At 27.3% G+C, this 72089-nt stretch overlaps 5 protein-coding genes across 14 annotated transcripts in view; 2 read left to right on the top strand and 3 right to left on the bottom strand.

Moving 5' to 3' along the window:
• Nucleotides 1–9663: 9663 nt before the first annotated feature.
• Nucleotides 9664–14990, bottom strand: LOC127072411 (fatty acyl-CoA reductase wat-like). 5 transcript variants are annotated; one of them, XM_051012836.1, is made up of 10 exons: nt 14876–14977; nt 12459–12580; nt 12067–12404; nt 11542–11790; nt 11292–11437; nt 11060–11169; nt 10794–10989; nt 10444–10683; nt 10101–10358; nt 9664–10014 (listed from the first exon to the last, which is right to left on the bottom strand). In XM_051012836.1, exons 3-10 carry the CDS (start codon nt 12379–12381, stop codon nt 9927–9929), a joined length of 1602 nt encoding a protein of 533 aa, XP_050868793.1. In that variant the 5' UTR covers nt 12382–12404; nt 12459–12580; nt 14876–14977; the 3' UTR covers nt 9664–9926. The 5 variants fall into 5 exon arrangements, with proteins under 5 accessions (XP_050868793.1, XP_050868792.1, XP_050868791.1 ...); XM_051012835.1 differs by lacking the exon at nt 12459–12580 and having other exon boundaries at nt 14876–14990; XM_051012834.1 differs by having other exon boundaries at nt 12067–12580.
• A 13807-nt stretch (nt 14991–28797) lies between these two features.
• Nucleotides 28798–44611, top strand: LOC127072317 (fatty acyl-CoA reductase wat-like). 3 transcript variants are annotated; one of them, XM_051012635.1, is made up of 9 exons: nt 28798–28805; nt 41303–41631; nt 41871–42119; nt 42210–42355; nt 42469–42578; nt 42657–42852; nt 42965–43204; nt 43299–43556; nt 43639–44611. In XM_051012635.1, the coding sequence occupies exons 2-9, from the start codon at nt 41326–41328 to the stop codon at nt 43739–43741; spliced, it is 1608 nt and encodes a 535-aa protein (XP_050868592.1). In that variant the 5' UTR covers nt 28798–28805; nt 41303–41325; the 3' UTR covers nt 43742–44611. The 3 variants fall into 3 exon arrangements, with proteins under 3 accessions (XP_050868592.1, XP_050868591.1, XP_050868593.1); XM_051012634.1 differs by lacking the exon at nt 28798–28805 and adding an exon at nt 39697–39876; XM_051012636.1 differs by lacking the exons at nt 28798–28805; nt 43639–44611 and adding an exon at nt 39697–39876 and having other exon boundaries at nt 42965–43191; nt 43299–43417.
• Nucleotides 31611–33219, top strand: LOC127072318 (fatty acyl-CoA reductase wat-like). 2 transcript variants are annotated; one of them, XR_007785345.1, is made up of 4 exons: nt 31611–32273; nt 32550–32798; nt 32903–33047; nt 33168–33219. XR_007785345.1 is itself a non-coding variant. In XM_051012637.1 (3 exons), the coding sequence occupies exons 1-3, from the start codon at nt 31920–31922 to the stop codon at nt 32948–32950; spliced, it is 651 nt and encodes a 216-aa protein (XP_050868594.1). In that variant the 5' UTR covers nt 31611–31919; the 3' UTR covers nt 32951–33070. The 2 variants fall into 2 exon arrangements, 1 of the variants encoding a protein (XP_050868594.1); XM_051012637.1 differs by lacking the exon at nt 33168–33219 and having other exon boundaries at nt 32903–33070.
• Nucleotides 44612–62276: 17665 nt separating the features above from the next.
• On the bottom strand, nt 62277–68215 carry LOC127072460 (fatty acyl-CoA reductase wat-like). 3 transcript variants are annotated; one of them, XM_051012904.1, is made up of 10 exons: nt 68074–68214; nt 64523–64831; nt 64169–64253; nt 64005–64066; nt 63764–63909; nt 63545–63654; nt 63274–63469; nt 62923–63162; nt 62571–62828; nt 62277–62485 (listed from the first exon to the last, which is right to left on the bottom strand). In XM_051012904.1, exons 2-10 carry the CDS (start codon nt 64799–64801, stop codon nt 62401–62403), a joined length of 1461 nt encoding a protein of 486 aa, XP_050868861.1. In that variant the 5' UTR covers nt 64802–64831; nt 68074–68214; the 3' UTR covers nt 62277–62400. The 3 variants fall into 3 exon arrangements, with proteins under 3 accessions (XP_050868861.1, XP_050868859.1, XP_050868858.1); XM_051012902.1 differs by having other exon boundaries at nt 64005–64253; nt 64523–64743; nt 68074–68215; XM_051012901.1 differs by having other exon boundaries at nt 64005–64253.
• A 1806-nt stretch (nt 68216–70021) lies between these two features.
• The window catches only part of LOC127072462 (odorant receptor 10a-like), a 4132-nt gene continuing 2064 nt past the window's right edge, over nt 70022–72089 (bottom strand). The window contains exons 4-6 of the mRNA XM_051012906.1: nt 71969–72079; nt 70445–70600; nt 70022–70349 (exon numbers count right to left, since the gene is read on the bottom strand). Coding sequence (XP_050868863.1) covers nt 70299–70349; nt 70445–70600; nt 71969–72079 — 318 coding nt within the window. The 3' untranslated portion in view covers nt 70022–70298. The remainder of the gene's footprint in view (nt 70350–70444; nt 70601–71968; nt 72080–72089) is intronic.

Genomic DNA, 72089 nt, shown 5'->3' with positions numbered 1-72089 from the left:
CCAAAAAAAGATCATGTCAAAGTTTTGAGAAAATGTATTATAAATGATTATCTCACAATTTCTAATATAGACATTACATAACACTAGCACCTATATCAATTTATTTTGTTCACAAGTTTCATAACTTTGTCAATACCAAAAATGGAGGGTATAAAATCGATTTGTTACGAAGTTCTCCGCATCGTATATATACCAATAAAGATGAACTGTTTTCTACAGAGAAAAATTTAATAAGAAAATAATGTACAACTGCAAATAATTGATTTTTATTTACTTATTAAAGTAATATTAAATTAAAGTAAAAATCTAACAAGTGCTAATGCGATAGAAGCTCTTATTAGATATTATTTTTCTATATCTAACTTTGAACTTTTTTCTTGTTAATTAATTCTGGAACATGATGATTCCTTGCCATGATGGTTCTATGTAATTGTTGTAGTAACTTTTTTAATTAATTAAATATTACTCAATTTTATATATATTATGAAAATACAATTGCATGTTAGACAAATATGTATCTATTATTTCATTTTTATTTAAATTTATTTCATCTATTTCATCTAAATTCATCTTTTAAAATGTTAAAATAAGATTAAAAGATGTAGTTTGCAAATGGATTAAGTTGATATAGAGTATTAGATCTTCAAACATAAACTGTTTAAAGTTAATAATTCCATGTTGTTTATCTTTAACAGATATCGCAGTAACTCTTATTTAATTTTGCAGACAATGAAGATAAAACTTTCTCTAACAGAATTATTAATATAACATGATTGGGTAGAGTTAAAAATGGCAATAGCAAAGCTACAAGTATTTTCATATTCTAGAATTAATATCACACTAGATATTTGAATAACTTGGCAAATCATGAATGCATATTGTCTTTTTTTTATATTTTTTAATCATAATACCCATTATAACTTTCAAATATTGATAAAAATTCTTTAAAAATTTTTTTAAATCTTTAAAAAATCCTTTTGTAGATATGTCGTCACAAATCTAAAATTTGTTACGCAAATGTAGTTAAAATAGGTATATTAACTGTACTATGTAAAATACTTACTTCAATATTCGCTATAAAAATATGATATCTCGCTTCTCTAAGTATTCTAAAAATGAATCAAAGATATAATTCTTTTTATAGAGCAATTAATATAATAATTTTTCCTACTTGTCTTTTTAAATTCCAATAATTCTTTCTCTCTCTCTCTCTTTATCTCTCTCTTAAATTCAGAAGATTCCATTTCTGAAATGTTTCATGAAAATAGATTTCGACTTCTTTATGATTGTTCTCACTTCTGTAACTTACGCAATGAAAGACATTGGTATCCATTCTGTTTACTATTTCAGAAAATCATTTGAATCATAACATTAAATATAAAATTAAAAAATAACAAATATTATTAACACTAGAAGTACCAGTAGTTAAGGCATGAAGCTATTTCTATCAAAACTAATCAAAATGACTGACCTTCAAAAAAACCTACTAATAGAATATTTTTATATTTATTAATTTATTATTTTCTTATAAAATGAATTCCATGTTATATTGTACATTTTTGGTATTATTAACTCATCTGAAATCATGATCACTAGGTTGGTACATTTTATCACTTACGTATCATAATAAGGAATATACACTTTAGTAATAAAGTAAAGTTGTAATTTGTAACATTTTTACAAACGTAGTTTTTCTCTTGAATACATTTTCTGCATACATATTTTTTACAGGTATTACAAATGGCAGTCTTATTACTATTATAGTACCCAATCTGACACCATTTACATGAACAAGAGATCTCTTTGAAGTTCTTTAGATATTTTTCGTTATTTCATCTCTAGTCTTATATTTTGAGTTGCAAATTCATTTGTTAGTTGAAACATAAAATCTTTTCTAGATATCTTTTCAAACCCTACATTTCTTTAATTTGGTCTGCAACGTATACCAAATTTAATCTTATTATAAAATAAAAATATTTATAATATTATATAAAATTCAACTATTTCAGGTATTTCTCTTGTTACTTTTCTCAATTCTGAGATGTGTTTCAAATTCAATACAAAAACTTTGTAAATTTTTTTTGGAAATCGTAAAAATAAAATCTTATTTGATCTATGAAGTAATGATAAAATCATAATACTTTTTTAACATATCTTGTAAAACCAGATATATCTTTGAAAATATTACGAAGTGGTAATCTTCTAGTAAACTTTCGTAACTGGTTCCATCTATAACAATCCCATTTCGATGATTTTGTAGAATATTTTCATTTTCATTTTCAGAACTTGAAAACAAGCGAGCACACTTTTTTTTACATAAGTTCAAAATATTTCAAATTTTCTGAGGATCTTGAACATTTTCTTTATCTATAACCACTATCCTCATTATCAAAAATTCAATTTCATTTTTGTTTGATTCACTTTCACGATCATAGAATTCTATTATCCTCAATATCAAAGAATTCTATTGGTATATTGTAAAATTCTAAAAACGAGTGAGAAGTTATAAAAACCAAGGAAACTGGTTAATTCGGGTTTAATAAACAGATTGTAGGATCTTTTTATATTTTGACAAATATCAGTCATTTTGATTTTGTCCTTCATTTTGTTTTTTATTTTGATACAATATTTAAAAATTGCATTTAGCGATTCTAATATCGATTATGTTTTGTGATACAAACCACTTTACTGATTAATTGATATAACAGTTCATACGTAGATTTTATAAGAATCAATAGATATGAATTTTAAGAGGTTAGGAAAAAATCACCTGAACAAATCCATTATTATTAATAATAATGAGATAATACATCGATACCTTTTAAACTATTTTCTTCACTTTGTTTAAGCTTTTTTATTTTTATAGAAGAAACAAAATAATTTTATAGAAGAAACAAAATAATTGATTTGAGTGATATGCAGTAATAACTCGTACTCTTATTATGACGGTACTCTAGTATTATTCTAATTTTTGTAGGACGTTCAATTTATAATTGCTTTTAAAATCTTTTGGAGCAAAACTTCCTAACTTATTGACAATTGTGTCTCACACAATTTATGTATTGGATCGATAATTTCTGTTGTACCGACGTATGATATAGTTTCCGAAATCGTAATTGGATGATTAATATGAAATAAATAAATTGAAAAAATAATTCCATGTTGCTATTTTTATAATTTTTATATTTGCGGTATTTATGGGTTTATATTTTATATTTTTATTTGTATAAAAACTTTTTTCCATCCAATTTTGGTTATTTATAAACTTTGTTATCCGCAGCCGCTCTTTTCATTAATCTTAATTGTTTCAAATAATTATCAATTTTATCTTCAAAGTACATTTTATATAAGTAAAGAAAAATTTATATTAATACTTTGATATTGGATAACGTTTTTTAAAAGCAAAAGTTGAAAGCGATTGACGCAGTAGTACATTTTTTTTTAATTAGGATTAAGATAGTACAAAATAGGGAAAAATCGTTTTTCCAATATGTAAAGTTTGACAAATAAAAGTTAAGTAATAGTTTATAAATATTTTTCGAACATATGAGGTTATATATTTGCAATATACTTTGGATACGGTGAAACGTGTCTATGTTGTTACATTTGACATATCATGTGCCGACTGCTGTAACTATTAAAATAATCAATTTTGCTTTAAAATAGTATTCTAATAGTAATTTTACAGTCAAAAGGATAATTACTTTTTTATTAAGAAATTACGATATTCCACTGACATTACGCAATCTGAAAAATTTATTTGACTATAATAAAATTTACTTGGCTTTCATTGATTTTATGATTGATTAAATACTGATTTCAAACTCCGGTTTTATCATTTATTCTAAACATTTGTTTTAAATTTTCTTATTTTAAATTGATAAATATTGTTGACTCAATCATTTTGTATACACCTCAAACTTTTTAGCTTTTCGTTAGCAAAATATTAATAAATTATATAGATTTGTCAAGAAAAGAAAAAACAGTAAAAAAATGTTGCTTTTTAGTGCTTAAAAGTCATGTACGTTCTTAAAGTGTAAAAAAAATTATTCGTTTGTATATATACCATAAATTAATATATAAAGATAGATGATGATACCCGGCAGATTGTTGTTTGTTATAATTGTCTTTCAATCTTTCCGTGAATTTGAAATATTTTCATATAAAATTTAGAAGTGAAATATTACGATAGAGTTCACTATATTTGTGAATATTTATTAGTGAATATTATATTACTAATTAGTAAATACTTATATTATATACATACGCACACATACACATATACCAAATACTTACTATATTATTATATTATATATTATTATTATAACAATAGTAGTAATAATAATAATAATATAAAGTGGATTACTCTTGCAGAGAAAATCATAACAAAATAGTATTGGGAGAAAAATCTTATAGATAATATGCAACCGAACTCGTATTTTAATCTTTATAGAAATAGTATAGAATATATAAATGTATATTCATTAGTTATTATTTTTGAAAAAATAATCGACAAACGTATATACTTTTTTTGAAATGCATTTGTCATTAAATTAAATTGTACCCTTGCTGTGTCCTATCTAGCACAGATCATCACGAAACTCACATATCATCTATCGAAGAAAGAAATAAATACAAGAGATTGGATAATAACACTTTATTAAAGTATCAAATAAGAAAAAAAAAATTAATTAATTATTTTTATTAATATAATAAAAAAAAGGAACCAACGGAATCATTAGCTTCGAAAACTACGATTCCTAAATTACGAATCTAAATGCTTGTCAATATGTTACATATTGCTTATAGAATGTTTATCTTTTTAGTCTATAAAATAAAAAAGGAACTACAAATTTTTCCAAAATTTTACAATATTTTAAGAACTCAGATCCATTGATATAAACGATTAAACATGTATTTTTTTATATCTGCCATAGAATTGTCTGTTCAAAGTTTATTAAAATGACCGATTGAGTTATTGTAGCTTCTTGATGTGAGCATCATGAAACACACCAAACAAGCAGACAATCACTACTTCACGGAAATAAAATATACACGATTCAAGCGTGTATACAGAAATTAGTAGTGGAAGTACGAACCTTTTCTCTATTGTCGCAAATTTCGAGGGGCGTCACAGTATGAAATTTTTTCTTAGCGAAAAATGTTGAAAATTTTGATAAATAAAATCTCATTTTAAGGACGATGGTTTAATTTATTTTTGAAAAAACTTTTAATTTGTGCATCAATTATTCTCGAAAAAATAGCATTTTCTAATACAATTTTTTTGTAAAGAAAATAAAGCTTTTTTAAAAATTCAAAAAATTCGGAGTACTAGATTAAACCTGTTTAAATATTAAAATCACATTTATCGACCTATTGCAATGCATTGATTATATTACTTTTACTGTATCACTTGCTATAATTCCCACTGTAGGTATCATTTGGAATGTTATATTAATTAATATACATCATTTATTGTTTTCCCCTACAAGGATTATGTTACTACGAACCAATTCTTTGATGGAAGATTCCAATCGATTTCGAACCAGTATGCCTTTTCACCTCATTTTTAGCGATTAATTTCGTCTACATTTCGTAAACATTCCGCCATATTTCAATAACATAAAATCAAAAAATTGTGTGAGTATATTATTAATTACGGTATATAAACTATTTTTTAAATATATTTTTAGTAAATAAATATAATCAAATTCAATAAATAAGTTCATTTTTCTTTTCTTTCGTACGAGTTTTTTCATCCGCTCCTAAAAATTAGATCAACTAAATAATTTTATTAACCCAACATTGATAATGCAATTAATCTAAACTCTCTCTCAAGGTAATTAAGACCGAACGTTCGATTATATTTTACACATTGTCTAGTCTGACGTGTCTGCTTTTTTTATTTTTACATCTAGACGATGAAATGATCATTATCAATTCATTTATAAAAAAAATATTCTTGCAGTTCTGATGTGTGCTAATTATTCATTTAAAATATTGTAAAATAAATATTTTATAAATATAAAATCGTTCCGTTCGTTTCAAAAATAGAAAATCGAAGATCGTAGGGTTTAATTCCATATCTTTATGTGTGTAATGTAATTTTTTCGATATGCAAATGTGTAAAAATAATATCTATTATTAAGTAAAAACTGTTAATTACGGGTTGCAAATTATCTCTGGTCATTTGCATTAATATGCTGTTCACTTTAATTTTTTATTACGGTATATTTTCTCTTTTGTGTACTATAGAATAAGAGAAATGATTTCTAATGACGTTTTCTGTTTAATCCCCCTTGAAATAATTTGTAAAATAAATCGATCCGAAAATCGATGGTGAACTTATTTTTTGTTTGTTTGTTGAAATCTATTTATAATAAAAGAAATAAGACGGATATGTAATAATTTAATTCACTTAAATCCATTTTAAGAAAGAATTATTAAAACGCACATATATTTAACTAGACACATATACTTAAGCTAAATCGCGTAAAATAGTAGTCTAACCCACAGTTTATTTTTCTGTGTTTATTTTTCGATCTTTTGTATAAAAATCTCTAGTAACAATGTTATGTAGAACAGAGTTATATAGAAACAAATCTGTATTATAAAACCATTGTCTTTGCCTAGATCATAAACAATGCAATTAAAAAATAAAAAGTGGTGTCTTCTTTTCGTTATTGGTGCGTTTAGAATTACCTATAATAAATTTTTACATTCCTTTGTTTTTATTTTCCTCTTTGCTCTTAAAATTGCAAAATATAAATGTTCATTCACAAGCTGTATATATATATATAGATTTCGCATTTTCAAGCTGTAGTTATTTCGTGCGAATAGAGAAACGAGTTTACTTTGTGCGATATAGATATAGATATTGTAGAATTAGGAAAATATTCATATATGTGTAAGTATTGAAAAAGTCCTGGGAATGGTGCTTGTAAGATAGAGATGTAGTCTTGAAAGTAATATGAACGTTATGTGAGCGAGAGTATACGAGTGATAGAGATGAATGTTTATGCACATGCGGAAGTTAGATGACGTTTAGGATTTTGTCTAAACGCAATTTGACTGGATGCAGTTTGTAAGCTCATATCCTAAAACATTAAGCAAAAAAATAAAGTAAAGAGTAAAAGAAAGAAGAGCAAAGCAAAGTAGAGTAGTTGAGTTTTATTAAGTATCGGAGACAATAGAGGATTTTTTTTATATTTATATCTTTTATTTTAATAAAAGCATTTATTGTTTTTAAAATACTCTTATTTAAATCCACCATCCTACACTATAGGTATGTAAATGCTGGTTTTACACTGAATATACGAACTATTACCGGATATGGAAATATCATTCAGATAAGAGGCCATTTAGTTCTCAATGCAGAGTCTATTTTTACATTTTAAATCAGAGAACTCACACAAAACAGGGTTTTCTTCTCTATTTTTTTTTACTATGAATTTTTATTTCGTCTTTTCTGTCTCACTTCTCCTAATATTCTATTAAATAAATCTGTCTCGTTAAGAAAATGATATTCAATAATCTTGTTAATGTATCATATGACTCTGATGGGTCTACATCAATTTTGTTCTTGTCATAACAAATTAATCTTCGAGGATGCATAATTATTAGAAAAAAAAACAAAAAAAAACGATATGCATATTAACAAACATATCAACATATCAACAAACATATAAACATACAAACATGCATTATTAAATTTTTGTTATATCTTGCATTTTTTCTTTTACTCTTAGTTTACCGTTGAATTCAATTATGAATGAGATAATATGAATAATAATTATGTTCGATAAATTTCAAAGCGACTTAAATAAGCTGTAGAACATTTTCAATTTTTATCCAGAAAAGAATAACAAAGGATGATGGGAAGAAAGAAAAGCTTATGTAATATAACTAATTGAGCATATGTGGACGAATTGTATTTAGTTATGTTGTTTAGATACGAACCGTTCTTTTGCTAAATCAACTAATTGCATGAAACATAAAGCAGAGAAAATTGGTATAATTATATACAATGTATGTTACTTATTCTAATAATAGGTGAGCTAAACTGCTATAAAAATTTTAATCAGTTAACGGTCTTTAGCCTAATTATTTAAGAATTTATATATAATTATTTACACAAAAAAGATAAATATTAATCAAGTGTTTTAACATTAAAATTAAAAAAAATTTTAAGTAGAATTAATTCTTTTGGCTTGTGAACAGTTTATATATGTTCATAGACTCAGACGAGCCGTCGACAACAAACAATTTAATATTCGTGAATTTTGGATATTCGTCCCACGTGCAATACTAATTTTATGCAATGTAGAATACTTTAAAAAAGCTATTTTTTTGCATTTGATTCCATTTCAAATACGAATCCATAGTTTGCATTTCTGTTGCATTTAACAATAGTTTCGAAGAATTTATTAAACTACATGATATGGTGAAAATGTAAAATAAATGAAGGATCGCGGCCATTTCTCATGCATTTGATATTATCTCCGGATAACTTTGCGTACTTGATATCAAGTGTTATTGTAAAAATGATCGTTCATAATTATAATATCTTCATTTTGAAAATTATGATTACGACGCAATTAATTATATTAATACTAATAAGTAATTATTAGACGAGATAATTCGTTATAATTTGATACTCAACTATTCTGATTTTTGCTTTGTGAAATTTTATATTTATTCATATTGCAAATATAACAACGTTTCATTTATCGAAAAGTTTTAATAATTATTTATTTGTCTGACGCGCTATATCCAATTACAGTTGATTTTTTCATTCTATTTTGTACTTAAGGTGATTTTAAAAGACACAGATGAAATTTTTGTTCTATTCGTTTATATCCATATTAAAAAAATTTTGATATTATTATAAATACAAATATATGAATATATAAGAACTTATAAATTTGTTGGCACCCTGATTCTAAATACAGGTTTAATAGTATGCAAACTTTCTCAACAATTAAAGTAATGGAAGAAATCTTGTATCAATTTTTGTTGATTTTCTTAAATTATGATATTAATTAAAAGACTGAAACGGCTTTCTCATAAACTTTTTCATACTTTATAAAATTTAAACAGAATTCATAACTTGAATTTTTTGAAAAGAATGTTACTAAATTTTTATAACACATTTTATAATTACGCCTTTTTTTATTTAATTCATGTGCTTTCATCAAAGTTATAAACATTCTCTCCTTTTATTAGGATACTCACGTAATGTATAAATGTTGCTCGAATGAAACACTCTTACATTGCACTATGAAGTAGCATTCTAACATTCTTCTAATATTCAAAGTTTAAAATATTAGTGTAGGCAACACGAAACAATTAAACCTCTATATTTAAAAATTAATTTTCTATGTTTTGATCAAGTTTTTATGATTTGGTAGCATAATGACGAGTATAGTTGACAAAAAATGCAATGACAATTAATAAATATGATACAAAATTAGAAGTACTCCTCAGTTATGACTACGATATATGTATGTACTTATTCGACTTTGATTTTTGTCATCATTTATTTCAAACTGCTTTCGAATAAATATCTAAGACCAAATTCAGTGATATATATTTTTTCAAAAATATAGATTTTGCAGGATTAAGGGTTTAAACTTATGACGTAGTATTCGTTCACAATAAAAATTAAAAAGAAAAAAATAAGTATATTTTTTACAAGTAATAAGTAACATAGTATATGAAAAAGGATCTAATCCAAATATCTATACTTTGTAAATAAAAAATTTCAATTTACCTCTTCTTCTCCAGCACGCTATTTAATTTAAATTCATTTAATACATCATGGAATTCATATCATGAATTCGTATATAGGCAAAAGCACAAATTACGATTATATTTTTCTCTTCACTTTCTTTCATAGTTATATTTCTTTTACGAAAATCCGAATATTACACAAATTTGGAAATCACAGCCCATATGAAGATAAGAAAGCCGCAAACGATCACAAGTTTCAATGATTGATGCATCCAATAAAGTCTTGAAAATTCGATAATCATATCATTATCTGGAAGTGATTATCAACGATAAAAGAACAATGAAGAAAATATGGAAGAAAAAGATACCTTTGCCATTTTATAAGAGCTTGTGGAAGCGTTTCAATGGGATCCTTTAAGATATATTTTCTTATTCCTAGGAAATATGTTGGAAAATAATCACTCCAAACGAGCTCTCTTATATCACAAAAGAATAATTTACGATCTTCAGACGTTAACTTTTTCATCAGTCCGTTCCATTTTTTATTTATATACATCCATTCGTTCGTAGAAAAATAACTAAGTGCGTCCGACATTTGGTGAATTTTATTATATATTCCAAGTAACCTTAAACGAAAATCGCTCCAATGCAATTTTTCTCTTTTTTCTGTCTTAATAGTTTCTCTTTGAAATTACAATGAAAGAAATTTACCTTGGCTGTTTACCCACACATACTGCGATCGTATCGATTATAAGAGCAGGTAGCAAATGTAGAAAGAATATACAGAAAAGATAGATTGGCCGATATTTTGTTATAGTAAAGCTGTAGTACCAAACTGCCTTTTTAAACGGTATCAATTTTCCATACTTCAGCATCATTTCTATAAATCTGTTGTAAGTAATCGGATTATCATTAGATACGTAATTGTATATGGGAAAGTCTTCCTTGGATCTGAAGGATTCAGTATTTGATTAAAAATGGATTAATTTAATTTTTTCTGAAATCTTTGCTTAATTTAATTGCGAAAATATTATTTCAAGTAAAAGTATTTTTGATGCTACCTTCGATTATTTGCAATATCCCAGGCACTAACAATTAAACCATTGACAGTCAGATCCGCGGGTACCAAATTTGCTTTTATCGACCCATCGCAATAATATACTCGCATTAATCCCATTAGAACACTTATTGTAATTCCTACTGGTCCGTACAGGTTGTCGATCCATCCCGGAACAGGTTCTCGATACGTTGGTACCACTAAAAATATTGTCTCAATTAATGTGACTTATTTATTGTTTTGTTCTACAAGTATTACATTATTACTAACCAATTGCAGGGCGAAAGATTCCAATTGGTATCGAATCGACATGCTTTTTTACCACAATCTCGGCCATTGATTTCGTAAACACATAGGTATTCGGGTATGTTCCAATTAATCTAAAATATAATAATTGTGTGAGTGTATTATTAATTAACGCTCATATTCCATTCTTGTTATATTTTGTATAGATAAATCTGAAATTATTAGTAGCGATTGATATATGAAAATACATACGTACTGTGGTGTAATGTCGTCGAGCAACTTTTCGTTTAAAGAATTCATTAGATCGATAAACTGTTCAGCATCCAGATTCGAATCATAAAATTTCTCACCAATCAGATCGTGAGTGCAATTGGCAAAAGCCGTGGAAACGTGGACGAATGTCTAAAATATCAAAAATTACGGCCATTTGTTTTCTTTCATTGGGAAATCTTTCATTAGGAAATATTGATAGTCCTTAATAAATATATATAGGATAAACATGGTACCTTCAGTTTCATCATTTCTTTGGATAAACTTATCAGATCCCTCAGACTTTGGACGTTAATAGCTATCGCCGATTTCATTTTTTCATTAAACTTCACGGTTGCGGCGACATTAAAAACAATTGATACTTCGCGTATGAGTGTATTTCTATCAGTTTTGGAGATACCGAGATTCGGGAAACTGCAATCGCCCTCGATTGGGATTATGCGATTTTGGAATTTTGGTTGCTCTTCCCTTAACGTGGCAAATAACTGAATGGCGCATAATAAAGGAATTGTAAATCCTTCTTACCATATGCTAAATACTTATACATAAATATACGTAAATACTTCTGGAAATATGACCTTTTGCAAATTCTTTCAAATACAATGTATTAGATAGATTAATTGATTAACAATTTTCTTTATCTTATATCTTAATTATGTTATTTAATAAAAACGGATAATTCTAGTCTTGAATCAGGGAAGTAATTATGAAATATCAATACTTATAATTAATATAATAATCGATCAAAATAAACAACTCACGGGATCTTCGACAAGTTCGTCTATTCGTTGGAGTAGATTTTTTCCTTTTTTGGTACGTATCAAAACGTAAATGCAAATGATACCTGGGCATACTCTTAACAATTTCTCTATTAATAACTTCCCGATGAAACCTGTTCCACCAGTAATGAAAATACTTTGACGGTCATAAAAATTCTGTATAGGTGTTGATTTGTTTATGTTTTCGACAAACGATTTCATATCTGTAAGCGCACATTCCTTTATCGTCATTTCCTTCATCGAAGTATTATTTTCATTGATGATTTCCGGTCCATCTTGTTGTAACGATCTTCCCATCTTATCTATTTTTTCAAATTGGTCTGTAAATGCAAATATATACATAAATAAATACTCCATTGCTGCATTTTACTCACTGATTTTAATTGTTCCTTTTCCATTTTCGCTCTTGTCCTTTTTATCCAATTTAAAAATTAAACTGGTAATTCTAATAACTCAATATCAGAGCATCCACATTAAAGACGAAGCTAAGGTGACTCTATAAATAATAACATCGAATATTAACGCATTTTATATTCTGGAGAGACAGCTTTTTCTATTTTTATATTAAAGCGATCAGATGTTTAAGATTGATTTCAATTATGAAAAGGTTTCGTGATATCTATTATACGCCTTCATTATACATATATATTTTGTGTACTTATTTATAAAGAAAAAAAAAAAAAAAAACAGATGGGTAGAGGAAAGTCACTGAAGTTGGATTCGTTATTCTTTATTTCGGACTCCTAATTTATTCTGTTAAATAAATGTTGCAAACTATTCATAATTAAATAAGAGGAACAACTACTAGAATACTGCCATGAAATAATGGAATCACGGGTTATTATAGATTATGAGTCAGTTAAGCGTTGATATCTATTTTTACGATTTGTGGAATTGTTTCTAAATATCTTCTACTCGATATAACCTGATTTCTAAATTAGTAATTATTTGTTTTTTACTTCTAATTTGTAGAAACAGAGTTGCGGTAACTATCTACATTTTTTTTTAATTGTTTCTTAAAGATAATAATAAATCGAAGTATTATTTTAAATAATTGTTTTCCCGAAGGCGGTATACTATACATTCCAAAATCGAAACATTTTTCACCGAATATTGTTATGCTGTCAAACTATTTTTGTTAATTTTTAAATTATAAATAATAGCAAACAATAAGAGAAAGAAAGTTTGTTAGCTCATTAATGTGAGATAGAAGTGAGCTGTTAAAAAGTTTACAGTTTCTAAACAACTTTGATGCATTTTTTCAATAAAAGATTCAGAAAAAAGATAATTATATTTATGACTTTTATAATCCAAATTAACACTTCACATAACGCAAGTCTGTTTAATTTACCATATAAAATAAATAATATTTGTATTAGTAGCACGTAATATACAAGAAGTAGTCTAATTTTGGATCCCTTTTTCTAAATCATCATATTTGACATTCCTTTTTAAATTCTATAATGCTTTCTACTAAAATTTGCTAATTTTTAGATAACTAATCAGGGAATGTCTTTTTATTAAAAAATGAATTTTAACGTTAACAATAAAGAAACTATTGGAAACTAGAAAAAAACCAATTGGATACCATCGTAAATTATAGAATATTTGATAAATTTTCCGTTATGTTCTCAAATATATCTTCTTAATTTTACATATTAAGATCATATTGTTGCAGGGAATTTTACGTACAAGAATTTTCAAGTCACGTACAGATGTTTCTGTAATTAAAATTTATATTCTATTTAACAGTACTTGTAACATTAAATAATATAATCAGATGGAGATTACGAGAATAATGTAAAATAAATGAAGGATCGCTGTCATTTCCTCGTATTTGCTATTGTCTTCGTATAATCAAGTGTATTTGATATCAAGTGTAACAGTACAGACTACCGTTAATAATTATTGTATTTCCATTTTGGAAAATATGATCAGGTTGTATTTATGATAAGAAGCAATTATTTGATAAGAGACAATTCGTTTCAATTCGACATTGAACTATTATGACTCCGTTTCGTAAAATTTTGTATTTATTCATATTGTGAATTTTATTATGCTTTGCTCATTGAATTTTTATCCAGATAATAATAAACTAGAAATTCCCAGAATTCAATACCTACTTAAAAATAAGTGCAAAAATATTGACAGTTCGTCTATAAAAAAATAAATGAGTTCTTAAAAACTCCAACAAAAAGACGTCACGAAATCGCAACTTCACTGCAATCGCAGATATTTCTACTTTTCTTCAGCTCGACTGATAGCCGCGTATGCGAAAGCCGAAGCAAAAAAACGAATCTCTCAAACTTCGAATCGAGGTTAATCTGAACGTGTTTCTTAGGTATTTCGGTCTGGCGAATCGATTGGCAACGTTTCTGGAACTCCCTCAAAACTATAATCATCTTAAAACTCTCTTTGAACCATGTTATATCAGACTGAAATATTTTCGATTGGTCGTCTAACAAAAATAATCAATATTGATCACGTTCCGTGGTTCACACTTCTTAATATTTCAAAAATTTTTTAAAATTTATTTGCCCCTTATTTATCTTTCTAATTTCATTGGTTGCATCTAATTCTTGTCGATTTTGTTAAATTGTAATATTATCCGAATGCCATAATCGCGTCTTTTTTCCATAACTACTTGTAAGTTGCACATACTTTTTATACATTAAAAATTTTTCACTTAATTCTTCCCCCATATTTTCACAAAAGAATGTTGCTAAATTTTTATAACACAATTTATGATTATGATTCTCTTTAAATGTATACTTATATTAATTTTACGTACCTTTCAAATTATTTGTCATATTACAAAATTAAAATATGTAGGCTTTCAGTAACGTTATGAATGTTTAAAGTAGGGATTTCTTCTCTCTTTCGCCAATTGCAGATGTTGATCGAACGAAGCTCACTTTTGCACTGAAATTTTAAATCGGCTAAGAATAATGAATCCTTTTCCCTACCACATTTCAATGGCTGACTTCTGACGTTCTTGTTTTTTTTCTCATATTTCAACATAACAAGTTGAACTGGAAATAATATGAGGAGGGAAAGCAGACAGATTATAACCAGTTTTAATACTTGATGTATCCACTGGTTTTGCTAATTTAAGAAACGTGGTTCGTTTTGAAGGGATTTTTGATGACAGATATATAATGAAGAAAGAAAGCAAAAAAGAAGATAACTTTGTTGTTTTATACATGCTTCTAGAAGAATAATGATACAATTAGCTATAAGAATTTTATCGACACTTAAAATTCAAATATTAATTGTGAAAAATTCGAACCAAACTATTTACAATTACATTTTTAAATTTACAGATAAACACTTATTTTGAGGTTTGAAATGAACTTATACAAAATAGTTACATGGAGAGTGTATTCAATGAAATTTTATTGTTTTTAAATGATTATTACAACCCGTAAAATGAAACTTGATTATTGAAGTTAACTCAGATTGGCATGTATCATTAATAGTTAAAGGTAACAGTTAACAATTAAATACTAAATTTTATTATATCCTAACAAACAAAAAATATCGTTGTCCGTTTTTTATCTCCAAATGAAAAAGCTATATACAGTGTCTATAAAACATGAACTTTTCTTATTTGTGCATCACATTACCGTGCTGTGACGCCACATTGTATTTTATTTTTTGTTTGCGGAATGCCACGTATTCGTTTAAATTCACATCATTCCGAACTCATAGCTAGCATTTGACACGCGACAAAAGACATATTATATCAAACTTAAATTCAGCAGATAATGCGAGCGTGAAGTCTCATCATCGTACTCTAATAAAGAAAACTATTTGGGGAAAAGATAAGGGCCACATGCGATCTGACAATGCACCTATATTAGCCATTGCCCTCATTAGAATTATGCTATCCTTCGTAGGATAGTATATCGTAACTTCGTAATGCGTTTGCACTACTTGCTCTCCATAGGATATTTTCTAAATTCTAATTTCGTAATAGACGTCGATCGAATCGTCAGTTAAATATATCCGAATTAGCTCCGATTGTTGAAAAGATAATCTCTTTATTAAATTTTTTTTTTTCTAAGATCATTCGAATATTTGTAATTCCCTTCTACTGATATAATTCATACATTAGTTTCTGAAATTTTATAAGTCGTATTATATCTATTGTAGTTTTTTATATTATTTATATTGAATATTTTTATATTATTTGTATTGAAATTAATTTCAAGTATTACTTAATAATCTATTTTATTTGTGACCATTAAATGTAAGATGATTGTATAACGTTTTAAATGTTTAACCCTTACAACGATCTCAAGTAATTAACGCAATGTTTTATAAAGATATTAAATAAGTACCGCATATTTTATTAGTATAATGTAAATTTTATCGAACGAAAACCAGTCAGTTGTTGTTTAATATTTTTGTTAGAGCTTTCTAACGAAGCATTTTTGAGCCTATATTTATGTGAAATTTTTCTCTTATCTTAACTCTTACATTATGCTGACATTTTTATGTGGAAAACAATGAAGATACTCTGTATACGAGCATATTATGTCTATTTATTTCTGCTTGTTTTGTTCTTTCGAATTAAAGGTACCGATTACTTTTTAATAACGAAACTTTCTATTACACAGCATTTATATCGTAATTAATACTTGCAATAGCTGTCATGAATACCTTTCCATAATCGGAATTAATTGTTATTATCTGAATTAATCGTATATTATGTTATTTATGTTATTATATAGCTTATATAAAAGATAAATATAAAGATAAAAAAATACGTATGAACATATGCATATATATATATATATATATATATATATATATATATATATATATATATATATATCGATTAAAGAAATAGACAAATATAATCAAATAACAAATTTATAAAAAAAGGTATAAATAAACCAATTTTAATAACAAATGCTTGACAAATGGCGGTATTAATAAAGACGCAGAAGCTCGAGATGCTTAATGTAGATTGTTAGTATCAAAACTACTATAATATTCGTGCATTCACGCTTAATTAATTCTCGTTACACTTACGGATGTATGGTGCGTTATTGAGGTTTAAATAATATCTAATAGTTTCCTCTTATTTGATTATTTTTGTTTTACATTCTCTGTTTTCTATGTATATGTTCGCGCAATATACCTAATGAATTTTTCTTTTGCGAGTATTTCAGGATAAATATCAACGTAATACTTCTTATTTGACACATAGCTCACGCTAATCTTTTCATTTTCATATATTCTCTTTATAGATGTATTTTATTTATGAAATTTTAATTAGTTTTGACTCTCGTTTGATTTTCTTGGTCGCCCACTTGCCATCGTGTTTCAAATTCCAGCTCTTTAATCTCTTAAATTTGAAATTATTCTTGTTGAATTTAATCCCTTGATATTCTTCCCAATATTATCTTTGATTATTTTGTAATTCATTCGTGTATCGTTTTCTTTTACTGATTTAAATCGTATAATTCGCATATTTTTTTATTTATTTCTCAAAATTATTGACCCCTTATTCTATTGGAACAGGAAATAATATCACTATATAGATCGATTAAAGAAATATACCGTATAATTAAACAAATAGAAAAGCAATATTAATAAAAGCACAGTAATGCAAGATGATCAGTTATTCTTTTCGGATAGAACTAAAACTAAATACTTATACGATTATTCATGTTCGATATCATCACACTCGCAGATGTCATTTGCATGGAGTGTGTTACTAGAAAGATATTCAAATAATAAAAAAATTCAAACTTTTAATATCGGTTTTCTAATTTTATCAGCTTGCATTTTTGTCTTATCGATAATTAGTGCTTTTGATATTTATTGTCGACCGAATTTGCATTTGGAGTTTAAGTTAATATACTTCGATTTAATATACTTATAAATTAATATATTTTTATATATACATGTAATGGACAAACGTTTATTACATATATCCGTTATAATGCATATACTTTGATCATTAATAAAAAAAATCAATATGTTCATTGAATTTATATTTCTTAAATAAATATTAAGTAAGATATGCTTCGAAATGATTGCTACGTGTATCGTAGCGTGATATCACAACTCTTGTTGCACACCTTAAAAATGAATCATTGTTCACGCGTAGAGGGACTGATAAAATTTTTTGAACACGCTTGTGTTCATATTACATTCAATAATGATCTGTACAATGTTCTTGGTGTAATGCGAGCAGATTTAAAAGTGATGATCCAATTTCCTTTAAAGCTTTAGCACACTATAAATTTAATTGATATTTAAAGCAAAGAAATTATTTGTAAATGCAACCATATCAGAAATTATAAAATCTAGATAAAACTCAAAAATAATGCTAAATTTTTGTAAAAAAAGAAGAAAGAAATTGTTTCCTATGCATAAGTCTATGTTATCCGGATTCTCCGGGTAAGAAAATACATGTTTCAGGATATCATGATTCATGTAATAAAAACAAAATTCTGAAAATAACAAGAAGAAATTTATTTTTTTTTACTCGTAGAGAACATTTCTAAATGGATCACATTAATTATAAAATATTGAATATTTTTTTTGAAACTATTTACCATATATTAGACATTAAATCCTGTTGTCTTGTTTCAATGTATTGATGCATTCAGCGTTATCTTTCTCTAAAGAACTTTCTTCTGATTTTTGATCAACAAAAATCTGATAAATTTGTATCAAAAGTTGAATCTTCTTTAATCTTTTTATGTTTGTGCTTGTCTGATTTTTTAGCAAATTTTATTACTTTACATTTTCTATTTTCGTTAGATTATATCGGATGAAATACTACAAATTAGAATAATATTCAGCATTGTGTTTTGTGTATCTGTCACGGGAATCTTCTTATTAATTACTTGCAGACAACCAGGTTAGGTAGGTTCTTGTTTTCTATTTTTCTTTTTATATTTTTCTGATTTTTCATTTTAGCAAGCGCATAATGGACCTTTGTCGTTAAAAATGATTAACACAAAGAATAAAAATCCACCATCATGGTAAGTAGTTATCATAGGAAAGTAACGATGTATACTTTTATGAGGGATCAATTATTCTCTAAAAATTCAAATCATTTAGCCTGGCAATCAGCGAGTAATTATTCATTTATTTTTTCAATAAATATGATTTATCTTATCGCAAGAATGTAAATATAACCTTGAAAAACTATATGAATGCACTGTATTCTGGAAAAGTCTTTTTTTTTTTATTATGTCTTATCTCAAAAATGTAAATATAACCTTGAAATACTATATAAATATATTGTATTCATAAAAAGTCATTATTTTTTGTTGTAAGTTATTAGTAAATTATAATTTAAAGACTAAGTAGAAAATTTGTTAAAATATTTAACTTTTCTATTTGCAATAATTTATTTAATTCTTTGACGGAAAATAAACGAAGTATTCTGTTCCTGAGATTTGTTAATAATTGTTCTTTCTTAACACTAACCGTAATAAATCCGGTCATGTGACCGATTCACGATTTCATTACGAATTTATACATTTACATTATTTTTTGTGATCATCAACTATCTGTAAATTTTTAGATTCTCTGGTTAATCAATTTCTCAGCTTTGATATTTTTTCTTTTGTTTCTTCTGAAAAAAATTTGTCACTCCTGTTTCTTACCATAACTGGTCATTTGACTGATATATACATTTTTTATCATTTTCTAAATTTTTTTACTTGGGATCTTATTTTTGGATTTAAATATTATAACTATAGATAGTTGCATACACCTTAACACGATTTTCCTCTAATTTTACATGTACTGAAAAGATGTATCGAGAATAATCAAAATAGTTACAAGCCCGATATGAATCTGACTGTTAATAAGCAATTATTCCCTACAAAAGTAAGATGTATATCTACACACTACAAGTAAGCCTAATAAATTTGTCATCAAGTTTTGATTAGCATCGATACCAACAGTAAATAAATTGTAAAGAGTTTTCCATATTTGGGAAAAGAAGAATCCCGACCGTCGTCAATACAACTCGGTGAATTTGTTGTTTTCAAAATAGTTAAACCATTTACCGGATGTTGAAGAAATATTACGACGGACAACTTTTCACCGCAAAATTATTGGCAAAGCGAATAATATTATTTGGGATTATTCGGAGTAATAGAAAAGAATTGTCTCAGCTACCAAAATCAGCAAAAGACGAATTGGAACGTTACTCAACAGTACTTTAAAAAACAAATAATTATACTCTAACAATTTATAAATCAAAACCAGCCAAAAAAGTTAGAATACTAAGTTCAAAGCATAAAAGAATAAAAATCAATGATGACAGAAAGGGAATATCTGAAACAGTTGCATATTATAACAAAACCAAATTTGGCGTCGATATCACCGATCAAATGACAAGAAAGTACAGCATCAAATCAAAATTTTATAGATGATCTGTACAAGTTCTTTCAACATACTTAATTTGGTTGGTATAAATTCCTGGATTCTTTATAAAGAAACACGTAAACAAAATATATCCAGACAATAATTTCTACTACAAATAGTAGGAGAACTAACTAAAGAATATCACGAATTTATTCAAGAAGAAAAAGAAAACTTACAAGGAATATCAAATGGTCAAGGCAATATTTCTCATTACGAAAAACATGCAGTAAATATTTGAAGGAGAATCTTATCATTTGTAAAAAATGCAAATAAATAAATTAAAACCATCCTTCATTTACTTCTAAGTAAACGAAAATATATGAGTGGTTATTTTATTGTTATTTAAAAGTTACGTTGTAAAGATTACTTCTTACAATAAATTGACAATTCCAGCTGAAAAAAACAATATTTATTATATAAAATTTGTACACCGGTCAAATGATTGGATATGGTAAGAATCGGTATATGAAAACGTCAATACATTAGTGTTGAGTCATGAGAGGAAGAGAGAGAGAGAGAGAGAGAGAGAGAGAGAAAGGAGTAAGAATATTAGTGGATGGATGATTGTCAAATTCGTAGGATTAATCAACAGCAGAAGTAGCCCAGCAATCGTTAAGTTGAATTCCATAACTCTACATATGTGTCTGTTATTATTCCGACATGGATATGTGCAGATAATATCTATTACAAAGTAAAAAATATTAATAATGGGACATACGTTATCTTTGAAGTCATTTCCATGGTACCCCATCGAAGTTAATTGTTTACCACTATTTATCACCTTTTTTATATATTGCGGAATAAGAAAAATGATTTCCAATTTCACTAGATTAATAAATAAATATTAGTTTAGCAATATAAATTCTCACTGCAATTAGAGTGAAATCTGATGGTAGTTACTTTTACTTGATTTTGTTCAATTACGGTATTAACGAAATAACTGAAAAACTTTTTTGCATAATTCCACGTTACTTATAAACTTTTTTATCTTCTTGTAATGTACACACAGTTCGTTACTTGAATTATAATAGAAAAATATGATTACATTTTGATAATATTTTGTGATTATGATTTTCTTAATTCAAATTTATATATACTTTACTTATTTATAAAAGTATTTTCAAATTTGCACAGTTAAAATTGACGCACTTTCATCAAAGTTACAAATGTTGAAAGCAAGCGTTCTATTCTTGTGATTACGTAACATGTCGATATTGCTCGAATGAAAGTTGTTTTTGTATTGAATTATAAAGCTTAAAAGAAGTAGGTAGCCTTATTTCCTCAATCCTAAAAATGAAACTATCAGTGAACAATAAAAATCGAAAACAATAAATTTATCAATAAATATGATATTAAATATACATATGTGTATTCTAGCAATGAAACTTGCCAGTAATGACTTCGTTGTATTAATCCATTTAAGTGTTAATCCGACTTTAAATTATTGCATGATTCATTTCACACTTATTTTCATTGCTTTATAACAAATATTGAGAAAAAAATCCTGAAATAGTGATACACAATTTCCAAGAATATAAGTCTAATAAGCTTCTAGATATTAAACTAGTGGCAATAAAAATTAAAAATAAGAAGATAAATATATTTTTTAAAATAAATAATTCAATATACGAGAAAAAAATTTAATCCTGATATCTGTTCGATATTTCACGAATAAAAAGTTGTAATTTACTTATCATCACACCGTAGAATCTAGATTCGTTATTTTCGAGAAATTAAATCATACATAGGTGAAAGCATTAAATACGATTTTTTTTTCTTCATCTTCTTTAATAATTTTGTATTATTTATTAAGATCTGAAAATTACAAGTAGTTTGGAAATCATAAACCATGTGATAAGTTTCAATGCTTGATGAATCTTATACAGCCTTGAAAATTCGAAAAATAAGTATTATTTGAAAGAAATTATTAATAACAGACGTACAATGATATAAAAATGAAAGAATGAATTATCTTCATTATTTTGCATGATCTTATGAAAGTGGTTCAATACAAAACGTATGTTTTTATATGAGGATATAAAGAGAATATGAGTTTGAAATGAATCTTTTCATATCAGTAGAATAATTCAAAAGAATAATTCACGATCTTCACTTATTAACTTTATCGTCAATGTTTCATTTTTCATTCGTAAAATTCCATTCGATCGTAGAAAAATAACCAAATACGTTCGACCTTTTTTAAATTTTATTATATATTTCGAGTAACCTTGAACGAAAGAAAATATCAAATGTATGAAATTCTTCTCTCTTTTTTTATCCTAATAGTTTTTGTTTGAAATTACAATGAAAGAAATTTATCTTGGCTGTTTACCCACGCGCAATGTCATCGTATCGATTAGAACAGCTAGTATTAGATGTAGAAACTGGCAGAAATAATTTCTGTCTAAAATTTAGGTATTGAGCGTTCATAGATCTTTTCTATTATCTAGTGCTTTTGTGGCGTCGTATAATTTTCATTGAATAACCCCATTGATAAAACAATGTGAAAGAAATTCATTTATTCACTGCTTGCATTTCTTTTTAAATACCAAAGCATTCAAATTTTTTAGATACCAAAACAATCAAAATAAGGTTATAATAATATAGGAAAAATGCAAATCTAGTGATGTAATGATAAATATAATAATGAGATAAACAAAACCATTCCTCGATCTATTTTTATTCGACATGGAACAACATTAACCTATGATTAAATTAATCTACGATTAAATTTTTTATTATTTTTATATTAAAAGTGTATTTATTCGTCGTATCCTACAACGCATTGATTTATATAAAATTTGTATAGTGTCAATTTTAATTAGTATCAAATATTACTTCCTATTTTCATATTTCATATTCGCTTTTTGACATCCTCTTGCTTTTATTTTCCTTTTATTTCTCCGAATTGTGACAGATAAATATTAATTCATGTTCAAAATAGAAGAATGATTATTGATAAGAAAAAATAAAAGTCGACATGATCTATCTCATCAAATTTTTATCCATTCGATCCATTCGATTGCACACATTTTCTAAGATAATGTCGTTCATATTTATCTATATAGTGTAGCGGAAGATATTTTGGCTTAATGTTTTCTTCGATTCTGACGGCTAACAATACTTAACTTAGTTATTGAGAGGGAAGAAAGCAGCTAGCATTCAAAAATCAATTTTACATAAATTACAGCCAACATCATTTATTATAATACTCTATTGTATGCATTTGAATGTAATAATGAACGTAGGAAAATGATCAATTGATATATAAATAAGAAGTTAGAGGAAGTAATTGTACAGTGACCCGTAAAATGTATAAATAGTCTAAATAGTATATAATTATACACTTTATCCACGATAGAGAAGCGATATATGAAAATAGAGCAATTATAAACTAATCTATCTTTCATATATATTCCTTATTATACAAATTCTAAGAATATTTAAATGTATTCGCTAAACTGGACTATCCACTTTTTCCAATAATATATTATTATTATTATTATTATTATTATTATTGCGTACACGTAACTTTTGTCTTATATTTACTATTCCCAAACTGCAATACCAAAATTATCGCATTTCTATAATTAAACGTAGTCAGGATTTGCTGTACCGTATTTTTCTTGTTTAAATTCAACGAAAATTATTATATCATAGCGTATGGAAATCATATTCGCATTAAATTAGAATGATGGATTTCTGTTATTATTTTGTACAAAAATGTTGTATCATCATAATTTGTATCTATTACAGGAGCAAATATATCATGATATACTATGATCGATTCCTTGACAGAAAATTTGCATGACCTTATGCTGTTTACTATGAAAAAGGGTAACATTTTTCTTATCATTGTTACGCCGAGTTCTCTTCTGAAGAGGATTCTTTGGAACAGTGAATATTTAAGATAAGAGAATTCATCAATTTATCCCAATCGTATTTAATGTTTTACGAAATTCTTACCATCTGAAATTTTCACGATGGATTGATTTCTCTTAAATGTGCGTGTATTTTATGATTATTTATGCTTTCAAATAAAATATTTGCGTCAAGGACCGACGATTGTAACATTCCATAGTAAAATTTAGTAATATAATTCGAAGCATGGAAATGGTAAGGTCGTTTCCAATAATTTGTTAATCGAATCTTTCTGCAGCTGAGACATAAGGAATGTATAAATCTAAGGCCCGATTAGTTGTTATTTATTAGACAGTTATATTCAATAGATTTTTAAATTCTCAAATTAATTATTCTTAATCATAAGTTACGAATATAATAATATAATAAAGAATAAATAATAAAGAAAGAATATAGAAATAAAGAAAGAATATTATAATAAATTAATTTCTTCTTAATCATAAGTTAGTTGCTTTGACCATGAATCAGGATAACATTTATCTGTAATAATAATCTTTGGACTATCATAATATTTGAATATTGAAAAGACAAACGTAAGTCAGTTGCTTCAGAGGGCAATTAATTTACATAATCTGAAATTATAAATATAGTATTTGTTTTTGAAATATATTTCGTGTTTGAAAGGCATACAGATATTTCTTGTGACATATTAACTCCGATTAACTTCTATTCTACTTTCATTGCTCCATTAAGTATTCTAAGTACTGCTTTTAATAATTCTTCAAATATTAAACGTAGTAGTAACTTCCAAAACTTGTATCCAATGTAAAATTTATTCCATATCCCACGTATCTCTCCTATTTGACTAATTATACTGTTATACCTTACATATATTTATTTATTTCTTCTCTCACACTCGATATTTTCCTCACGAAAGAAATATATAACCTAAGCACTCAGTTAGAAATAATTAATAAATGAAAGCATTCTAGAATTTATTAAATTTTCGCTATCCTATCTTGCTGTTTTGTGGAAAATAAATACGAGTGATGGACTCTTTAATATTATTTTATATCATTTATTGATTTATAAGTATATAAGAAAATGATCGCTGATCTGATAAATAATTGTTGTCTTATTTTTTTTGTTATCGAATAATATTAATTAGATTATTGTACACAGAACGATCAACGGAAAATCTTTTTTATGTTTTTGTTAAACAATTGTTTCGGAATGAATCATTTTCATCATGTATGAGTTATTATTGTACTTTTTATTATTGTTATTTTTAATAGAAGTAATCATAAGAAAACATCTGCATAAAAAATATGGAGCATATAAACAAAGTAATAAAACGTTATTACTTCATCCTTAAATAAATCAATAAGAAATCAGACTAATGCAGGGTATAAAATTTTATATAACGTCTTCGGATTGAGAAGTTGACACGAATACTCAATTATTTTTCTAGATGAACGAAATTGATTGAATAATAACTAAAATGAATTGAATATAAACTAAAAAATATATATGTTATCGTAAAATGGATATTAATATACAAAGAATGTATATATATATATATATATATATATATATATATATATATATATATACACACTTATATTATATATAGTTTAATTTAAGGTGAGCTGGTCGTAAAGGTAAAACATTTCAATTTCATATTTAGTTGATATAATCCGATTATATTAATACTTGTTAAATGTTGTTACTATATTAATATTAAATTATTGCCACGTTAAATCGTTCAAGATAAAATATATGTATCATTAAAAATTTTTTTTCCTTTGTTTAGTATCATTTTCTTGAATATTGATCACTTTCTTGAAATTTGAGAAAATCGATTTACTACGCTAAGAATTATACAAGATTTAAAAAACCTTGGCAAGTGGAACTTGTCATTGATAATTTCGATAAACGTATGTGTTGATCCTACGTCTATTTATTGCATAATTCATATATACTAATTGTAAATACTTTGCAACAATCGTACAAATCCTGCAATTGGGATACGTTGTATTCCAAAAATATAGATTTAGTAAGATTTAGGATATTAATTTGTAAAAAAGTATTCACTCATAATAAAAAAACAAAAATAAGAAATAAGTATATTTTTTATATGTAATAAGTAGCTTAGCAAGTCATAAGAAAAGCTAACATCAATATCTGTTCGAGATATGGTAAAATTTCCTATTGCGTCGTGAGGGTGCTACTACGAAAGCGCTATTGACCTTGTTTCTCGTATCTGATCAGCAATGTTATCTATTCACAATATACAATATCAATTACCACATTTCCGCAAATTAATAGCAGAGCGTAATTAGTTGAAGTATTTTGTGAAACTTGTGAAATATCCCGTAGATGCGCAATAAAGAATACTTCGCAAATTTAAATTAAAACATCGATAGATTATAAATTTTTTCTTCGATCAGATTCTGAAAATAATTCACATAAGCCGTGGATGGATGCACGAAACACTGAAATATCAATGATAATAGACATTTACAAAACTCAGCTCCTTTCGTTAAAAATTTTGATAATCGTTAATACATTCAAGTTGGCCTAATTATTCTGTTACAAAGCGATATTTCTGTGTCTTATAATCTTGATGTACACGTACATACCCTCGGTAATTCCCAATTCTTTCTCCTAAGAGTCTTATGTTATTATCTAGAAAATCTGCTTTAGGAAACTTATTGGCTAAGAAAACGCTTAGACAAAAAACAAATTGTCATCTTTATCTAAGCATACACGTTTTTAATCAAGCATGTAGTCTTCAATAATGTATCTACTCGGGATATAAATGAATATAGTAAAAGTAGACTTCTAGACAAAGCGAGCCATGGATTTGTCTAACGCCTATCTTTCAAGTATCAATATATCCATACTATCACCAAGCAAAGGAACACATATGAGATTGTTTCGAACGCACTATCTGATACGCCTACGACCAATATGGTGGACTGATAATGGACCAAAATAAAATATGGATAAAATAAAATATGGACCAATAATGATCGTATTTTGACGAGGACCTTCAACAGCTTCTAAGTTTTCTGCCACCGTCCTTATTTATTATCATTAACAAGAAACGTAAGTCAGATTCTCCGTAAAAATAGACAACATCGTTGGTCAGATGCGAGAAGCGCGATCAAATCTGTAGATTTGAAAATGTACTTGTAAATAGTTTGGTTCGAATCTTTCACAATTAATATTTGAATTTTAAGTGACCATAAGATGCTGGTAGCTAATAGTATCATTATACATAGTTTTTAACGTTTAATATATCTCGGACTTAATTGCGAAAAACTCAGAAGTTAGTTAAAAAGAAAAGACTATAATTGACTCATACAGTCTTTCGGAATTATTGTTCATGTTTACAAAAGGTTCGAATCTATTCTGGATAAGAATACAATAGGATATATTTATGTTTCTCAAAATACTTGCAAAGAGTTTTTATTTATATTCTCTGTGTTCGAGTTTACTTGACAGTATTATTTTTCTTTTCGATACGTCGTACATAGTTTTCGTCTTTTCTTGTATTTTATTTAATAAATTAAATGAAAATCAATTTTTATTCGCCACCATTACACTACACAAGTTATACTCCTTTTAGTTAAAAGTTATTCGATATACATAATAACATTTACAAAATTTCAGACTTACACTATTATTTTTTTTACGATTATATAAAAGTATCAATTCCCCACATATCATCGGTATCACCACAACAACGATTTTAGATAATCTGCTGATATAGAACTTTTTTATGCTTCCACTTGATCAGCCATTATTTTCACCCTGAATGAAAATATACGAATAATAAATAACAAATGATAAATAATACGAATAAAAGACGAAAGACGAACTGACAAAGAAATAAACCATCGAAGGTTATAAATTGTTCTTACGCGATATAAATGATCTCGTTTGCGATATTTAATTACAAACTATATTCTATCTGAGGATATTTTAAAGGATCCAATTGAAACACTTCTACAGGCATGTGTAAAATGACAAATATATCTTGTTTTTTGCCTTCTTCCCTCATTGTTCGTTTATCATAGATAGTCTCTTTAAAACGACACAAATTTTTTCAAATTTTTAAGACTTTATTGGACTCTCGTGCATTGAAATCTATTATGACCTGCGTCTTTTTTCTGATAACATATCTTTTTCAGGCTACTTATTATATTCGAAGACGAAAAAAAGAAGTAAAATCGTCGAAGTAGGCGGAAACTTAAAAATTGAAATGTAGTGGGGAAAAAAACTAACTGCTTCTAGTTGGTTCTATATTTCAGTGCAAAATTGAAATTCGTTCGATCAACATTTACAACAGATGTAAGAACAAGGAAAAAATCCCTTGCTGCAAATTTTCATAATCTTACTGAAAGCCCGTCTATTATAAGTCAGCCAGATAAGAAATAATTCTGAAAGTAAGTAAAACTTATATGAATATAGCTTTAAAGAGTATTATAATCATAAGGTACGTTGTAAAAATTAGTAATATTTTTTTATGAAAATTCAATAAGGAATTAGATGAAAATTTTTAAAAGTATAAAAAAGATTGTGAGTTACAAAAAATTATAGATCAAAGCGCGATTAAGTCATTCGGTTAATATTACAATTTAACAAAATCAACAAGAATTAGATGCGACTAACACAATTAGAATGATAAATAGGTGGCAAACAGATTTGTTAAAATTTTTGAAATATTAAGACGTGCAAACTACGGAACGTAATCAGCTTAAATGATTCCTGATATTTGTATCTAATATAAGATGGTTGAAAGGAAGTATGTTTATACTTATATTTCAATTTTATACTTATATTTCAGTAGATATTAAACTGAATTCTACAAATATCATAATAAATATTTTTTTCCCATCTAAATCGAAGGAATATTAAAATAATGTCCCAGTTAAAAAATTTTCATATTTTATTGGTGTTTCATTACTGAGGAATAGGGCTTGCTACGTTAAGGATGAAAAACGAGCTGACAAAAAAATAAACAATCGAAGTTTATAAATCGTTCATACCCAATATAAACGACCCCATTTGTAACACATAAGTATTTACTACCAATTATATCTCTTAATGATAAGAATAAACATATCTTGAAAGATCATATTGAAACCATTTTAGAATAAAAAATAATAAATAATACGAATAAAGGACGAGAAACGAACTGAAAAAAATAAACGATCGAAGATTATAAATTGTTCGTACTATATATAAATGATCTTTTTTGTAATATGTAAGTATTTACTATCAAGCTTATCTCTTAACGATAAGTATCAGTATACCTTAAAGAATCATATTGAAACGCTTCTAGAAGCATATATAAAATAACAAAGTTATCTTCTTTCTTGCTTTCTTACTTCATTATTCGTCTGTCATCAAATATCACTTTAAAACGATTCTCATTTTTTAAATTAGCAAAATTATTGGATGCATCAAGTATTAAAACTGGTTATAATCTATGTTTGTTTTCCTATCTCATATTGTTTCCAGTTCAACTTGTTATGTTGGAATATGAGAAAAAAAACAAGAACGTCAGAAGTCAGACATTGAAATGTGGTAGGGAAAAGGATTCATTATTCTTAATCGATTTAAAATTTCAGTGCAAAAGTGAGCTTCGTTCTATCAACATCTGCAACTAACGAAAGAGAGAAAGAATCCATACTTCAAACGTTCATAACGTTACTGAAAGCCTACATACTTTAATTTTGTAATATGACAAATAATTTGAAAGGTACGTAAAATTAATATAAGTATACATTTAAAGAGAATCATAATCATAAATTGTGTTATAAAAATTTAGTAACATTCTTTTGTGAAAATATGGGGGAAGAATTAAGTGAAAAATTTTTAATGTATAAAAAGTATGTGCAACTTACAAGTAGTTATGGAAAAAAGACGCGATTATGGCATTCGGATAGTATTACAATTTAACAAAATCGACAAGAATTAGATGCAACCAACGAAATTAGAATGATAAATAAGGGGCAAAATTTTAAAAAATTTTTGAAATATTAAGAAGTGTGAACCACGGAATGTGATCAATATTGATTATTTTTGTTAGACGACCGACCGAAAATATTTTCGTCTGATATAACATGGTTCAAAGAGAGTTTTCGGATGATTATAGTTTTGATGGAGTTCTAGAAACGTTGCCAATTGATTCGCCAGATCGAAATACCTAAGAAACATGTCCAGATGAACCTTGATTCAAAGTGTGACAGATTCTTGCTTCTGTTTCGGCTGTTGCATACAAGGTTATCAATCGAGCTGACGAAAAGTAGAAATATCTGCGATTGCAGTGAAATTGCAATTTTGTGACAATTCTTTTTGTTGGAGTTTTTAAGAACTCATTTAGTTTTTTTATAGATGAACTGTCAATATTTTTGCACTTATTTTTAAGTAAGCATTGAATTCTGGGAATTTCTAGTTTATTATTATCTTGATAAAAATTCGATGAGCAAAGCATAGTAAAATTCACAATATGAATAAATACAAAATTTTACGAAACAGAGTCATAATAGTTCAAGGTCGAATTAAAACGAATTGTCTCTTATCAAATAATTGCTTCTTATCATAAATACGACCTGATCATATTTTCCAAAATGGAAATACAATAATTATTAACGGTAGTCTGTACTGTTACACTTGATATCAAATACACTTGATTATACGAAGACAATAGCAAATACGAGGAAATGACAGCGATCCTTCATTTATTTTACATTATTTTCGTATTCTCCATCTTATTATATTATTTAATGTTACAAGTACTGTTAAATACAATATAAGTTTTAATTACAGAAACATCTGTAGGTGACTTGAAAATCCTTGTACGTAAAATTCTCTTACAACAATATGACCTTAATATATAAAATTAAGAAGATATATATGAAATTTTATCAAATATTCTGTAATTTAAGATGTTATCCAATTGGTTTTTCCTCTAATTTCCTATAATTTCCTTATTATTAACGTTAAAGTTAATTTTTTAATAAAAAGAAATTTCATGATTAGTTATCTAAAAATTAGCTATGCAAAAATTTATGTAAATAATTCTAGTGGAAAGCATTTTAGAATTTAAAAAGGAATGTCTAATATGATGATTTAGAAGAAGTGATCCAAACTTAGACTACTTCTTATATATTAGGTTCTACTAATAAAAATATTATAATTTCTTATATGATGAATTAAACAGACTTGAGTTAAGTGATGAAAGGCTTTAATTGAACATAAGTATATCTTAATACATAAAAATACTGAAAAAATTGAGTATAATGATACTAAATTTCAAAACTGTTAATTTTAATTATAAAAGCCATAAATATAATTATCTTTTTTCTGAATCTTTTATTGGGAAAATGAATCAAAGTTGTCTGACAAACGTTAAACATTTTAATAACATCCTTCTATATCTCGTTAATGAGCTAATGAAATTTCTTCTTTTTAAAAAACAAAAAGACGAGAGCAAAAAAGAAGAAAGGATCAATTAAATCGAAGCGTAAGACAGAGCAATAGAGTATTTATTTATGTATATATTTGCATTTATAAAACAATTTGAAAAAGTAGATATGATGGGAAAGCTGTTACAAGGAAATGCACCAGAAATCATCAATGAGAATAATACTTTGATGAGTAAAATGATGAAATGTGCGCCTACAGATATAAAATCGTCTGTCAAAAACGTAGATAAATCAACATCTATTCAGAAAATTTATGATCATCTAAATATTATCATTACTGGTGAAACAGGTTTCATCGGGAAGTTATTAATAGAGAAATTGTTAAGAGTATGCCCAGGTATCATTTGCATTTACGTTTGGAAACGTACTAAAAAAGGAAAAAATCTACTCCAACGAATAGACGAACTTGTCGAAGATTCCGTGAGTTGTTTATTTTGATCGATTATTATATTAATTATAAGTATTGAGATTTCATAATTTCTTCCCTGATTCAAGACTAGAATTATCCGTTTTTATTAAATAACATAATTAAGATATAAGATAAAGAAAATTGTTAATCAATTAATCTATCTAATACATTGTATTTGAAAGAATTTGCAAAAGGTCATATTTCCAGAAGTATTTACGTATATTTATGTATAAGTATTTAGCATATGGTAAGAAGGATTTACAATTCCTTTATTATGCGCCATTCAGTTATTTGCCACGTTAAGGGAAGAGCAACCAAAATTCCAAAATCGCATAATCCCAATCGAGGGCGATTGCAGTTTCCCGAATCTCGGTATCTCCAAAACTGATAGAAATACACTCATACGCGAAGTATCAATTGTTTTTAATGTCGCCGCAACCGTGAAGTTTAATGAAAAAATGAAATCGGCGATAGCTATTAACGTCCAAAGTCTGAGGGATCTGATAAGTTTATCCAAAGAAATGATGAAACTGAAGGTACCATGTTTATCCTGTATATACTTATTAAGGACTATCAATATTTCCTAATGAAAGATTTCCCAATGAAAGGAAACAAATGGCCGTAATTTTTGATATTTTAGACATTCGTCCACGTTTCCACGACTTTGCCAATTGCACTCACGATCTGATGGATGCGAAATTTTATGATCCGAATCTGGATGCTGAACAGTTGATCGATCTAATGAATTCTTTAAACGAAAAGTTGCTCGACGACATTACACCACAGTACATTTATATCTTTAAATATCAATCGCTAATAATAATTTCATATTTATCTATACGAAATATTACAAGAATAGAATATGAACTAATTGATAACACACTCACACAATTATTCTATTTTAGGTTAATTGGAACATATTCGTATACCTATGTGTTCACGACATCAATTGCGGAGAGTGTGGTAAGAAAGCATGTCGATTTAATGCCGATTGGCACCTTTCGTTCTTCAATTTGTTGGTAGTAATGTAATAATTAAACATATGAATTGAAGAATAGAAGTTTTTGAATATGTTTAGTAATATGAATGTATCAAGAACCCATTCCAGGTTGGATTAATAATACTTACAGAGCAATAGGTATTACAGCAGGCGTACTAACAGGATTAATGCGAATTTATTGTTGCGATAGAACGGTAAAAGCTAATTTGGTACCCACAGATCTGACAGTCAATGTTTGTTAGTGCCTGGTTTATTGCAGTTAATCGAAGGTAGCAACAAATAATCTTGTTCACTCGCAATAATATTTTCGTTATTAAATAAAGCAAAGATTTCAGAAAAAATTAAATTAATCAAATACCAAATAATAAATCGAATCAAACAAATATTTAATCCTTCAGATATAAAAAAGCCTTTTCTATATACAATTACGTATCTGATGATAATCCAATCATTTATAGCGAACTTGTAGAAGTGATACTTAAGTATGGAGAATTGATACCGTCTGAAAAGGCAATTTGGTGCCACAGCTTTAAAATAAGAAAATATCGGCGGATTCATCTTTTCTACGTATACTTTCTACATTTATTTTGCTAAAGTCAAATTTATTATCGCAAGATCCTAATAATCGTTAATACCTGTAAAAAGAGCAAAATGTTCTTTTTTCCTTCAGACTTTAAATGTTAATGGTTAGTATCTGTTTCATTTTCTCGCTGATCCTCACACCTTTGGGTACATGAAAACATTTTCTTTCTAAATATTTCTTTTTTACAATGTATTTGTATAATTATCCATTTTTAATAACAAAAAAAAAGTTCGCGTTTATATTTTATATTGTCACTTAAATATAACAAAAATTTAACTAAAAGAAAAACTAAATATAACAAAATATTTATATGATGTGAAAGGAAAACACAAGAAAATGAATTAGTGTATATATGAGACATGACCGATAGGCTGATATATTGCAATACCTCGTTGACCATGCCCCTGTAGTTACGCAAATTTGTTTGGTTATATCATCTATTTAGCAAACTCGTTCGAAGAATCAGAATCGTAATGTAGTTTAACTATCTAGCATTTCATTCGAATTTTAAACTTCTATATAATGTGTGAGTTATCTTCATTTAAGTATCTTTGCAATTCATATTAATCTCATGCTATTAATTACCTTATCTACATTTATCACCTCGACTATATACTTTTTCTTATTTTAATTCTATGTGCGAATTTTATTGTGAAACTTTTAATTTCTCAGATTACTATCGATTCCTCTATGAAAGAGATATTCATTTGTAGTTCTTACATATATTAATTATATATATAAAATGTTATAAAAAATAATTTCATAGTTACAAAATTGATTCATCAGGGAATGTTGAAGTTAATAACACATAGATATATATGTAACTTTTTCGACATGCAAATGTGACAAGTATTATCAAATATTAGGAAATAAAAAATGTTGATTACGAGTCGTAAATTATCTCTAAAATCATTTTTATTAATACACCTTTCATCTTAATCGTTTATCATGATATATTTCTTTTTTTTTGTGTACTATGAAATAAGAGAAATGAATTTTTATGACGAGTCACATTAATTTCACTACTACTTAGAATTATTCGTCAAATAAATTAACGTGATCCGATTTCGCGAGACGAGTGAAAGTCGACGGAAAATTTGTTTTCTTTCGTTCGTGGAAATCTATGATAAAAGGAACAAAACGGATATGTAGTAATTTAGTTCACTTAAATCTAGTTTAACAAAAAACGATTAAAACGTATGAATACATTTGAAATACATGTATGCAAACATATGAATAAATGTATGAAAACATTTAACTTGCTATGTCGAGTAAAGAACCTAGCTTATGGTTTCTTTTCTAACGGTGATCATCTTTCGACATTTTATATAAAAATCGATAGTAACAAACGAGATGGCGATTATTTACAAACAAATTTTTATTATAGAAGAATTGTCTTTGTCTAAATTGTAGACGGTGCAGTTGAGAATGAAAAATTTGCATCTTTTCGTTGTAGGTACATGTAATTACCAATCTCGTGTCCTTCCCTCTACCTGCTCTGCTTTATTTAATGAATATATTATGTTAACAGATTCTTGAATGTATCGTATAACCTGATGCATTTATTGAATCCACATTAATCTTGGACGTATCATATTTAATTAGCCTTTCTGAATGAATTAAACTATAAAAAAAAGAAAAAATGACGACGCACACGTTATGTATTATATACTTTTTGCTATATTTTGCATGCATTTTTCTATTGTTGATTTGTCGTCTTTGAATTTGAATTCAATCACGAAGCATGAGAAAATGCGAATAATAATCAGGTGCAATAAATTTCAAATCGACTTAAGTAATCGGATATATCTAATAGTTATGCAGAAAAGAACATGGATAGATGATGGGCAAGAACAAGAGCTTATGTAATATATTTAAATGAGATTTTCCCAAATTGATTAAGTCTACACAAAACGCAATGCAGAGAAAATTGATATAGTTATATGCATTATAATTATTTATTCTTCAAGGGCCTTACAAATTTTGATCATTTATCAGTGCTAAGCCTAATTATTTAGAAAATTTGTTTTATATAAGAAAGATAAATATAAATCGAGTGCTTTAGTATTAAGATTAAAAAATTTCTAAAGTGGAGTTAATTTCTTTGGTCTCTAAACAGTTTATATATGTTCTTATACGCAGAGGAACCATCGACAGCAAACAAATTAACATTTTTGAATTTTGGATATTTGTTACAAGTGCAATCCTAACCGTACACAATGTGGAATACTTTGAAAAAGGTGTATTTTATTTGTTGAATTTGATTCTTTTTCAAATAAAAATTTATTGATTACACTTCTATTTTACTTAACGGTAGTTTTGAATAATCTTATAAGCTGTAGGATACAGTGAGAATATAATAAAAATGTAGGATCGGGATCATATCTCGCATAACTTTGCATTCTTGGTATCAAGTGTTATCGTAAAGATGATCATTAATAATTATAACATTTCCATTTTGATAGTTATTGAATAACGAGATAATTCGCTTTAATTTAAACACTCAACTATTCTGAATTCCTCTTTGTAAAATTTTCTATTTACTCATATGGCGAATTTAACTTTGTTTCATTTACCGCACATTTTTAATAAATAATTATTCATTTGACCCATTGCGGTATCTGATCACAGTTTCGTCCATTATTATATACTGCACTAAGTATGATTCGAACACAAGAATCGAATTTTTTCGACAGTACGCATTAATGCATAATATTGTTATTTTTACTTTTTTTTGCATGCTCAGTGTGCAAAAGTTCAGTTAGTCTAATAATTTATTTATCACTTTTTGTTGTCTTACATCTTGATTATTACTAAGTAGGAAGAGATAAATACAAGATATAAAATATACCAATACTTATAAACAAATATGATAATTGATACAAATATAGACAACTCACTACATCTTCAATAAGATCTTCGGCTTTTGCAACAAGAAAAAATTATCGCTTTTCTTCGCATAAAACTTTTCCACGAAGATCATATTAATCCAAAAATGTTGAATATCCTTACTGATTGAACATCAAGAATCTTATCAGCTGGATCATCATCGCGTAAGATCTGCGCCGTTATTAGTCGTTGCGGTCATCACCTCCGAAACAGACGAAGATATTATTGGCTATAAAGAGTGTATACAAATACGCTTTCGTCGAATGGATCCTCCAATACGAAGAACATATGTATATATAGCTTCGAAAATTAAAAAAGTTTCCTACAAATGACAGAAAAATTTCAAGGGAAATGAGTAATTGCAGGTGAAAAAAAGCGGTTTCCTATTTTTTAGATATCATTTAATTTTCAAATACTCGTGCTAATATTGACAATCATAAACAAATCTCATGAATATTAAAACGTACTTATTTAGTATATTTTAAAATCAGGCATCAGATAAGGTATCTGTCAAATAAAAATTAAATATTCTCGTAATTCGTATACACGATATTTCTTCGACGATATTTCCGTAATCAAAATAATAATATAAAAATAATATTAAAACACTAATATCAAAAATGTTATGACATGTAGAAATTTCTTCTCGTAGATATAATTGGAAAAAACTGTAGATTGTCAGACAGCACGTGGCCCTTATCTTTTTCTTAAATACTCTTCTTTAATAGAGTACGATGATGCGACTTCACACGCCCATTATCTGCTGAATTTGAGTTTGATAGTATATGTCTTTTGTCGCGCGTCCAGTGCTAGCCTTGAGTTCGAAATGATGTGAATTTAAACGAACACGTGGCATTCTACGTTCAAAAATTAAAATACAATGTGACGTCACAGAACGGTAATATGATAAAAAATATAAAAAGTCCATGCAATTATAGGCACTGTATGTAGCTGTTTCATTTGAAAATAAAGAAAAAACGGACAACGGTGTCTTTTTTTTTGTTACGGATAAAATCGAGTTAAATATGAATTTAATTGTTAACTATGACCTTTACTTTTGATGATATTTTCCAATCTTCAATATCAAACTTCAATAATCAAATTTCATTTTACGAATTGCAATAACCATTTAAAAGCAATAAAGTTTCATTGAGTACATTGGTCATGTGATTACTTTGTATAAGTTAATTTCGAATCCCAAAATCTGTAGATTTGTAAATGTGTTTGTAAATAGTTCGTTTCGAATCTTTCACAAGTACTATTTGAATTTTAAATATCTACAAATGCTGAAAGATAATTGTATCATTATACATAGTTTTTAACGTTTAATATATATCGGTTTCAATTGCGAAGTATTGAGAAGTTAATTAATAAGTAAAGACCATCATAGACTATAGACTATGATAATAACCCCGTTATTCGAACGAAATACTTATAAAAGTTTCGAATTTATTCTAAATTTAAATATACTTAGATATATTTATACTTCTGAAAATATTTGCAAAATACATATTTATTTTCTATATGTTCGAGATTACTTGAAAGTATTATTTTTCATATTGGTAATACTGACAACATACAAAACTATCTAGATAGGCTGTTTATAATACACTTCGTATCTCTATCCCCATCTTTTTATCTTATATGCATTACCGTGACAATAACGAAATTCTCGAAAAAAAAAAAACGAGATATATAATAAAGCGATAAAAAGCGTCTAATTTATGTCTGAATTACTAGTAATCTATTTTTAAAATATTGCTTTCCTTTTTTGAAATACTATGGAACATTTGAAACTATCCAATTAAATTCGACTTAGTTATAATATACTTGATCCCACTCATGGGATATGAATAGTTGTGAAAATAACGAAACGTTCGTAAAACAAAGAATCGAATAATAGAGAAACGAATACGTAATGATACACCTAGCAAGACCGCATTTCGTACACAGTCTTTGTTTTCTCTTATATTTTATTTAATAAATTAAATGAAAATCAATTTTTATTCACCACCAATGACACTTAATCCCATACTATACGAGCTATATTCCTTTTCGTTAAAAGTTATTCAATATACATAATATCATTCACAAAAATTCAAACTTACTCGTTTATTTTCTTTACCATTGTATGAAATTATCAATTGCCGACATATCATCGATATCATTCAACCACGATTCTAGATAATCTGCTGATATGGAACTTTTTTATGCTTCCACTTGATCAGCCATTATTTTCACCCTGTCAATTTCGCAAAATTGAATTCCGTCTGACATCCATCTATCTCTTATTTTTTCAACATTTAATTATCGAGATTCTTTCCTTAGCTTCTCTATGTATTCCATTAACATCTGTTTAGACTTGTTTTCCTTGATTGGTTTTTTATATAAATTCAAAATTTATACACCCATCCTTCTTTTAATCAATAGTTTCATTGATGTTTTTACGTGCAACATCTACTTCCCCAGACATACAATTTTTAATAACTTTATACCTCTGTTCAAGGTATAGCAAGCATATAATAAAATTTACAAAATGTCGGATCTATTCGGTTACTTTTCTGCGATTGAATGAAAATATACGAATAATAAATAACAAATGATAAATAATACGAATAAAAGACGAAAGACGAACTGACAAAGAAATAAACCATCGAAGGTTATAAATGATCTCGTTTGCAATATTTAATTACAAACTATATTCTATCTGAGGATATTTTAAAGGATCCAATTGAAACACTTCTACAGGCATGTGTAAAATGACAAATATATCTTGTTTTTTGCCTTCTTCCCTCATTGTTCGTTTATCATAGATAGTCTCTTTAAAACGATGCAAATTTTTTCAAATTTTTAAGACTTCATTGGACTCTTATGCATTGAAATCTATTATGACCTGCGTCTTTTTTCTGATAACATATCTTTTTCAGGCTACTTATTATATTCGAAGACGAAAAAAAGAAGTAAAATCGTCGAAGTAGGCGGAGAGTTAAAAATTGAAGTGTAGTGGGGAAAAGAACTAACTGCTTCTAGTTGGCTTTATATTTCAGTGCAAAACTGAAATTCGTTTGATCAACATTTACAACAGATGTAAGAACAAGGAAAAAATCCCTTTAAGTCAGCTAGATAAGAAATAATTCTGAAAGTAAGTAAAACTTATATGAATATAGCTTTAAAGAGTATTATAATCATAAGGTACGTTGTAAAAATTGGTAACATTTTTTTATGAAAATTCAATAAAGAATTAGATGAAAATTTTTTAAAGTATAAAAAAATTGTGAGTTACACAAAATTACGGACCAAAGCATAATCAAGTCATTCGGTTAATATTATAATTTAACAAAATCAACAAGAATTAGATGTGGCTAACACAATTAGAACGATAAATAGGTAGCAAGCAAATTTGTTAAAACTTTTGAAATATTAAGATTCCGTTGTTAGTTGATCGATTGAAAATATTTATATCTAATATAAGATGATTGAAAGGAAATATGTAATGTAATTATCTACAGTAAATTTCTTGGCAACTATTTTTTGTCAGATTTTACGATCTCCTTCAATTTTTTTATACTTATCTTTTAGCAGATATTTCTTTCTCACCTGAACCAAAAGAATATTAAAATAATGTTCTAAAAAAAGTATTTCGTATTTTATTCGTATCTTATTAGTAAGGAATATGTCATGCTACGTTATATTCTGTGTCAACAACTACAATCAGTCAAATCCCTAATTGATTTTTCTTGTATAACTTTTTTAATGTTAACTTAAAAATTAATTTTTAACGTTAAAAGACTCTCTAATATAATTTCACAAATTACAAAGATCGAGATCAACTTCTAAATTACTAATGCTCAATAACAAATGAGTTATTCCTGTTTTATGGTGTTATTCTGAAATAATTAACCCGCTTACAAGTAGTTCGGAGTTTCTTAAATAAAAACAAGTCATTGTTCTAATGTCGGTGTATTGATTTGACTTTGATTACATTCCTCTATTTATATTCGTTTTGTTCGTTTATAATTAGGCGCAAAATAAACCACATATGCATCTTCTATTCTAGATCAATTTCGACGAACAAAACGAACGTAGTTCACCGTTGATTTTCATTCGCTTCGTTAATATTTACGGTGTTAATTTCGAATTATTACAAAGTAAGAGGAACGATAAATTTTGCAATGGAAAATTTATTCTCTTATCTTGTAGTAGATAAAAAATAATATATGCCATGACAAAACAATTAAGGTGAATATAAATGAAGATATTTTTCACGTTTGTACATTTCAGGTTGTCGGATAACATATACTTTTTATTTTACAGCCTTTTAGACGTAATAAATGTCATGAATACATTTTAATAATCTATATCTATCATGATCGTGTTGTCGCTTAAATATGAAGATAGAAAAAGCAAACATATCGAATTAAAAAATGTATGAATTATAATCGAACGTTTGATTATAAATTTCTCAAGAGACATTTGTTCCTTTCCTCGCGTTATCTTTTCAACGATCGATACCAATGAATACGATAGAGAAATGAAAAAGATTTTTAAGTCTATATTTACGTTTACAGATCCATTTGGAAAAGCAAATACGATGGAAGTACTATTAAAAGAAGGTGGACAAGAAATGGACGTAGCAAAAAGCTCTTTCAGAGATATTATGAAAACTCGGTCAGCAGATATAGAATCATGCATCGAATACGTGCACAAATCCACACCTATTCAGAATTTCTATGACGGTCAAGCGGTTTTCATAACTGGCGCAACTGGTTTTATCGGAAAGTTATTGATCGAGAAATTGTTAAGAGAATGTCCTGGTATCACCTGCATTTATCTTCTAATAAGGACAAAAAAAGGAAAAAGCGTGCTTCAACGTACAAATGAACTAATAGAAGATTCAGTAAGTTGTCTGTTATAAATATTATTGTTGTTAGTAAATTATTATTTCAGGCTTAATTCAACTCTGACAATATCTGCTTTTACTAACTACTAAAGTATAATCGGGATATAAGAAAAAGAAAATTGACAAATAAATTAATGGTCTAACAGATATTTAACGTCCGAAAAGTCTTTATCTTCGACAAATTTATGATGACGAATGTGAAAGAGAAAACATTTACAATTCTATCAACTTTCCAGTTCTTTGACACGTTGAGAGAGAAACAACCAACATTCCAAAATCGCATAGTAACAATCGAGGGCGATAGTAGCTTGCCAAATCTCGGCATCTCAATGATCGATAGAGCTACGCTTATACGCGAAGTATCAATTGTTTTTAATGTTGCCGCGACCGTTAAATTCAATGAAAAAATTAAATTGGCAACAACTATTAATGTCCAAAGTCTGAAGGATCTGATAAATTTGTCCAAAGAAATGCCGAAACTGAAAGTATCATGTTTATTCTACTTATTAATGACTATCAAAATGTTCCAATGAAAGGATTGGCTTTTGTAAATATTTGTTATCTTTAATTTTCAGAGTTTCATACACGTATCGACAGCTTATGCCAATTTATTTCACAATCCCATCGAGGAGAAATTTTATGAACCACCGATAGATGATGATAAATTGATTAATTTGATAAACTCTATGAGCGAGAGTTTCCTCGACGATATTACACCACTGTACGTTTATATCTCGAAATATCGATCGTTTAGTTTCACATTTATTCATAAAAAATATCAAATCAATAGGTGGTGTGTTTTAATAATACACTCATATAATTGTTTGATTATAGATTACTTGGAATATGGCCAAATACTTACGTGTATACAAAATCAGTCGCCGAAAATCTTGTAAAAAAGCATGTCGACTCAATACCGATTGGAATATTTCGTCCAGGGATAGGTTGTCTAAGATAGTAACGCAATCGTTGTAAAACAATACGATAAACAAAGTGTATGTTAATGAGTGTAATATTTTTAGTGATGCCTACGTTCCGGGAACCTATCCAGGGATGGGTGAATAACACAAATGGGTTAATAGGAATTACAACAAATGCTCTAATGGGATTAATGCGAACTCAGCATGGCGATAGCTCTATAAAACTGGACATTGTATTTGGAGACCTGACTGCCAATGGGATAATCGCTAGTGCATGGGACATTGCAAGTAATCCAAGGTAGCGAGAAATGATCTCCTTTATTTGAAATAATATTTTCACGATTAAATCAAATAAAGATTTTAGAAAAAATTAAATTCGCTTGTCCTCACTCGAATATATAATTTTTCAGATCCAAGGAAGACTTTCCCATATATAATTACGTATCTAAGGATAATCCAATCACTTTTGGTAAATTTCTAGAAATGACACTTAAGTATGGAGAATTGATACCGTCTGAAAAAGCATTGTGGTGCCACAGCTTTAAAATAATAAAATATCGGCCGGTCCATCTTTTCCACGTATACTTTCTACATTTGTTACCAGCTCTTATAATCGATACGATCGCAGTATGTGTAGGTAAACAGCCATGGTAAATTTCTCTTATCTTATTTTCTGGAGAGAAACTATTAGGATCTAGAAAGAGAGAAAAGCTTTTATGTGAACATCATCCGTTTTCTTTCAAGGTTACTTCAAACATATAAAAAAATTCACAAAATGTCGGATCTACTTACTTATTTTTGTATAGTTCAATGCAACTTTACAAATAAAAGATGGAACGAATTGATGAGGAAGTTAACATCCGAGGATCGCAAATTATTTTTCTGTGATATGAAAGACATCGTTTGGAGTAATTATTTTCCAATATATATTCTAGGGGTAAGAAAATATATCTTACAGGATCCCATTGAAACGCTTTCGCAAAGTCGTATAAAATGGCGAAGGTAACTTTTTTTTTGTATTTTTAATTGCACGTCTATCATTGACAGTCACTTTCGAATGATACGCATTTTTCGTATTTTCAAGATTTTATTGGATGGATCGAGCACTGAAACTTATTATCGCCTGTGTCCTTATCATCGTATGGGTTATGACTTTCAGATTATTTGTAACTTTCAGATCTTCATAAAAGTAGTATAATTATCAAAGAAAGTGAAGAAAAGAAGATAATTATTATTTACGCTTTCGTACGAATTAGTGATTTCTCTTATTTATGGGATTTAGATTAAACGGGGCGATGTTAAAGAAGAAGGGTTAAAATACAATCTTGGTGAATTCTATTTGTAAAATTTTGGACAGATTTGTTGTTGGATTTTTTTGTTATTTATTAAGCTACTTATTACATACCGAAAATATATTTACTTTTTTATTTTTGTTTTTTTTTGTTTTAAATGAATTCTTTTTCCCACATTTCGCTGAATTTTTATTTTACAAATATCATATATCACTTGTATAAAATTTGCAATCCTGCATATTTGCTATAAAACAGTAAAAATTAGTTCGAAGTAAACAATTCAATAATTCAGCTTGGAGACAACATATACGTTTATCGATGTCATTACTAGCAAGTTTATCAACCTTACGTTAAAAAATCAATGCAGGCATTTATTCGATTTTGTAATTTAATAAAATCAACAAAGTTATTAACTGATCGTCGATATTACAAAATGTTAAATACGGACTTATTACTTAATTACCATTTTAAAAAAATACACAATGTAGAATCACAAATTAATTTTAACAAAATCATTCTTCCTTTTTCTGATTAAAAGATATACTCGCTATTTATTCCTGATATAACATTTATCGATCTTAACATGGCGTTTACTAATATCTATACGTTCATTAGCTTCCATCGCTTTTGAAACTCTTCTTCGCTATTGTCGGTGACATGTTCAAAAGTTTCACGAAAAAAGCGTGTGATCAACTTTCGCGAAAAGATTGTCCTCTGACAAATAAAATAATATTATGCGAAGAAAGCAGAAAAAGCGTAAATACAATCAGGAACATTAGATTTGACCATAATTATATTTTACAATTCAAATCTTTGCTATATAGATTCTGATGGACAAACAAGTTCACCATCAAAATTTCTATAATCCAGAGAATATAAAACAGAAAGTAATATACTATGTTAAACAATTCAGGTCAACGGTATATCAATGATAATGAGTATAGAAATATTTTATGATCCGTAATTAATATTTTCTACTTTGAAAAACTTATTTACTTTTTGAACATTGATATATTGGAAAAGTTGCAGACACATGCAGACAGATATCGAATTATCGCAACCATCTTCAATCAAACGATTTTTTATTTATGAAACTTTTTATTTTACATTTTAAATATATAACTATTTTATATAAGAACGGAAAGAATCGATAATAATAATAAAATAAATAAACAAAAAAGTAAAAACAATAGACACATCAGATTAGAAAGTAGTTGAAATAAAGTCGCAGTACGATTTTAATTTTTTTAAAATACAGTTCAGATTCGTCGCGTTAGATTAATAGTATTATTGAGTTAATTTAATTTAATTAATTCTTAAGAGCGGATGAAAAAACTAATACAAAAGAAAAGTACTAGTATGGTAGGAATTAGTACGAAAGAAAAATAATAAAGATCCTTAAATTCACATTTATATTTAGATTTATAAATCGATTTGGAAAAGTAGAATTGGTGGAATTGTTTTTACAAACAGTTGAATAAGAAGTGCCCGCTGTGGAAAACGCCTTGAGAGCTGTCAAATAGATAAAATATTCCATTATGGACTTAGATCGTATGCGAGAACATTCACACACTTATACTAATTCGAATGCATTCATTTTTGGTATATCTGAAAAAGAAAATGACCTGCTCCAACACATGGATGATTTTATCGAAGATTTGGTGAGTTGATTACTTTCATGGACTATTATACCGAGTAGTATAAATTATTATATAGTATAATACATATCATAATATATGTAGTATATATAGGTACTATTATATTATTTCAGTTTTATTGAATTCTAAAATTATCTGTTTCGATTAATTAGTATAATGAGTATGTAGTAAATATAAGAAAAAAGAAATTAATAAATAAATTATTGCTTTATCACACTATGTAAAAAGTATCCTTCTTTGAAATAATACGTATTTGTAGTAAATACTTAAGGAAAAATTTACAATTGTTTCAATGTACGCTTTCCAAGTATTTTTCACGTTTGGAACAATTAGCATTCTGAAATAGCTACGATCAAGAACGACTATAGTTTCCCAAATCAGTATCTTTTTGATCGATAAGCCTACACTCGTATACCAGATCTTCATTATTTTTAATATCGCCAAGATCGTGATTTTCAACGAAAAAATGAATTCGATGACATCTATTAACGTCCAAAGCCTGAGCAATAAACTTTACTAAAAAAATACCGAAACTGAAGGTACCATCTTTATTCTGTGTATATTTATTAATGAATATCAGGATTTTTCAATAAAAAATCAGAATTAAAGGAATCTTTGTTTTATTTAATATCTCAAAGTTTCGTCCACGTATCAAGAGCTTTTACCAATTGTCTACACAATCCGATCGAGAAGAAATTTTACGAACCGCAGATGGATGCTGACAATTTCATTGATTCAATGGATTCTACCAAGAAATATTCCTAGACCATATAACATAGCAATATATTTATCTTCAAGTATTGATTATTTTTATACTAGTTCAACATTTATTTATTGAAAATATATTAAAAAATAGACAATGCACCTTAAAGGATCCAATTGAAACACTTCTACAGGCATGTGTAAAATGAGAAAGATATATTCTTTCTTGCCTTCTTCCTTCATTGTTCGTCTATCATCGATAGTCTCTTTAAAATGATGCTCATTTTTTGAATTTTCAAGGTTTTATTGAATGTATCAAGCATTGAAAATTGTTGTCATCTACAAATACATGCAAAAAAGCAAAGTTATTAAAGAAATTAGAGTTAAACGTTAAAATGTGGTGAAAAGAAAGATTAACCTCTTCTGCTTGGTATTATATTTCAGTCCATAAGTTAGATCAATATCTGCAACTGATGGAAAAATAAGTATTATGCTTCAAACGTTCATAACATTACTGAAAGTTCATCTATTTTAATTCTGTAACGAGGAAAATAATTCTGAAAGTAAGTAAAATTTACATAAGTATACATTTAAAAATAATCATTATCATAAGGTGTGTTATAAAAATTTTATAATGTTCTTACATAGAAATGCAATCCAAGTATTATATGAAAATTTTAAACAGTATTAGAAGGTTACACGAAGGTACGGAAAAAAGTAATTAAGGCATTTGGTTTATTCTTGAGCTATCGTAATAAATATTTTTTCTCATTTGTATCGAAGAAACATTAAAAAAATATTCTAGTTGAAAGAATTATATATGATATTATTAACGAGGAATATCACACATTAGACTATTTTCGGAATTGTCAATAAATTATTAACAGCTGTCCAATTATTTATTTTTCTACAGCTTTCTCAATGTTAACGTTAAAATTAGTTTTTTGACAATAAAAAATTCTTTGATTAGTTATTTAAAAATCTGCCTGAACAGAATACATGTACAAAATTATAATGAAAAGCAATTTTAAATTTACGAAGAAATGTTAAAAAAATTGGTTTAGAAAAAATGTTCAAAAATTGTCTATTCCTCTTATCTCTCGTATATTATGAGACATTTATGAGGCAAAACAGTTTCATAGATGTGATTTATTTAACCACAAATACGTTTTAGAACGTAAAAATATTTAGAAGATTGAGTATAGTAAAACTAAATTTCAAAACTTTGTAAGTTTTGTCTGTAAATGTCACAAATATATTTATTTTCCTCCGTATTTTTTATTAAATAAACGCATCAAAGTTGTTTCAGGAAATTTAAACGTTTTAACATTTTTCTTCCATATTACTTTCTTTCTTTTCATTGTTTCTATCATCTTTATTACAAATTTATGAGACCGCAAACTTTTAATTCTCTTATTGTTACAATCTATCGTTTATAACTTCAAAATTAAAGAAAATAGTTTGATCAAAATATTCGGTGAAAAGCGTTCCAATTTTGTAACACCTAGAAATCTGATTCGATGAAAGAGAATTGTTTAAGAAACATGTCGCTATTTATTACTTTAAAGAGAGAGAAACAAAATATATGCATAGATTGTTACTTCTACTATTGTTTCAGCAAATAACAAGTAAAAGACGAATAATTACTAATTAGAAAACAAGTTATATCGATGATAAGACACATTGAAACAATTTCACAAATCTGAAAAATAGAAATCAACGCCTAACTTAGTAATGCTTAATAAAAAATGAGTGACGGTGATTCCATAATTTACGTTGTTCTGAAGTAGCTGTTTCGCTTACAAATAGTTCTCAGTATTTATTGAAGATAATAAATCGGTAGTCACTTTTCTCTATACATACGTTCTGTTCATTTATAATTAGATATATAATGACATATGCATGTAGTATAGATTTTGATGAACGAAATGAATTAAAAAGTTCCTTATCAAATTATCCTTATCAATTTATCTCGAATTATTACGAGACAAGGCGGAAGGTAAATTTGCAGTAGAAAATCATTTCTCTTACCTCGTGGTAAATAAAAAATAATATATGCCTTAATGACGCAATTAATGTGAATATAGAATATAGAAAGGAGGTACATTTCGAAGACGCCGCACGTTTGCATGTCGAATAATATATACATATTTTTGTCTCCTCATCTATTTTTGAGTGCACTAATCGTCGATCATTTTCTATTATAAAAAAACTATCCACTTCACATTATAGTATGCCATTAGGAAAGCATGTAACAGATATCTTTTAATAATTGGAATCATGATCACGTTTTCGCTTGATTATTAAGATAGAAAAAGCATACACAGAATAAAAGATGCGTCAACAATAAACGAACGCCTGATTGTAATATTTTTAAGAAACACTTGAGCTTCCTTGTATTATCGTTTTAAATGATTTAAATCAATGAGTACGATAGAGAAGCAGAAAAGATTTCTATCTTTACATTTATGTTTATGTTTACAGATCGATGTGGGAAAGCAAATATGATGGAAGTACTATTAGAAGAAGATGGACAAGAAATAGCCATTACGGAAAGTTCTTTGGGAGATGTTACGAAAACTAAATATGTGCCTGTAAATATGCAATCAGTTGAGACCTTTGACCAATTTCACGCCCATTAAAAAATTCGACGATAATCAAAGTATTTTTATAACTGGAGGAACAGGATTTATAGGGAAATTATTGATACAGCAATTATTAAGAGAATGTTCCGATATAACTTACATTTATCTTCTAATACGTACAAAAAAAGGGAGAAGTATGATTGAATACACGAAGGAACTACTCGAAGAGTTAGTGAGTTATTATATCTTAGTTTTATTTCTTATATACACTAAATTATTATATCTATTATTATTATTATTATATTTAATCATTATTTCACCCTTGATTCAACTTTAAAATTATCTGTTTCTACTAAATAATATAATAGAGATATAAGATTAAGAAACTTGAGAAATAAATGTTTAACATGCAAAAACTCGAAAAAGTCGTTTTCCTGTCATTTATAAGACGAAAGAGACGGAAGAGAAAAAATATTGATAACTCTGTCAACTTTCCAGTTATTTTCCACTTTGAGAGAGAAACAATTATCATTAAAAATCGCATAGTCGCGATCACGAGCGATTATAGCTTGCCGATAGCTATTAACGTTCAAAGTCTGAAGGAAGCAATAAATTTCTTTAAAAAATTATCAAAACTAAAGTTGCCATCTTTATCCTCTCTATACCTATTAATGCCTATCAGGGTCTTTATATCTGAATTTAACAAATCTTTATTATTCTTAATATTTCAAAATTTCCTGCATATATCAACGGCTTATTGCAATTGTTTTCATAATCTAATCTAAAAATTTTATGACCCATCGATAGATGCCAATAAATTAATAAATTTGATGAACTGCATGGAACAGAAATTGTTCAACAAAATTACACCACAGTACGTTTATATCTTAAAATATCAAGCATTCTGTTTTACATCTATTTATAAAAAATATCAAATGAATAAGCAATGTTCTTTAATTATACCCACATAATTGTTTGATTATAGATCGTATATTACGTATCTAATAATTATATGTTACGTATCTAATGATAATTCAATCACTTACGTCGGATTTGTAGAAATGATACTTAAGTATGGATAATTCATACCGTCTGAAAATTTGATTCTACATCTTTAAAATAACAAATTATCGAGTGGTCTATCTTTTCTACGTATACTTTCTACATTTACTACCAGCTCTTATAATAGATACGATCGCAGTATGTGTGAATAAACAGCCAAGGTAAATTTTTTCATTGTAATTTCAAAGAAAAACTATTAAGATGTAGAAAGAGAGAAGAACTTTGATGCCAATATCATTTCTTTTTTTAAATTTATAAAAAACATTACTTTAAATATATAAAAAAATTCAGGAAATGTTGAATCTACTTGCTTATTTTTCTACGGTCCAATGCAACCTTACGAATAAAAAATGGAGTGGATTGACGAGTTAACATCTAAACATTATGAATTAATGTTTTGTGATATGAAAGACTTCAATTATGATATTTATTTTTCAATATATTTCCTAGTTATAAGAAAATATGTTATCCAGGATTCCATTGAAACGCTTCCGCAAGCTCTCATGAAATGGTGAAGGTATCTTTTTTCCTTGATTTTTACATCATTGATCATCTATCATTTACAGTCTCTTTCAAATAATTCTTATTTTTCAAATTTTAAAAGTTTTATTAGATGCATAGTGCAATGAAACACCTTATCTAGTGCGTCCTTATCATCACATGGATTATTATTTCCAGCCTGCTTGTAACGTTCGGATCATCAAAAAGGAGCATAATTGTAAAAGAAAATGAAAGGAAAAAAGTAATTATAATTTATACTTTCATTTATGTACGAATCAATTATTTCTCGTATTCGATGGATCTTGGTTAAACGACAAGGAGATAGAAATAAATTACAGTTTCTTATTCATAAAATTTGGAGACAAATATTCTGGTTAGATCTTTTTTTTTTCATATACTATAAAAGTACTTTTTCATATGCACAAAAAATATATTTATATCTTTATTTTTAATTTTTATTGTAAACGAATATTTTCTCGCAAGTTTAGATCCTTAATCCTCAAAAGTCTATATTTTCGGAGAAAAATGTATCATTATTACACTACAATGCTCTACAATATTTATTGCAATACAATTTGAAATGAATGATGCAATAATTTAAAGTCGGATTAACACATACGTATATTGAAGTCATAACTATTGATTTTTGTTACCGGAGTACTTATAAATTCCATATCATTTTTATTCGTAAATTCATTTTTTTTTAATTTGTTTATGGAGTGTATCCGCCATAATGGTCTCAAATCCTTAAAATTTAACCGTAACGTCGAAAATTAATTTCTAAATGTAAAGTTTTGGATCGTTATGAGTGACGTACAATTATAGTTTAAGTTCTCTATGGTTAAGATGAAAAGGTTTCTTCCAAGCTTTATAGTTTCATTCGAGAAACATCTACACGTTATGTGAAAACAAGGAAAAAAGCTAGCTTCAAACGTTTATGATTTCGATGAAATATTATCCTGCAGTTTATTACATTAGAGGAAAATATCGTTAAATAAGGTAGAAGTGCTTATTATAGATTCGCATTTGAAGTGGAATAAAAGACAAAAAAAAGTCGCTTTCTTGGAATTATTCCATTCGAATATAAGTATAAAAGAAAACATGCAAAACTAAATGACGCTTCATGTATTGTATTTTTTCTTTTTTATAAATATTTATGTAATACGGACGTTACTTAAACTCGTTTCTTTACTTACACAGAAATCAAATTAAAGCGAGTAATCTCGTTTAATAATTGCATCGTAATCTTATCTTTCAAAACAGAAATATTATAATTATTAATAATCATTTGTAGGACTTGATATCAAGTATGTAAAATTATACGAAGATAATATCAAATAATTAATCGTCACGCCCGAACTAGTTTTATTTTGATTGAATTATAATTCACATATTTTACCAGAAAATGCATTCTACGTTTCGAGCTAAGTAATCTCTTACTTAAATAACATTCCTATGTTTTCGTCTTCAGACTTAGGCGACAATGAAAAATATTCATTCCGAAGCAAATATTTACATTTCTATATTTATACCTAAACATACATTTATGACGTGCAAATGTAATATTCCCTTCTTTCCTACTCGCATGAAACTCGTTAACAAATATAACTATTGAAATATATTAAATCTATATATGTACAGTTTGCTACTAAATATTTATATTTTGCAATATCAATATCAAAGCAGGCAATAAAAGTAAAACGATACGAAATAGCGTCCATAATAAAATTCGAAAGCAATATTTGATATTCGATCATAGCTTATGACTTTCAAATTTATCAAATTTAATATCATCTAAGTTTCTCTTTACGACACGTATACGATATTTAACAGGAAAATACAGAAGAAACTTACTATAGGTAATTCAAACACACCTACAACTAGACAAATTCGTAGATTTATTCTTCTTAATGACACTGTATAACAAAGCCAATTATTCTATAATACAGATTCGTTTATAAAAATTCGCCATATCCGTTGTTACTCGACATTTTTATGGTAAAGATCTAAAAATAAACAAAGTATTAACGAACAAAATGTAGATTGGACTACTACCTTAGTCAATTAAATGTACTTGCCCGTCTTTTAATCGTTTTATGCATAAATATATTTAAATAAATCAAATTATTACGTATCCGTTTTGTTCCATTATGAGTAAGTATAAAATAAAGTATATCATATCTATTATAAATAAATTTCGATAACCGAAACGATTTAAATTTACTATCGATCTTTACTCCTCTTGCTAAGATGGATCGTGTTAATTTATATTACAAATAATTTCAAAGCAAGTCAAACGGCAATTGAGAATTATTTGTTTTACTTTGCATTAAGTAAAAAAAAAATATAGCATGATAAATGATTAAGATTGGTGATCTCATAATAAAGATCATTTCAAAGACATTATACGAAATGTAATTAGCATCTTCTATCTCCTACTACGTTTTATGTTTTGTACATTTGCATCATGGAAAAATCACAGACATATATATGGAGATATCAGATTAATCGATGCTTGATCAAACGATGTTGTAATTACAAAACTTTTTTAATTGACAGCGTTCTAAACGTCCAATTAGATGATAATTCTTCGATATCTTGAATATAAAAAAAATAGGTATGTACGTCAGATTAGAAAATAAATGAAGTTAATGAACATCCGATTTTGATCTCTTTAAAAGATAATTTTCATGTCGCGTTAGCAACGTTATGTTAATATAATTATTGAATTCATTTCATTCTGAGAAGCGCATGAAAAAATTCGTATGAAAGAAAAGAGAAAGAAACTAATACGATGAAGAAATAGAAAAGAGTTCACTTTTGTATTTACGTTTACAGATCAATTTGTAAAAATTGATCTGATGGAAATGCAGTTACAAGGAGATAGATCAGAAATGGTCATTCCAAGAAAGACTTTGAGACGGAATATATGCTTATGAACACGTAATTGTTCGTCCAGGATGTCAGTAAAGTCACGCCATTTGACGATGGTCAAATTATTTTCGTAACCGATGAAACAGGATTTGTAAGCAAATAATCGATCGAGAAATTTTTAAGAGGGCATTAACTCTTTGATATGTTCGAAAAAAAGAAAAGATATAAGTGTATGTATTTCAACGCACGAGGCGTTTTATTGAGGATTTGGTGAGTTGTTTATTTTTGATGAATTATTATACCTTTTATAGGTATTGCTAGTTTGTATGTAGTTTATATTATAATATATGCAGTGTATATATAGGTACTAATATATCATTATTTCAACCTAACGGGATTTTTAAATTTTCTGTTTCCACTAATATATTAATACTTAGTAGATCTGAGAAGAAAGAAATTGATAAATAAATTATTGATCTAATGCAATATGAACGTTCAAAAATTCTCCTTCTTTAAAGTAATACGTGTTTATTCTTTAATGTATACTTTAATGTGTGTATTCCATCATGTAATAGATATTATGTCTAATTATTTAAGACTGTTATCCTCGGTTTTCTAATGGTTTACACCATCATTCAGAACAAGCATAATTCTTATTCGATTTTGAGGAACAAGGTCTCATTTTAAAGACGAAGGTTCAATCTAGTAATGCTATTTTTCGAATTATGGAAGAAGTCTTATCTTCTTTTAATAAAATCGTGTTAAAAAATGATATTTTTTTGAAAATAGTTTTCTCAAAAATATAGACTATGCATATAACGTATATACGTTTGTTGATTATTTTTTCAAAATTAGTAATTAGTGAATACATATATTATACATTATTTTTAATAATAAACAAAACATGTTTCCATATTGTTGTTCTCATATTATCTACAAGATTTTTCTCCCAGCGCTATTTTGTTATGGTTTTTTCTGTAGGAGTTCACTTCATATTATTTGTATTAAAATAATATAATATATAAATGTTCACTAATTATTTTTAAGAGAACATTCGACAAAATCTTATTTTTTGTTGCAAATTTATATACTGATTCTCATATGCGTTAATTATATTTATTATTTTCTATGTTTTACCGCAAAACAAATACGTAAAGAAAATATATGATTAACGTCACAAATAATGATGTCGAATCTAACAGGTATTGCTGTGAGACGTACACTATCATCAAAGCAACGTACACATATGAGAAGTGTAAGATCACAATCTAATGCCTCTACTAACTCTATCTATGCGAAACTAATTGTCATGTCGCACGACAGGGGTATAATTAACACAAGCTTACACAACGATATGATAAACGCACGATAGAAACAGCGTTCTCCGCTTACATTTATATTTCATATTTCGTCCTTGCCTCGCGTTAAAGTCATACACGCTTCGAGTGAAAGGGGAAAAATAGCCTTCAGTAAGACAAAAAGAAATTGTAACTATTTCAATGTAACATTTCAGTTACTTTCCATGCTGAGTAAAGACATACAGAAATTCTAATATTGCACAGATTTGATCAAAGACGATTATAGCTTGTCGAAAATAGGTATCTCATGATGGAGGGAGCTACGCTCATATGCAAGAACTCCATTATATTGAACTCGACCATTAATTTAAACGAGTAAACAAAATCAACGATAGGTATTAACGTCCGAAGTTTGTAGAAACAATGTGTTCAAAGGAGTAATAAAGTTAAATATGACATCTTTATTCTGTGTACACTTATTAATGAATATAAGGGTCTTTCAATGAATAATCAGAATTTAGCAAATCTTTGTTATTTTTTATATTTCAGAGTTTCCAGAGACTATGTATCTATAGTTTTTTCCAATTATATCTATGAGAAGAAATTTCTACATGTCATATCATTTTGGATATTAGTGTTTTGATATTATTTTTATATTATTATTTTGATTACGGAAATAACGTCGAAGAAATATCGTGTATACGAATTACGAGAATATGTAATTTTTATTTGATAGAGACCTTATCTGATGCCTGAATTTAAAATATACTAAATAAGTACGTTTTAATATTCATGAGATTTGTTTATGATTGTCAATATTAGCACGAGTATTTGAAAATTAAATGATATCTAAAAAATAGGAAACCGCTTTTTTTCACCTGCAATTACTCATTTCCCTTGAAATTTTTCTGTCATTTGTAGGAAACTTTTTTAATTTTCGAAGCTATATATGTTCTTCGTATTGGAGGATCCATTCGACGAAAGCGTATTTGTATACACTCTTTATAGCCAATAATATCTTCGTCTGTTTCGGAGGTGATGACCGCAACGACTAATAACGGCGCAGATCTTACGCGATGATGATCCAGCTGATAAGATTCTTGATGTTCAATCAGTAAGGATATTCAACATTTTTGGATTAATATGATCTTCGTGGAAAAGTTTTATGCGAAGAAAAGCGATAATTTTTGTTACTGTTACGTTCAAAACTTTTTCTTCATGGTTTATGATAGCCTGAATCATGAATCATCTCATCCGAACAGTCTACGTTCCGATTCAGCTGCATTCTTGTTGCAAAAGTCGAAGAAGGAGCTGAATCCGACGTCAACTCAATAAAAGAAAGAGTACGAAAGAAAAGATGATGCAGTGATAAAAATATGTTTATAAAAGAATATCGTCTCAATTGCTACTAGAAATTTTTATACAAAACAGCGTAAAATAAGACACTGATGGAAATCATAAACATGAGATAAGTGATGATCTTATTTAGGAAAGAGTATTCAAATAATTCTAATAAAGCTAAACTTCAAAACTATGATAGTTTTTTTTATAAAAGTGAAAGTAATTTTTCTCCATTTTTTATTGAACAAACGTATCACTGTTGTTTTCGGCGTTCTAAATATTTCAGCAGCTTTCTTCCGTTTTCTTTTTCTCATTATTTATATCGATCTTGTGTCAGCACAATCTATCCTTTCCTTTATTGTTTACTATCGTTTAAAATTTATAAATTAACGAAGATAGTTTGTTTAATCCCATGAAAATTTTCAATAATTTTAGTGTTATCAATGAATGATCGTGAATTCATTTCACCATCGACTTTCATTCGTCTTGCCAAAACAGATCCTGTCAATTTATCACGAATTATCGTGAAATAATCAAACTGTAGAATCGTCATGGGAAATTACTGTTGCTATTTTGTAGTATATAAACGAAAATATGTCAAGATGAACGATTAAAATAGATGTCATAGCAAAGATAGTCGTTTCAAAGGTATTTTGTAAGAAATAATATCAAATACAACATTCATAATAACAATTTCAATGTTACTCTTTGCACTTTCGTATTTTCAGAAACTTACAAAAAATATATAAAGATATTGTATTAATTCGAAATGACATCGATTATTCATTTATCGATTATACATTTAATGACATCGAAATTCATCGATTTCGAAAGAATCAAACGACTTTTTAATTACTTACTAATTAGATGTATCATTTGCACGTGTAACACAAGCCGTTAATATCATTCTATTATCAGAATTAATCATGACAGTGCACTCACTATCTTGAATATGAGAATAAAAAGTAATGCTGAACATGCAGTATAAGAAATGATCAAGTCTATGATCTTTCTTTTTTTATGAAGAACTTGAGCATTCTCGGAATGCTAAATTTACGTAACTACTTAAAGAGTATAATTATGTAGAATTTAAAAAGTAATTAGAATCTAGTTAATTCTAGAAGTGAATGTGAAAAAAATGAACAAAAACGATAAGTACGTTAAAGTAGATCTTGAGATTTATGTCTGTGTTTATATTTATGTTTACAGATTTATCCTAATAAGGATTATCATAAATGTGTATAAATATATAAGTGTCAAATGATCTCAATGATTCGTTTATTCGAATAATGTACTACATTTATTGCATTTTCTCTTTGATAAAAACTATGGTGAAACAAATAATGCAATAATTCAAAATTCGTTCAACACATACGTACATCAAAATCATGACTGGCAAGTTTTTCTGCCGGAGTATTTATAAATTCCGTATTACATTTACTAGCAAATTCATTGTTATAGCATTTTTTTATAGACTGTATCTGCTACTATAATCTCTAATCTGAAAAACTCAACGGAAACGTCGAATATTCATTTTTTAATGTATAGTTTTATATCGAGTTGCTTATATCGCGAATTCAAGATTGTAATGGTACAGAAGGAAAGATCATCTACTTTTATTAACCTTTACACTTCATTGTGACAGTGAGTTATATTCCAGCAACAACTACACATGGCGTAAACATAAGGAAAGAACTCTTGGTTCAAACGTGTATAATTTTAATCGTGTAGGATCACTTTTAATTATGCTGAATGTGATTTATTTCTAAAAGTAAGTGAAATTTGAATTTAAAATAGATATACATATATTTAAAAAAAATTGTATTTGTAAAATGTTTTATAAGACTTTTGTAACTTTCCTCCATGATAATTCAATTGTGTGGACATTATAACAAATATAAGATAATATAAGTTACATGGAGTTATGCGAAAAAACTGTTTCAATTATTTAGTAAATACTATAATTTAACAAAATCAACGAAAATTAATTGCTACAAGGTTTCATTCTTCTAATAGTGAAAGTTCTTATATTATTAAACCAGTGTTTAGTGTCATATCGGTGATTCGCGATAACTAAGTCACTATCAAATATTTTTTATATATTAACATTTCAAATTAATGTAAATGATAATTTAAATTAATATATGATCATAATTTAATAATATCGAAATTCTTAAAATATTAATATAATGCATTAATGCGTGTTACGGAGAAAATTCGATTCCTGTGTTCGAATCATATTTAATGTAGTATATAATAATGGACGAAACTAAAATCAGATACTGCAATGGGTCAAATGAATAATTATTTATAAAAAATGTGCGGTAAATAAAACATAGTTAAATTCGCCATATGAGTAACTAGAAAATTTTACAAAGAAGAATTCAGAATAGTTGAGTGTTTAAATTACAGCGAATTACCTCGTTATTCAATAACTTTCAAAATGGAAATGTTATAATTATTAATGATCATCTTTACGATAACACTTGATATCAAGAATGCAAAGTTATGCGAGATATGATCCCGACTCTACATTTTTGTTATATTCTCACTGTATCCTACAGCTTATAATATTATTCAAAACTATCGTTAAGTAAAATAGAAGTGTAAACAATAAATTTTTATTTGAAAAATAATCAAATTCAAAAAATAAAATACACGTTTTTCAAAGTATTCCACATTGTGTAAGGTTAGGATTGCACTTGGAACGAATATCCAAAATTCAAAAATGTTAAGTTGTTTGCTGTCGATGGTACCTCCGTGTATATAAACATATATAAACTGTTTAGAGACCAGAGAAATTAACTCCACTTTAGAAATTTTTTAATCTTAGTACTAAAGCACTCGATTGATATTTATCTTTCTTATGTAAAACAAATTTTCTAAATAATTAGGCTTAGCATTGATAAATGACCAAAATTTGTAAGGCGCTTGAAGAATAAATAATTATAATGCATATAACTATATCAATTTTCTCTGCATTGCGTTTTGTGTAGAGTTAATCAATTTGGGAAAAACTCATTTAAATATATTACATAAGCTCTTGTTCTTGCCCATCATCTATCCATGTTCTTTTCTGCATAACTATTAGATATATCCGATTACTTAAGTCGATTTGAAATTTATTGCACCTGATTATTATTCACATTATCTCATGCTTCGTGATTGAATTCAAATTCAAAGACGACAAATCAACAATAGAAAAATGCATGCAAAATATAGCAAAAAGTATGTAATACATAACGCGTACGTCATTACTTTTTCTTTTTTTTATAGTTTAATTCATTCAGAAAGAGTAATTAAATATGATACGCCCAAGATTAATATGGATTCAATAAATGCATCAGGTTATATGATACATTCAAGAATCTGTTAACATAATATATTCATTAAATAAAGCGGAGCAGGTAGAGGGAAGGACACGAGATTGGTAATTACATGTACCTACAACGAAAAGATGCAAATTTTTCATTCTCAACTGCACCGTCTACAATTCAGACAAAGACAATTCTTCTATAATAAAAATTTGTTTGTAAATAATCGCCATCTCGTTTGTTACTATCGATTTTTATATAAAATGTCGAAAGATGATCACCGTTAGAAAAGAAACCATAAGCTAGGTTCTTTACTCGACATAGCAAGTTAAATGTTTTCATACATTTATTCATATGTTTGCATACATGTATTTCAAATGTATTCATACGTTTTAATCGTTTTTTGTTAAACTAAATTTAAGTAAACTAAATTACTACATATCCGTTTTGTTCCTTTTATTATAGATTTCCACGAACGAAAGGAAACAAATTCTCCGTCGACTTTCACTCGTCTCGCTAAGTCGGATCACGTTAATTTATTTGACGAATAATTCTAAGTAGTAGTGAAAGTAAAGTGACTCGTCATAAAAATTCATTTCTCTTATTTTATAGTACACAAAAGAAAAGAAATATATCATGATAAACGATTAAGATGAAAGGTGTATTAATAAAAATGATTTTAGAGATAATTTGCGAATCAACATTTTTTATTTCCTAATATTTGATAATGCTTGGCACATTTGCATGTCGAAAAAGTTACATATATATCTATGTGAAATTAACTTCAACATTCCCTAATGAATCAATTTTGTAACAATGAAATTATTTTTTATAACATTTTATATATATAAATAATATATGTAAGAACTACAAATGAATATCTCTTTCATAGAGGAATCGATAGTAATTGTTTTATTGTCTGAACATAAAAATAAAAAAAGGAGATACATCAGATTAGAAGTGTAAAAGACAGTTCTGCTTCATTGCTTTTCCAATGTTGGATTAATAGAATTATTTATTTAATCTAATCTTCAAAGGCAAATGAAAAAACAATCAAGCGAATTCGAACAAAAAGAAAAAGGAATTAGTACCATAGAGAAATAAAGATTACTATCATCAGGAACATAAATTTATGTTACAAACGGGAGAAGTAAAAATGATAAAAATACTCTTAAAGCTGATAGACAAGATGTGGTCGTTGCGGAAGCGCATAAAAAGGCGTCAGGTAGACGAAATTTATGCTTATGGATTTATAAACATTCGTCAAAAAAGTCCACAAATTTACATCAATCCGGAAGTTCTGCGATATTCAAGATATTTTCCTAGTAAAGCAAGATTTATTGGGAAATTGTTGATCGAGATATTATTAAGAAATTGTACCAGCATTACGTACATTTATCTTTTGTTCGAATAAAGGGAAACATACTTGTACGCACAGAGGAATTTGTTTATTTCGAACACAGTGCTGAGTTGATTACCATTCAACAAACATCTTGTCGATTATAAAGCTTAGTATGTTATAATATACATAGTATATAAGTATTAGTATTTTAATATTTCAATTTGTTTAATTTTTGAAATTATCTGCTTCCATTAAATAGTATATTTAGTATTTAGTCGATATAAAAAGAAAAATATGCATAAATGAATTATTAATCTAGCGTAATGTGAACGTGCAAACAGTCCTCTTCGTTGAAGTAACATGTATTTAATACGTAATAAGTTTTTCCTCCAAACATGTATACGTACATATGAACGTATAAAAAAAAAAAAAACATTAAATTAAAATAACTTAAAATTAAGAGACTTCGTATCCATTATTATATTATTTTTCTTGAAAATGCTGATACTCTTAAGTGAATAAAAGGAACTGAGTGAATTTGAATACGCCAACATCAGACTCATTAAAGAGAGAGAAAAAGAATGAAGAGAAATAAAGAGAAAAGTGAGAAAGAGTGAGAGATAGTAAAAAGAAATAGAGTGGAAAAGAATAAGATATAGAATGCATGCTAGTAAATGAGCAATCGTCAATGAATTTGGCAAGGATGAATTAGTTGCAATGGCAGCCCAGCGATCGATGAATTTCAAACGTTAACCATTTGAAAAATTAAAAGTTTCATAATAAAATTCGCACATAGAATTAAAATAAGAAAAAATATATTGCCGAGGTGGTAAATATAGATAAGTTACTTAATAGCATGGGATTAATATGAATTGCAAAGGTACTTAAATAAAGATAACTCACACATTATATAGAAATTTAAAATTCGAATGAAATGCTAGATAGTTAAACTACATTACGATTCTGACTCTTCGAACGAGTTTGCTAAATAGATGATATAACCAAACAAATTTGCGCATGGTCAACGAGGTATTGCAATATATCAGCCTATCTCGTTCATGTCTCATATATACATTAATTCATTTTCTTGTGTTTTTCTTCCACATCATATAAATATTTAGTTATATTTAGTTATATTTTAGTTGAATTTAAGTTATATTTAAGTAATAGTATAAAATATAAGTACGAACTTTTTTTTGTTATTAAAAATGCATAATTATACATATACATTGTAAAAAAGAAATATTTGAAAAGTAAATGTTTTCATGTACCCAAAAGTGTGATGATCAGCGAGAAAATGAAATAGATGATAACCATTAACATTTAAAGTCTGAAGGAAGAATGAACACTTTGCTCTTTCTACAGGTATTAACGATTATTAGGATCTTGCGACAATAGATTTGACTTTAGCAAATGTTCGATATCATTGATATTTCAGTATTTCGTTCTGTATCGATGGCTTATGCCAATTGTTTATACAATTCTATCGAGGGGAAGTTTTATGATTTTCCGATGATATCGACAAGTTTATTGTTTTGATGGACACATAGATGAATTGTTTGATGATACCGTACCGTAATACATTATTTTTCGAGCGTAGATCGAGCAGTTTATATTCGTTTCATATTTACTTTTTAATAATTTTTTAAAAGAATCTTTGTTATGCACGTTAATCAATATTAAATTCTCAAAATATTTTCATTTTAGATTTATTGGACAAAATATTTATATATATATATATATATATACACAATATTATTAGACAAAAATATGTGGTAACTTTATTGTAGATACATTCAAATGATACAAAAGAAGTCATTGATTTGTACAAGTTATGATTATTTCTTTTCCTCCCTTTCTTGTTATCTTTGCTTCCTTTAGAATGATCCAAACGTAGCCCATATGACCACCAAAACGACGCAGGCAATAAGAATTTTTAAAGTTAGATATATCCAATAAGACCTTGAAAATTTGAAAAATCAATATCATTTAGAAATGATCATCAATGTAGATAGATAATGAAGTAAAGATGCAAGAAAAAAGATACCTAAGCCATTTTATACGAGCTTGCGGGAGTGTTTCAATGGGATCCTTGAAGATATATTTTCTTATACCTAAGAAATATGTTGGAAAATAAGCACCCCAAACGAGGTCTTTTATATCACAAAAGAATAATTCGCGATCTTCGGGCGATAACTTCGCTATCACTTTGTTCCATCTTTCATTAGTATATATCCATTCCGTCGTAGAAAAATAACCAAGAAGATCCGACATTTTGTGAATTCTTTTATATGTTTGAAGTAACCTTGAAAGAAAACGGATGATGTTCACATAAAAGCTTTTCTCTCTTTCTAGATCCTAATAATTTCTCTCCAGAAAATAAGATAAGAGAAATTTACCATGGCTGTTTACCTACACACACTGCGATCGTATCGATTATAAGAGCTGGTAATAAATGTAGAAAGTATACGTAGAAAAGATGGACCAGCCGATATTTTGTTACTAAAAAGCTGTGGCACCAAATTGCCTTTTCAGACGGTATCAATTCTCCATACTTAATTATCAGTTCTACAAATTCCTTATAAGTGATTGGATTATCATCAGATACGTAATTGTATATGGGAAGGTCTTTCTTAAATCTGAAAGATTAAGTACTCTATTGAAAACGGTTAATTTAATTTTTTCTTAAATCTTTGCTTGATTTGTTCGCGAAAATATTATCTTAAGTAAACGAGATTATTTGTTACTACCTTCGATTATTTGCAATGTCCCAGGCACTAACAATTAGACCATTGACTATCAGATCTGCGGGAACGAAATTTGCTTTTACCGTTCTATCGCAATAATGAGTTCGCATTAATCCCATTAGTACGTTTGCTGTAATTCCTATTGGTCCGTATGTATTATCAATCCAACCTGGAATAGGTTCTTGATACGTTGATATTACTAAAAATATTCAAACATTTCCATTCTTCAATTCATATGCATTATTTATTGTTTAAGTATTACATGATTACCAACCAATTGCAGGACGAAAGATGCCAATCGGCATCGAATCGACATGCTTCCTTACCACACTCTCTGCAATTGATTTCGTGAACACATAGGTATTCGGATACGTTCCAAGTAATCTAAAACAAAATAATTGTGTCAGTGTATTATTAATTAACCTTCATATTCTATTTTGGAGAAATAAATATGAAATTATTATAAGATTTATATTTGGAAATATAAATGTACTGAGGTGTAATGTCGTCAAGCAATTTTTCATCCATATAGTTCGTCAAATCGAATATTTGGTCAACATCCATCGGCGGATCATAAAATTTTTCCTCGATCAGTTCGTGAATACAATTTGCAAATGCCGTAGATACATGGATGAAACTCTGGATTATAAAAAATAATATTAAAAATAACGAACATTTGTTAAGGTCGATTCATTTATTATAGTCCTTATTTATACACAGGATGAATATAGTACCTTCAGTTTCGGCATTTCTTTGGATAAATTGATTACATCATTTAGACTTTGGATGTTAATAGCTACGGCAGATTTTAGTTTTTCATTAAATCTCACAGTTGCGGCGACATGAAAAATAATGGATACTTCGTGTATAAGCGTAGTTCTATCAGTTTTCGAGATACCGAGATTTGGCAAGCTACAATCTCCCTCGATGGCGACTAAACGATTTAGAAATGTTGGCTGCGTCTTCTTCAATGTGGAAAATAACTGGAAATCGATGTAAATCTTTCCTTCCTTGCATACACTAAATACTTATACATATTTCTAGAAATACGATTTTTTGCTACTTCTTGCACATTCAACGTCTATTAAGTCGGTAACTTATTTATCAATTTTCTTTATCTTATATCCCGATTATATTATTCAATTGAAACAGTATTATATTATTTAATAATTCCAGTTTAGAATCAGACATGAAATTATAAAATGTCAATATTTATAATAAGTATAAAAATCGATCAAAATAAACAACTCACTGAATCTTCGATAAGTTCTTTCATTCGTTGGGATAGATTTTTTTCTTTCTTGGGACGTATCATAACGTAAATGCAAAGGATATCTGGACATCCTCTTAACAATTTTTCTATTAATAATTTGCCGATAAATCCTGTTCCACCAGTAATGAAAATACTCTGACCGTTATAGAAATTCTGAATAGGCGTGGGTTTTTTCACATTTTCAATGGATGGTTCCATATCTGTAAGCGCATATTCAGTTGGTGTTCTACTTGTCAAAGCACTATCCTCAATGATCATTTCTCGTTCATTCTTTTGTGTCCATCATATCTATTTTTTCGAATTAGATTGTAAATGCAAATACACATGTAAATAAATACTCTATTTTTATATTTTACTCGGTGGTTTTAAACGTTTCTTTCTTTTTTTATTTCTAGAAGTTTTTTCATCTATTTCTAGAATTAGACTAATAATTGTACTAGTTTACAAATATCCATTTAACGATGAAGATAAGATAACTATAAATATTAAAACGGAATCTATAAATATTAATCACATATTTTTTAATGTGCAATGTCGGCTCTGTCTATTTTTATATTCAAGCGACAAGCGATCAAGATTATAAAAATTGTAGTTATAAAAAGGTATTTGTGTCATATATTATATATGCTTATTACATAAACAGATTGCGTGGAAATAAAAAATGTTATTATTACAAAATCGTTATGATTAATTAACTCTATATATCCGTATATGTGTCAAACTTTTTCGAAATGCGAATATGCAAGGTAATACAAATCAGATTGATTATGACTTACAGAATCAAAGATACGTTGAAATTTGTAATTTACATTTTCCACTTTACATTAACGACCTTTTTTATTAATAACGTTCATTGCTATGCTATCGATCTTAATTTTTTTTCTTTATTTACCACAAGATAACAGAAATAATTTTCAATAAAAAATAACCATTTGATTTGCTTCATACTTATGTAAGTAAATTAATGAATTTTATTAGAGCGAGTGAAAATCGATAATGATGTTCGTTCATTTTGTACAATGTTATACAATGTTCGTTCAATGTACAATTGTACAATGTTTGTATTGTGAAATATACTTATAATGTGCGTGTGCGTGTCTATACATACATACATATATATATATATATATATATATATATATATATATATATATATATATAATTTTTATACCTATTTATAAAGAAATAAAACAGATAGGTGAAGAAAAGTGACCAAAATTAGACTCGTCAATCCTTATTTCCGAATCCTATATCTTATTCTGTTATATAAATGCTGCAAACTATTGGTGAGACAGCTACTTTAGAATACCACCATGAAACTATGGAATCACTATTTATTATTAATTTTAAGTTAGGCGTTGAGATCTATTTTTGTTATTTCTGAAATTGTTTCTTTTCTTTGATATATCTTGATTTTTAAATTAGTAATTATTCGTTTTTATTTATGATTTGTAGAAACGTAATAGAAGTAACTATCTATATCTTTTTTTAATTCTCCCTTAATGGTAATAATAAAGAACGAAATGTTTCTAAAATAATTGTCTTTCCCGAAGTCGGACCACTATACATTCCAACCCATTTTTACCGAACTTTTTCATGCAGTCGAATCATTTTTGTTAATTTGTAAATTATAAACAATAACAAATAATAAAAGAAAGAATGCTCCTAAGTTTATTAATCGTAAGGATGATAGAAGTAGTCAGAAAAAAGAAATAATGGAGATTAGTCATTAAAACGTTACAATAATTTTGATACGTTTATCCAATAAAAAATAGAGAAAAAAGTAAATTTATTTATAGCTTTTATAAACTTATTTCAAATCATTATCGTAGAGGTTGCTTATTTTCAAATACTTAATCAAGGTATCTTTTTTCATTAAAAAATTAATTTTAACGTTGACAATAAGGAAGTTATACAAAAAAAAACCAATTGAATAAGTTTTTCATTTTGATCTCTATCAAATATAGGTATATTTTCCTAATTTTATATTTTATATCATATTGTTGTAAGGGAATGTTACGTCTCAAAATTTTGTAAACCTTTAGGACCAATTAAAAGATATGTTTTCGCCGATAGTCGATGATATGATACTGTCACCAGATTCGCCACCAATCTGAATATCGATATTTTATCTTTACAATGTCGAGATGACGATAAGGAGCCCAACGAAATGTTACCGGTCGTCATATAGTGAATCAATGCCGGTTGAAAATATCGAAAAGCTGAGGACACGTAATCAGGCATGGAGATGATAAATTTTAATCTTTCTGAAAAGAAAGCAGCTTGAAAGCACGATACTTAGTACTCGATACTATAGGATCGAACTGTTTCAAAATAAAAAAAAATTGTTTGATTTATAATATTCGCTCTTCCATATTCGCGTTGTTTTTATTTTCCCCTTTGCTGTTTAAATTGTGAAAATATAATTATTCATTCGAAAGTTATGCACATATTTCAAATTATGGTTCTTGACAAATATCGTGAGAATATAAAAATGAATTAACTTTACAACTACCTCTCGGTCGTTTTCCTTTGCGATTTCGAAATCTTTTTTTTCAGATACATAAACGTAATAATAACTAAGAAACTGATATTTTATAGTTTCTTGTCAATAGATCGCATAATCTAATGAGTCCATAACGAGAATGTAACGAGTCTTTATTAATAAAGTGCATATCATGGCTAATTATCCTAACATGAATTATCATTAGAAAGAGAAAATACAAAGCATGTGTAATCCATTACTTATTTTTTACTAAATTATAAACTGTTTCCTTCTACTCTTGAATCATTATACAATAAAATCACGAACCATAATATTAGATGAATAACAATCAATATTATTTACACGTTCGGACATTTTGAATGATGAAAATTGATAACGAATGATGGGAAGGAAAAGAAGTTTACGTAGTTTTTTGAATTAAGTAGACAGTTTTTTTAAAGTCAATGTATATCTATGTACATAGATCAAAACAAAGCGTTTGCAATGAATTATTTAATATTTTCCAATTATTAATGTTCCTTTCATGTACTGTCATAGTTTTGTACAATACAAGAATATTTTCGAAAGTGCAGTTTTTTGATTTTTTGCACGTGATGCCATTTCAAATACGACTCTATAGATGACATTTGTATTGCATTTAAAGATATTTTTACCATTAAATTATACAATACCAATGATCCGTCATCAACTCCAAAAACATAGTAATATGCGATATTCTTAGTTAATAAAATCGTACAAAATATAATTTTTTCAAGTAGGATTTTCTTTTAATAATTCTTATATACGGATAGGAAAAATATATTTATTATGACACTTGTCAATTTTTCTCTCAATATTCAAAATTCAGTGTAAAGTCAAAGTAAGTGTAAGAAAATTAAAAGTTTATGCATAAAAGATGAAAGGTGATCGTGAAATCTCCGAAAGAAAAGTTGGTAAAAAATTTACTATTGTATATATTAAATATACTAAATTTACTATTATATCCTGATTTTTTTAAATGCATAGCTATATAATTTTTACTTACTTTCAGAATTATTGTCCATATTACAGAATTAAATTGATTCACTTTTAAAAAACTTATAAAGATTTAAACACAGATGTTTTTTAATTCTTCTTGCTTCAAATTTAGATGTTGCTCGAACGAAGTTCACTTTTATACTGGACTATTAAGATAAGATAAAACGATATCCCCTCTATTTTCAAATGATTAATTTATCACCTTCTTTTACAGTGTTACTCCGTTTATATAAGTCTGAAAGAAGTAGCTCATTATATTAAATCGTAAAAAAGAGATGAATAATTATAACAAGTTTTAAATACTAATGTATTCAACGAAGCTTTAAAGACATAAAAAATTAACATCATATGAAAATGGTTGGTAATGATAACAAAAAATGAAGAAAGAAAGAAAATATATTTTATACAAAACTGTAGAAATATTTAAATAAGAACATCTATAAAATATATATTCTTATGCGCAAGAAATACGATAAATATTATAAACAATTAATTATTTGATTCGATGGGCATACATTATATGAATCTGTTTTTCTCTAAGTCAGTTTTTTTGAGATTTAAAAATATCGAAGTTCCTTTTTAAATGAAAATAAATATTTTTAATAAATGAAATCAAGAGTTAAATGATTTATAACACTGTGGTCTTCATATGATTCTCACAGTAAAAAAAGTCACAATATTTAGACAATTTATTCAAATAATGAAATATCAGGGTATCCCACATAACTGAAACAGGCTAAATCGGTAAAAGTGGAACGGTTAAAAATAAAAAAAAATGTTATAAGTCGAAGTTAAATGGTATCGGACAGTGTATAATAGTCACATAATTTTATACCTTTTTATGCATTGTTGCATCAGAAAAATACAACTGCACTTTTTTTTAATAGAAACCTATATTTTTGACTGCACCAATTGCTGTAGTTTTTTATGCTCTACATAAAAATATTAACTTATTATATCTTAAATATATATGTTACGAAGTTATTACCCGTAGTATTATCCGTTCATTAGTACTTGACGACAGACATAAATAATATAGAAAAATTTAGCTACGATAACTTCCTAACGTCATTATATCAAAAATATATGCATATATACATACACACACACACGTATATCGAGTTTAATCTGATTAAAAAAATAGACTATATAATTATATAAATAGAAAAATAATAATATTAATAGAAGCAAACAACTCGGATTTTTGTAACTATATTTATAGAGAACTAGATCTATAATATATACATTTACAATCATTCACATTTTATAATTATAGAATAAAAGAATTAACACAATTAATATATAATATATGTAATGCATCGAGGATCAATTCCAAAATATATATCCATCCATAGGAATTGTAGCAGGTATTAGAATTGAATCAATCATGAACTTATCGTTAGGATTGATTGATAAAAGTTTTAATCGAATAAATCACAATCAAAATGTTAAATTTTTATCGAATAAGATCACAAAGTATTAAAGTTCTTATAGAATAAAAAAATAAAAATCATGTTCTTTACCTTACTTTTATGTTTTTTTCCATTTTATCTCTCCAAAGATACATTTTATTTTTCCGATAGAGTGACAGCAAAACAGTCGATCGTTTTTTCTGGTAAATTAATCGAGGGGAAGGAGCAGAGCTGTTTGCCTATACGAATTATTTTATTAATTGTTAATGATCTAATATCGGCTTTATCGAGGAATATTTATCAAGGATTCAAATCATTTATTTATTTTTGATGTTGTTATCGTACATTGTTTCTAAGTTATAAGAATTTGTCGAAAAATCATTTAAGTAAGCATATTTTTTTTCCTTCAAGACATTTTATTTTCTTTACATAATTTACAAGAAAATAAATATTGAAGGAATATTTAAAAATTTATTTATTAAATGACCTTTTTAAACAACACTTTTTTTAAATAGAATTAATAATTTGAGATTATGTAGAATATTAAAGTCAAACTGATCGTACAGAACTGGTTGACTAAACTGATTAATAATTGATTGAAAAAGAGATTCAATTTCAACTTGATTGTTTCAGTTTAAGAAATATTTAGTCGAAAATTGAAAACGTCTTAATAAATGATCTGGAACATATCTATGTATCAATTTTTTTTCTTCTTTCTTTCTTGTAAGAAAATCGATTGAAATCGATTGAAAACGATATTTATACTGAATTATTGCGAAAAGAAAAAGTGATTTTATTAATAAGTGAACAAAAAAAATCTTTATAGAACATTTCGTAGTAGAGAGAGATATCCCATCGATGTTTTAATAATCTGTAAAACACGTTACAAGGAATATATTGAATTATCGATTTCGTTTTTTAAAAGAAAAAAGATTTTTTAAAAGGAAAAAAAAAAGAAATACTTACATCGGTAAAAGTGGCCAATGATAAGACGAAAAATTTACCAGAAGTCAGTTGTTGTGGTTTCTTCATACGTAGCATGCAAATATAAATCATTTTCAGATTGATCGGTGAAATGTTATACCACTCGTAACGATAAAATGCGTTGCTCAGACTCGTACTCTAAATTTGTAAAACAATTTTAATGGTGAGTATCGAGTAATCGATCTATTACAGAGTGTCTTATCAGATTTGATCGTAATAAAATTTTTTAAATATTATAAATACCTATAAATCGTTAATCTTTTTTAACAAATAAATTAACCTCTAGTTCGATTTAAGTCTTTGACATACGAGGACATTGTTTTGTCGTCGTATTTTATAAATCAAATTGTGAATTTATTGTTTTGAACAAAAAAGAAAAATTTCTATTATTTCAAAACAAAATGACCAGTTATCAACCTACAGAAAAAAACATACGTTATTGTATGTTATATCATTCGATTAGGATTTAACGCAACAATCGCAACTATATCAAATTTATGATATTATTACGTCCGAAGTGATTATTATCCATCGTAACTAATCGTATTAATCGTAACAGTATAGCAAACTTTAACTGTATTTCTTACAAAGCAACTTTTTACATTAAACTTTGAGTTTTTTACATTAAACTTAAATTTTTCTCAATAACAATTGAGCCGGTTGAATTGAAATTTTAAACACGTATCGAGTGAATGTGTGCCTAGATAAAACTATAATAATATATTGAAACCTATAATAAAATTATGAATTAAAACTATAATAATACAACCAAAGTAGACTAGAATTATCCACTTCCTTGTTTCAGTTGAAAATTTAAAAAAAGAATCAAAACTCAAATTTTAAACAACCGTAATTTCAATAAAAATGCTCAAACTTGCTTAGTTCTAGTTGGACTCATAACTATATTCGTATAGATTTAAAAAAATTTGTGGGTTACTTTTTTTTGTTAACGATTGTAGTAGGACGATTGTAATTCGTGTACTCAATTAAATCAAGATTTCATATGACCTACATGTCGGTATATTTTTCAATGAAATAATTCATAACAATTTGCGTTATTAGTTTAAGTATTACCAAATTTGTGAGATATCACTTTTCTCTAGATTCAATAATTTATTCTCTCAAAATTCATTCGTATAAAAAATCTTAAAAACGGGTGTCTAGAATAGAATACTGCTTTAATCTCAAAGGGAGGGATACAACTTTAAAATCAAGCAAATAGTTAAACGATTTTAAATATACCGAATTTTTTTCTAAATTAAATTTCGATGAGTTTCACAGATAAAAATCATCAGATTAATTAATCAAACACTTTGTTTTAAAATAAATAATTGTTTCTCTTTTCTTTTTTTTTGTGAATTAAAAATTATAAATAAATAAATTAATGAAAATAAATTTATGAATAAATAGTTATTAGAAACTAAGTTGTTAAAAATAACAAAAAAATGTCGCTGATAATCAAGTTAAATAGGACACCCTGTATTACATTAATTAAATTTCTATTACTTCCTGAATGAGACACTCGCCGATGTAACAATAAATAAATAGTGTACTCAAGACGCTAAAGGCGTATGCTATGAATAAGGTGAGTGTTAGTCCTTCTTGTTTTACGGAACCCTGAAAAAAA

This window comes from Vespula vulgaris, chromosome 25 (assembly GCF_905475345.1).
Source record: "Vespula vulgaris chromosome 25, iyVesVulg1.1, whole genome shotgun sequence".
NCBI classification, from domain to species: Eukaryota; Metazoa; Arthropoda; class Insecta; order Hymenoptera; family Vespidae; genus Vespula; species Vespula vulgaris.
This window is presented reverse-complemented; position numbering and strand designations above follow the sequence as displayed.

Bases quoted from the DNA above. Each gene is read 5' to 3' on its own strand.
- LOC127072460 (XM_051012901.1), bottom strand. From the start codon at position 64,801: ATGATCATTGAGGATAGTGCTTTGACAAGTAGAACACCAACTGAATAT. The intron at 63,910-64,004 runs GTACTATATTCA...TTTATAATCCAG, and splicing joins AAGAAATGCCGAAACTGAAG to AGTTTCATCCATGTATCTAC. The intron at 62,486-62,570 runs GTATCTTTTTTC...CAAATTTTCAAG, and splicing joins GCTCGTATAAAATGGCTTAG to GTCTTATTGGATATATCTAA.
- LOC127072317 (XM_051012635.1), top strand. From the start codon at position 41,326: ATGGAAGTACTATTAAAAGAAGGTGGACAAGAAATGGACGTAGCAAAA. The intron at 41,632-41,870 runs GTAAGTTGTCTG...TCAACTTTCCAG, and splicing joins ATGAACTAATAGAAGATTCA to TTCTTTGACACGTTGAGAGA. The intron at 43,205-43,298 runs GTAAATTTCTCT...TTTTCTTTCAAG, and splicing joins TGTGTAGGTAAACAGCCATG to GTTACTTCAAACATATAAAA.
- LOC127072411 (XM_051012834.1), bottom strand. From the start codon at position 12,441: ATGGAGTATTTATTTATGTATATATTTGCATTTACAGACCAATTTGAA. The intron at 10,359-10,443 runs GTAAATTTCTTT...TTTTCGTTTAAG, and splicing joins TGTGTGGGTAAACAGCCAAG to GTTACTTGGAATATATAATA. The intron at 10,015-10,100 runs GTATCTTTTTCT...CGAATTTTCAAG, and splicing joins GCTCTTATAAAATGGCAAAG to ACTTTATTGGATGCATCAAT.
- LOC127072318 (XM_051012637.1), top strand. From the start codon at position 31,920: ATGTATATATTTGCATTTATAAAACAATTTGAAAAAGTAGATATGATG. The intron at 32,274-32,549 runs GTGAGTTGTTTA...TGCGCCATTCAG, and splicing joins ACGAACTTGTCGAAGATTCC to TTATTTGCCACGTTAAGGGA. The intron at 32,799-32,902 runs GTACCATGTTTA...TTGATATTTTAG, and splicing joins AAGAAATGATGAAACTGAAG to ACATTCGTCCACGTTTCCAC.